We start from the raw sequence: 72,089 nt of genomic DNA, 5'->3' as shown, positions 1-72,089 counted from the left end.
GTAAGACCATTTGTAACCACTGTTGAACCCATTATTTCACAATCCAGCTATCCATTCTTGTAATAAAGGTACTATATCCAAAACCTTTGGTTCTGCTTATGCTATGCCAAGAACAACAGAGGTCCTAGTCCCCAAAGAGGCTGTTTGGTACCTCTGCTATAAACCTAAAAGAGAAATGTGTGCATGGATTCTATTCTGACTTCTTTCAGCTAAGCATTTTGCTGTCATCCCCTGCACATGGAACAGGCATTAGCTCCAAGTGATGCCTGGCTCTCACGCTTCTCTTAGAGACTTGGGCAGAAGTTATTTCTGACAACAACTTTCCACCTGATTGTCAGGTTGAAATTTGCTGGCCTGCTACAGTCATCCTACCTTCCCCCCATGCCATTTTCCTTCTTCCAATTTGCAGCTCTGTTTGTACTTGAAATGTAACTTAGACTAAAAACCAATTGTTTGAAACAGCTCTCGGTTTCCTAATGCTGCTGGAACGTTTCCACTGCTGCTTTAAGCATTTGTTTTCTTCTAGCACTACATCTTAACTTCAGCAAATACACATTTTCTAGTTTGCTGGGGAAAAGAAGTGCTGAGCTACCTCCTCACCTGCCAGTTCTTCCCTGTAACTGTTCCTTCCCACTCCCAGGTATTTCTCCTCAGGTGAGCTTCTTTCTGGTCTCAGAAAAAGACTAGAGCAAAGCTAGGGGATGCACACCCCCATTTCCGATTGCCCTGAAAACATGCCCAAATCCATCTTATGAGGTAAACCATAAGGTTGGGAAGCCATGTTTGCCTCATAGTTTGTATGACTACACAACTGCTGGGGCAAGTGTACATTTAAAACTCTCCCTCACACTCACATACACACACAACAAAAATAAAAAGTGAGGGGGAAGGGAAAAATACATGTACGATATGCGTGAAATACAGCTTACAAAGCATATCATTAAGTAATTGCAATCTATGCATAACTCTCTAAAGAAAGGCTTCCAAATGTCCAAAAATACGTCCTTGTGTAGTTATCTTTTATAAGCCGTGTAATCAAATGCTAATAGCTAAAAAGTCTTATTTTAGTCTTATTTTAGAATGGAAACTTGTCTTTCCAATGCTTTAGTAAAAGTCTTTAGCTGCAGTAAGGGGACAAAGAGTCAATTTCAGCTGTCCTGCAAGTGTCCTTGCCAATAAGTCAAATACTGGAGCGGTAAGTGTGTAACCCTCTGTCTTGCTCGTTCCTTCATAAGTCAGATGAGTTGTCAAAAACGTATTTTCAAAGGTTGCATGTGGTGTTTTATTGCATGTATATGGTCATCTACCTCCTTGTACAAATAATGTTTAATTGCTTCAAGGACAGGGGTGTGGTGGTGATGTCATGAGCATGGGGAAATAGGCCCTCATCTCAACCATAATATAATCGGAACTGGCTTTTCCCCCAGTTCATCCTGAAACCATGCTGAAAATGTAGAGAATCCTCTTTTTCCAGAATGACATCACCACTTTTCAAAGGTTCCTCTTCCTGTGTTACTGCTTAAAATGTATACACTGCAAATAACATACTGTATAGCCTAGTGAGCAAAACTCATGTAAGCAGATCAGAAGACCTTGGTTTTAATACCATTTCGGCTATTAATCTGCTGTATGACCTTGACCAAGTATCCATTTCCTTTGAGGTTTTTCTACCCTTTGACCAGTATGTGGGTGGTGTACTACATACTGGACTGTCCTGGAAGGGTAGTTAAAGCAAAATGTCTGGGCTTTGAGGTCAGAAGTCAAAAAACAAAAAGGGCCCAGGCCTTTAACAACCACTTTTAAGTTCTCTGGTAAATCTGGATTCTCAAGTCTAAAACAAGCTTAACTACTGCAATCTTGGTTGTAACCTTAACAATTGAAGTATGTGTGGATGTCTAACAATAGAGCTCTGAACCCCTTTCAGTGCCCTCATTTTCCTTGCTGCGGAACAAAACACCCAGCAATTTCTCCCAATTTGATTAGAAGCTTTTTGATTAGAAGCTTTTGCTACTAACTGAAGAGATGTAGGAGATGAACATTTGGCACCCCTTTATTTTTTGGACACTCTTGCCCTTAGATTTCTCCTCTTCAGAGAAAAAAATGCTCAAATTGAGAATACATTTCCTGTTTAGAGAAAAGGGGAAGATAAGCCTAAGAGTTCAGGCGCCTGCTCTGGCTGGGTTAAGTCTGAACAGTCCAGACAGCAGAATTCTACTACCTAAATTTTGGGGGCTTTTTATCCGTGGGTTATATGTTACATCTATTACAGAAATGAACAATTTTGGGCAACTTGACATTAAGATGTTTCCTGAAGTTTATTAGAAACAAAGTGGAAGAGATCCGGGGCAGCACAAGTCAGTTTAATGTGCTCTCTATCTTCTAAAGCAGCGATTTTCAACCTTTTTCATCTCATGGCACACTGACAAGGCACAAAAATTGTCAAGGCACACCATCAGATTTTTGGCAATTGACAAGGCACACCATGCTGCCAGTGGGGGGCTCACATCCCCATTGACCCTACTAATAAATGACCTTCTCCCAAATTCCTGTGGCACACCTGTGGACTACTCATGGCACACCAGTGTGCCATGGCACAGTGGTTGAAAATGGCTGTTCTAAAGCATGAGAGAGTGTGCAAACATTGGCACATGGGGAAAGTTTGATCCTAGTGACCCATTCCTGGCAGACATTTGGATAATGTGTTCTGCATCAGCTCCCGGGCAGCCCCACCTAGACCAAGTTGCCAGAAGATAGTGCCCCAAACTCTTTTCCACTAGTGTCTCCTAGTCTGTGCTCCTTTCTGTTCAGAGCTCCAGGAGCTTGCGGACCACTGAGAAGAAAATTGGAATCCTTGTGGACCACATGCAGTTGTGTGCAGTCTGATCTCCATCCTCTCTGGTAGTCCACTCCCCCATGGACTATCAGGATGGAGAAGGGATCAGCCACAGCTGACTATTCAGTGGTTGTGGCTGCAGTCAATCTGTTCTCCACTGTCTTTGGTGGTCCACAGGAGATTGCTTGCTTGGTGAGACACTGGAAGTGATCGAAGGCATTTTTTTTTCCCTGAGACCTCATGGACCACTTCTCAGAGTCTTGTGGACCACCTGTCCATGGACCACAGGTTGGGAACCAGTGTACTAGAACTTGCAAGCGTAACTGGAGTTGCAAGCATCCATGCAGCATAACATTGTGGTCTCTTGCACAGAGCAAGAAATTAGCACTGTCTAATAATTGAAACTGACCATTGCCAAGCACTCAGGCTGTGTATAAATTCAGAGAATTGCGTTTATTTTTCTGGAATGTAATAATTTTGAAGACACTAAGGGTTCAATCCTATCCATTCCCTTGCCTGCCAATGCAGCTGGAGCACATGCTGCATCCTGTGCAGGGGCGGTCCTGGAGGCCTCCTCTGGGTAAAGAAACATTCCCTTGGTGGGAGTAAGCCTCTGGCACTGAGTGAGTCTACCTGGACCTGTGCCAGAGATTTTGATGGCATGAGTCTGACTGGACCTGGGAAGGCAGATCAAGGTCTAGAAGGTGGATATTGGAAACACCACAGCTGCTGATACTGCCCCCATCCAGCCCTCATTCTGCCCCCCATTCCTCCCACTTCCTGTCCTGTTCTGTCTTCCTGTGCTACTAGTGCTGGAGCCATGATGGATCCACTGGTGGGCCACTGCTCACCACTTGCAGCAGTGGCCCAGGGCTGCTCCCTATGGCCGGTCATGTTTGCAATCACCACAGAGTGTCTCATGCCACTAGAATTCTAGTTCTGCTGGTGCAAGGCAGCCAAGGATTACGCTGCTTCTCAAATTGCAAAGAACTGTGAATTTCCAAATGCTTTTTCATACGTTGGTTCATGGAGTGAGGGTTTTGAAACTTCTTCCTCTTCCCATGTTGCCGCAGAAGCAGTAAATGACAAATGTTCTCTGTGCCACTGCTTTATAATATTTGAAGCAACACTGAGTCAACATTGATACCATCTGAGTAGTGGCCTCACTGCATGAGTTCCAGTGGAGATATGCTGCTCCACTGCACATAATCACATGGGGCAAGAACATCTGAACCAGACCCTAATCCTATAATTTAATTTCAATTTTAATTACATACATAGTAACATAGTATGCAAAAACACAGTTAAGGGCTAGTTTCAACCGATTGGCTCTATGTGATCATACAGGGGTAGGGAAGAACCTGCTGTGTGAACAGGGGGTGAGTGGTGCACTCTCACTTCTCCGATAGTATCATTGGAACCAACCTAATAACAGATGGGAATCTAGTGGAACTAGGTTGTCCAGTTAGTGGACTCTATTTTGCTGGTTTAAAAGTCTGCATTTTTGCAGCTTGTCAAAACCTATGCAATTGGTTGCTTCCAACTCCACTGGATTCCCACTCCATACAAGTTTTTTCTATTTAGGGAAAAGGTTGGGGAAAAGATTGTTTCCCCAAATCCAACAGAGGTTCAAGAATAAATCATCTGATTCGTTGTGTAAAAAAAAAAAAAGGTAAATTGACTGGGAGGCAATATGAGCTGGTATGCTTTCCCTTTTCATAATATAATTTAAAACCTGTTTGACATTTTTAGGGGTACACAATGTACATGTTCAATATACTATAGCAGGAGTCATTGAACATTTTGGTTCAAGGGCCACATTGTCTATTTTACACACTTTCATGGGCTGGAAAAAAAATCAGTTTTATGAATGAATGAATTTTGAATGAATGAATAAGTTTTACTTGGATCTTTTTTGCAATTGGCATGATATGATTCAGAACAAAAGAGAAATGTGACAATTACAAAGAAAAAAAGTCATGCTTAAACTGAGATACTATATATAATGAATAAAAATGTCAAACATTAACAAAAAGAAATGCAATAAAATATTTTAAGTTGCTGTGGGCCAGATGCAATCTTGTGGGGGGCCAGATGTGGCCCCTGGGCCATAGTTTGGAGACCCCTGTACTTTAGGATGGGAGGGTATACTCACTTGTACACCGTGGGCATAAAAGGTTGCCTGCTAGGAATTGTCAAGTGGCCTAGAAAGACTGCTCTCCAGTAGCCACAGCTTCTATTTTTGCAACACCCTTTATTCCCCACAACTGAATTGTTCCAGCATGGATCATAGCAGTAGTAGTGCCTGAGAGATATGCTTATCTCAGAGGAAGGTGTTACACTCTGATTGGCTTAATGACTGCAATTTGTTCAGACATGCAAGTCTTCGATAACAAAGCAAATCTGTGAAGGTATCTAATCAGACAGGGGCAGCTTGATGCAACAGCTACTCTTCCTCTTCCTTAACTTCTTTGGCAGTGCAAGTTACAACCACATTATTTCTAACCAGCAAGTCGGTATTTTCCACATACATATTCAGCAATTTGAACAAGCATGATATTTTTTGCTTTCCCTTGTGCTAGGTTTCTGAAAGTCAATAAATGACTCCAAACTAGGCCTCAGACACATTGTTCCAGCACTTCTCTTGAATGTGAGGTGGTGTCTAGTGGTACATGCAAGACCACATGGACCCCACTGCTGGGCAGCGAAACCAGCAACGCAATGCCACAAGCAGCAGTAGGAGGCTCTGCTCAGTGGGCAGAACTCCAGCCCTCCCATCCACCCCAAGTCTCTTACTGGTGTTTGTCACATTGCATCTGAGCTCCCAATCCAGAAGTCACTGGCAATGACATCAGCACCAGTTACTTCCGGTGGTACTTGGGTGAACCATGCAAAGTAGTTCAATGGGGGTCAAACTGAGAAACACTGTCCTAGACAGAGAACATTAGTGCTGGTTGAGCTTAGGAGCCATGTATAGTTGCAGTAAGAAGAGCCCTGCTCTTGGCCAAGGGTCCTCTAGTCCAGCTTCCTGTATCTCACAGTTGGCTCGCCAGATACCTCACAGTATACTCAAGACAACACGATACCTGTATCTTGCCACTACTTTGCATCTGGCATTCAGAGAGAGGCTATCTCTAAAACCCAGAGGTTGCATCCAGTTGTCATTTCCTTCATAAAAATCTATCTAATCCCTTTTGCGTGCATAAAGTTGATTGCATGTCTATTGGACTGAACTGAGGTAAGAGCCTGCAGACTATGATATAGCAACAGAACGTGTGATGCCGCTATGTGGTTTTTTTTTAGTATTATGGATATGTTAATAGACATACAGCTGAGCAAAGCTAAGATGTGGTGGAGTGTATGGAATTTAAAAAGAGTCTTCTCCATTGGTTCAGCAATCAATTAAGAGCAAGACAATTCAGCAGCAGCAGCTAGTTAAGGATTCCACTCTGTTGCACTCTTTCATCCTTGTGAGGATGACCTCATGTGAGTCTTTGTTGCAAATATGCACTTTTGGACTTAGCTCATTGAAAAATACAAACTGTCTGGAACTCAGAGCATGGTGAAAGCAACTCGCATCAACACTTATCCAGTTACTTTCCGCAGACACTAAATAAATGTTTCCTGGCTAGAAATCTCTCTACACAGGTTTTGAACTCTGCAATTATGGGGTTTTTTTCTAACGTACATAGAATCCAGCTCTTTGCACGTGCAGAGTGAACTGCAAAGCATATGGAGCTTCTACAGGAAACAGCCTTGGCTTTTCGCAGCCTTCAATTGCCTCAATGAGCCATGCCAGTTCATTCATTCCCATTGGTTCAAGTGACTCCAAATGCAGGTGTTTCACATGCTTTTTTCCCAAGCAGCGTGGGTTCCAGTCTGCAAGCAATTTGGAAGGAACAGCTGCCCAAATCTGGAAGACAAGGCAGCTCTTGTACAATGGCTCCAAAGTCAAAAGAAGAGTGCATGGGAAGAGATGCTTGAGGGGGAGGGGGCAATAATATTTGGCAAACTGCACCTAATGAAGTATGCACATTTGACTGAAACATTGGCCCATTTGTGAGCTGATATAAATTGGCCTAGCTAGTACCACCGAGCTGTGTATCTGCAAAAGCTTGTCCAATTGGAGAACAGATGTTTTTGTCCCTCATTCTCATATTTGTGCCTCTCTTTGTGAGCATTTGTGCAAACATCTATTTGATCACACAGACGCCCACATTCATGTATGGGTTGACAAAAAAACAACTCAAGCATCATGAAAAGCAGAGGGATCTAAATAGCCCCGGGCATGAAATTAATTTACAAGCAAATCTGAAGGAGGTGAAGCAAATTGTCCATTTAACATTCACAAATGGGTGGCAGGAGAAATGGACCTCAGACCCCTTGAGCTCTCTGCATCATAGCTGCCCAACCGACTGCCTGTCAAAAGCTTATTGAGACAAAAACAAAACAGCCCTCTTTTTGTGAAGAAAACCAACCAAGATCCAATCTGATTGGTCTACAACAGAGGTGTCCAAACTTTTTGCAGGAGGGCCACATAATCTCTCTGACACTGTGCGGGGAGCTGGGGGGGGGATTAATTTACATTTCAAATTTGAATAAATTTACATAAATGAATATATGAGAGATGGAACTTATATGCATTAACTCAAGGCCTATAAAAAGGTCTTTCCTTTGCTGCCGCTGCTGCATCACAGATGTGAAACAGCAAGCAGTGGAGGGAGCCCTTGCCCCACAGCTCATGCGAGAGGTCGAACAGTTGGCTGTCATGCTGAGTGCAGTTGCATCAGGTCAGCGCGGGCTCCAGCAAGTCTTCGGAGGGCCAGAGGCTCATTGGAAACTAGGGGCTCCCTGAGGGCCGGATTGGGAGTCCTTGAGGGCCGCAAGTGGCCCCAGGGCCGGGGTTTGGGCACCCCTGGTCCACAACAACAATCCTGGCTAAGATTGGTTACTGATCTTATAAGCAGTACTTCTGGGTGAGTACATGTAGCTCTTTGTTCATCCAGGAGGTTCTTTTTGTTGTCCTTATTATCCTCTTTTTCTGTTGTTCCAACTTATGACATATTTAATCTCCCAGTCACTGGTTCAGTATAGGAGGGGTGGGTAGTTCCTGGGCCTGGACATGTTAACTGAAGACTGGTCCATATTGTCTTTTGAGTGAAGGGTACATCGACAAGTAGAAGAAATCCCCACATGAGGCATCTTTGCATTCCAAGAAGAGTCTGCTGAAAGCTACTCCCTTGATTACACAGGCCAACACACATTTTGCTTCCTTAAATGTTGCACCAGTTCAGTTTCAGTACCTTTATTAGCATACAGTTACAATACATACACACTTACATATACAAAAAAAAAAAAAAAAACTTAAAAGAGCTGATTAGAGAACCATAACATACCAAACTAAAACTGACAAATCACGGACTTCCAGAAGTAGAGACACGCTTCAAGTTGGACGCCACTATTTGTGAAATAAATTTAGCTATCTGGGAAATGATGTTAGGGTCAGTGGAGGCTAATAGAAATTGCAATATAACAGAGACCTCAAAAGAGGAGTTAAGATAAGATTGGAGAACTAAGCATTTCCTCCTAGCCACACTATGAAGCGGGCAATGAAAAAGGAGGTGATCTAACGTTTCTGCAACTCGCTGGGGGCAAGGACAAATTCTTTCCTGGAGAGGAATACCTTGAAATCTACCCCAAAGAACAGCGGATGGAATAGAATTGCAATGGGCCATAGAAAAGGCCCTTCTAATTTTTGGGCATTTCAAAATGTAAAAATAATTGAATTTCCCCCACTTTGACCGGTAGGTGATGATATACTGGTGAACAAGTTTTATTAACAGCAAGTAGGATATTAGAAGTGTAAGTATCCAGAAGTCTCCCTTTGATGAGCCTAAATGCCTCATCTTGGGACAAATGGCCAAGAAGGTCAGGCTCAACTCCCAATTGTTTTATTTTTGTGCTCCAAGGTTTATCTGAGAAATATGGGTCATCAAGGTGGTGATATAGGAGAGTGTTAGGATCAGTATTATAGAAAATTTTTAGCCAAAATTTGGTCGCTCTAATCCACGCCAGTGTTTCAAGATGAATTTGGCCTGATTCGATACAGAGCACCTCATAAGACATGCACCGGGGCAGGCCTAGTATACTTCTTAAACATTGCACCAATTCCTGGGTATATTTGGGGTGCTGATTCCAAAAATGGCGTCCATTTTGCCCTATCACGTCTAGTTTTGGAGATATAGCCTCATTAGTGAATGGTTCAAGCACCTTCCTCATGAGGAAGCCTACACCATCGCTTCTGAATTCTGGTGTTCAGAATAGAATAGCTTCATAGAAGCTAATAGCTTCTCAGTCTGTTATAGTCTTCTGAGTCTAATAGCTCAGGTGTTCAGCTTCATAGAATGCTGGTGTTATGTGAGAGACTTGAGAAGCCCCATTGTGGGGCTGAGGCTTTATTCAGGGTAAGAGGACAAATGTCTCCTTCCCTTAACGAATCCTCCAGTAGCTTTGACATGAGGGACATGAGGGATGAGTAGTATCAGACATGAGGGATGCAAACATCATCACGCTGTACAAGAACAAAGGTGACAGGGGCGACTGCAACAACTACCGCGGCATCTCTCTCCTTAGCGTTGTAGGAAAGTTGTTTGTCCGAGTTGCACTAAAGAGGCTCCAGGTACTTGCAGAGAGTGTTTATCCAGAATTACAGTGCGGATTTCGAGCCAACAGGTCCACCACTGATATGGTATTCTCCCTTAGACAACTGCAGGAGAAATGCAGGGAACAACGACAGCCACTCTTTATAGCCTTCATAGATCTCACGAAGGCTTTCGACCTGGTCAGCAGGGACGGCCTCTTCAAGATTCTCCCCAAGATCGGATGTCCACCCAGGCTCCTCAGCATCATCGGATCCTTCCACAAGGACATGAAGGGCACTGTTGTCTTTGATGGCTCCACATCAGACCCCTTTGACATCCGAAGCAGCGTGAAGCAGGGCTGTGTTCTTGCACCAACCTTGTTTGGGATCTTCTTCGCTGTCCTGCTGAAGCAGGCCTTAGGAACTACAACAGAAGGCATCTATCTCCGGACCAGATCAGATGGAAAGCTCTTCAACCTCTCCAGACTGAGAGCAAAGTCCAAAGTCCAGCTGAAATGTCTGCGTGACTTCCTCTTTGTCGACGATGCAGCTATCACTACCCACTCTGCCAAAGATCTCCAGCAGCTCATGGATAGTTTTAGCAAGGCCTGCCAAGATTTTGGACCGACAATCAGCCTGAAGAAAACACAGGTCATGGTTCAGGATGTGGACTCACCTCCCCACATTACAATCTCTGCACATGAACTGGAGGTTGTCCATGACTTTGTGTACCTTGGCTCAACGATCTCCGACACACTTTCTCTCGATACCGAGCTAAACAAACGCATCGGTAAAGCAGCTACCACGTTTTCCAGACTCACAAAGAGAGTCTGGTCCAACAAGAAGCTGATGGAACATACCAAGATCCAGGTCTTCAGAGCTTTCGTCCTGAGTACACTTCTGTACTGCAGCGAGTCATGGACTCTTCGCTCACAACAGGAGAGGAAACTGAATGCTTTCCACATGCGCTGCCTCTGACGTATTCTCGGCATCACCTGGCAGGACAAAGTTCCAAACAACACAGTCCTGGAACGTGCTGGAATCCCTAGCATGTATGCACTGCTGAAACAGAGACGCCTGTGTTGGCTCGGTCATGTCGTGAGAATGGATGATGGCCGGATCCCAAAGGATCTCCTCTATGGAGAACTCGTGCAAGGAAAGCGCCCTACAGGTAGACCACAGCTGCGATACAAGGACATCTGCAAGAGGGATCTGAAGGCCTTAGGAGTGGACCTCAACAAGTGGGAAACCCTGGCCTCTGAGCGGCCCGCTTGGAGGCAGGCTGTGCAACATGGCCTTTCCCAGTTTGAAGAGACACTTGGCCAACAGTCTGAGGCTAAGAGGCAAAGAAGGAAGGCCCATAACCAGGGAGACAGACCAGGGACAGACTGCACTTGCTCCCAGTGTGGAAGGGATTGTCACTTCCGAATCGGCCTTTTCAGCCACACTAGACGCTGTTCCAGAACCACCTTTCAGAGCGTGATACCATAGTCTTTCGAGACTGAAGGTTGCCAACTACTACAGTAGCTTTCCAGGCCCTGCAGGATACAGTAGTGGCCATTTCAGCAGTGCTATAACCCGCAGTGCCGGGAAGCATAAGATTGGGCTGCCCAAATTAAGTTCTACTGATTTCTACTGATTTCTACTTCAGGTGAATGTGCACAAGATTGCATATTTTACACACACACACACACACAGTTTGTATATTTATATGTGTATATCTATAGCTTCGTATATATAAAATCATGCTACTAAACAATTGAAAAATAAGTTTGAAAAATAAGTTTTCTTCTTCAAAAAGAAGTTTAAATATCTTGGGATAGCCTCTTGGACCCACCCCTCCCAGTCTGACACCTGGGGCTGTTCCCTATCACCCTCTTCATATGCCACTGAGGCTGCAATCCTAACCACACTTTCCTGAGAGTAAGCACCATTGAACAAAATAGGACTTACTTCTGAGTAGACCTGGTTAGGATTGTGCCCAGAGGCTCATTTACTGTTGATAAATAAAGATTATTTCACACAGCACATTTTGAAGGATACGTCTAAAACGCTTTAAGCCTATACTTATAAAGTGTGAATATGCATGAACCGACCTGTCTGGGAGTTGTGCCTCTTGAGTGCACTATCAGTGGTGAACCTGAGTTTGTATCTGCCTAATGCATGAAATGGCTGCCACACAGCAAGCACTGAGCGAGTGAGCTGGCCGGAAATACTCTCCAAGAGGGAAATTATATACAGTCAATTCTCTTTTACGCAAATTCACTTTCTGCAAATGGCAGAATTGCCACCTATTTCTCGTTATCTGCGACTCTGTTATCGATATCCATGAATACTGTGCCAGTGCAAGCTGAAAGTTTTCTAGGTTGGGTCAGTTGTCCCCATCAAATGGGCACTGGTATTGGCCCAAGCAGAATTGTCAGACACATTTGTGTCCTCTTCCGGACTTGCCCCACTATCTTGCCCCACTACGATCTCAGGGACTTCAGCTGAACCTTCATAATCCCAGTGATGATGACAGACCAATGATGAGAGGTCTCTGGAAGGCTACCTGAGGATTGCTCTGGAACCACAAGCCCAGGGAAGGAACGAAGAGACAGCTGCAGGAGGGGGACAGGTAAAGCAACCCCCTAACCAATGCTGAACACTGAGGCTTCACTGTTGTGCCAGCAACCTTCAATGCATTGAGGAATAGCCAGCATGGAAAAATCACCATCCTCACAACCATAAGAAGAGCCCTGCAGGATCAGGCCAAAGGCCCACCTAATCCAGCTTCCCATATCTCACAGTGGCCCACCAGATGCCTCAGGGAACACACAAGACATCAAGAGACCAGCATCCTGTAGCCACTCCCTTGCACCTGGAATTCTGATGTAGCCTACTTTTAAAACCAGGAGGCTGCACATACACACCCCTGCTGAACTTTCCTGTCAGAAATCTGTCTGATCCCCTTTCAAAGGCATCCAGGCCACATGCCATCACAGCATCCTGTGGCAAGGAGTTCCGCAGGCTAATTACACCCCGGGGAAAGCAATATTTACCTGTCCTAACTCTCCCTACCCTCGGTTTTAGTGGATGTCCCCTGGAACTCATGGAGGGATACCCAGCGTTAACCCACGTGGGATGTCTGTCCTGAGAGAAAGGTGGGTACCCCAACCTGCACCACCCTGAAGGCGTTTCAGAAAGGCGCTCCCCCCCATCATGGCAATCAAACGCGCGGAACGAGGAGGCTCGCAGCGCGTCCCAGCTGAGGATCGCACCAGGTCTCCCTTCCAGCCCGGGGTCCCACCTACTCACTGCGGGTGGGGATTAACCCTTCTCCGGAGCAGATCCCCTTCACTCCGCCCAGCCTGCCTTCGACGCATGCGTCCTGGGACCTGCAGACTTAAAAGGCAGCACAGTCAGCTCCTGGCTGGTAATTGACTGGGCGCAAATCAGCGCGCGGTGGCCGGAGCGGAGCGGAGCGGAGCGGAGGAGCAGAGACGCGCAGGTGGTGGCGCCCCTGCTCCAGGTAGTACCAGATCAGCACGTGCGCCGGGCTTTCTGCGACTCCTGCCCGGTCCGGAAGCCTTCCCTCCCGTGTGAAGTGATGCGTCTTCTGCGCAAGGGGAGCTCCTTGGCTGGGAAAAGGCTTCCTAGGGATGCTCAGTGGCGTAGCCAGAGGGGGAGCAAAGCACTAAGTTTTGCAGGGAGGCGCACCGCAGCAGCGTGCAAGGGACCCCTCCTCTTCGGAGCTATTCCAGGCCGGGGGAACAAGCCTCTCCCACGCCTGGAATGGCTCCGAGGGAGCCCCTTGCACGCGGTGAGGCTCCCTGCAAAACTTAGTGCTCTGCCCCCCTCTGGCTACGCCACCAAAGAGAAGAACGACAACCACGGAGGATTTATTAGAAAATATGCAGGTATTTCGCGGGTGGGATAAATTAAGGCTGCCATCCTATCCACACTTACTGGAGAGTAAGCCCCGTCGACTTTAGTGGGACTTACTTCTGAGTAGACGTGCATAGGATTGGGCTCTAAAACGCCACCAGCCTCTCCGCTGGTGCAGAGGGTTCAGCCTTCATGACGCGTGGAGACGGTTGACCTTCAGGGCAGCCAAGCAGGGGACTCCTCGGTGCTTTGTCCCCCTCTAGCTACGCCACTGGCTGTACTTTGCAAAGGGTGGTGGAGGGGAGGTGGCGCTCGAAACAAGCGCGGATTCTCTCCCCATTCCTGCTCTTGGCCGGTCCTACGCGGACCTCTGGGCTGCGTGCAAGGGATCGGCTGGAGGCGAGTGCTCCTCGGGGTGGCTGGCTGCTGTGGGGTCGGCTGGAGGGGAGGGCATGCAGCCCTTTGGGCTCGGTCTGTGAGCAGGACGCTCCTGCGGGCGGCTGCTCTGCAGAGACCCGATCTTGCCTCACCATCCTCGGTCCCTCTTGGAAAATCTCTCCTGTCTCCGTTCTCGCCTCCGGAAAGGGGGAGGAATGAGTCACGCGTTGGATCGCGGGTGTTTGTTTTGGTGGCGATCCTCCCTGGTGGCCAACCTGGACGAGACTCCTCCTCCCTTGGCTGCTGGCCGCCTGAACCTGGAGCACCAGGGGTGGGGATGTCGCGGGTGTATGGCTGCCCCTGGGCTGCCGGCTCCTCTATAGGCACCAGTCTATCTGCTGGCCGAGGAAATCGTAGCTCCCCCCCCCCCCTTTGAGAGCAAAGCATCTAGTGAACCTCTCCAGCCTTCAGCTCCTCTTCGATTGAGGCCTCCACCCTTTCCTGGGAGGAAGCCCTATTGACTATGATGGGGACTTACTTCTGAGTAGACAGGCATAGGATTGGGCTCTGAGTCTGCTCGGCTAAACAAGAAGGCAGGCTTCGGAATGAATGGTGTAGAACAGAGATCAGTGGCTGAAGCTTGTCAGCTGGTGACAAACAGAGAAAGTTTATTCTGATGTGGTTCTGATTCCTGTTGCTGGCTGTCCTATAGAATGCAAACTGCAGGCTTGGTTAGAAGTCGTTTCTGTCTGTCAAGGGAGAGACTGCTGCAGACAGAGCCTTTATCTCTTTTGGCACTCTTTTCTCCCTGGTGTATAATTCCGTGCTGCTGCTGTTACTCTTTCTGGAAGAGGCCAGGGAATGAGAAAGTCAATCACAGGTTACAAGGCATGGTGGGTATGTGCAACCTCCTGATTTTAGAAGTAGGCTGCCTCAGAAGACCAGATGCAATGAAGGACACCAGGATACAGGTCTCTGGTTGTCTTGTGTGCCCCCAACGCATCTGGTGGGCCACTGAGATACAGCAAGCTGAACTCGTAGATGGGCCTTTGTCCTGATCCAGCAGGGCTACCTCAGAATGCCAGATGCAAGGGAGGGCACCAGGATGCAGGTCTCTGGTTGTCTTGTGTGCCTCCAAGGCATCTGGTGGGATTTTGTCTTGTGTCACTGTGAGATACAGGAAGCTGGACTAGATGGGCCTTTGGCCTGATCCAGAGGGGCTCTTATGTGATTTTTAAAGTGAAATTGCATCACTTATTTCTTTAGGGTTGTGTTGCATGACCAAAGTTTGTCACTTCATTTTTTTAAAAAGCTTAATTTTATTACAGTACTTATATACCACTTTTCTCAATAGACTCAAGGTGGTTTACATAGGTAAGCTGAAATTTTGCCTGCAAAATCTCTATGGGACTTGATCATGTCAAATGCAGGTCACCTCAGACAATCTGTGTTTGGAAAGAAGTAGTCTTGAACCCCCCCCCCCCACACACACACACTCTGCCACAAGTTGCATTCTTAGTGCATTTTTGGCATGTGGACACAGCAAAACTTCGCTGCATGTTTAGGAAACTGGGCATGTTTGACCAGTTGCCTGTCCCTTGCCTGTCCCTAATAGAGGCACACTTATAAAAGTTTTCCTGTTGGAAATGAAACTCCACTGAGGATTTCATAATATGCACAATCAGCATGCAACACAGATTGCTCAACTCATCCTGCTGTTAAGACATTCAAAACCTATCTTTTCAAACTCCGCCTAGGCCATGAGACAGCTTTCTTTCTTTTTGGTGTTAGGAGGTTGTATCTGACTTATTTCTTTAGGGTTGTGTTGCTTGACCAAATTTTGTCATTTCATTTTTTTAAAAAGCTTTATTTTATTACAGTATTTATATATCACTTTTCTCAATAAACTCAAGGTGGTTTACATACGTTGGCTGAGATTTTGCCTGCAAAATCTCTATGGGACTTGATCATGTCAAATGCAGGTCACCCCAGACAATCCGTGTTTGGAAAGAAGTAGTCTTGAACCCCCACCCCTGCCACAAGTTGCATTCTTAGTGCATTTTCGGCATGTGGATGTTGTATCAAGTCAGTTTTGTACCAGATTACCACAGACTGAATGAATGTGCAAGCTTGTGAGTTTCACTTTGATTGCTGAAGAGGCCTGTGTAAATTAAAAGCTTTTAAATGCCCATATCAGCCCATATCAAATGCCCATATCAGCAAAATCCAAAAAGCTAATCCAATAAAAGCTATTGCTTTCCATTTTCTTATATTTCTGGCTTTTTGAAGCCTCAGTAATGGAGTCTAAGTAGCACTAAGCCTTTATGGCAGGGGAGGATATAACCCCACTGTTATCAAAGGGATTATCTGAGATATGGAGCACCTACTAATGCAAACACATAGTAGTTTAGTGCACTGATAATGGAAGGTGCAGATATTTGAGTAATGAGTAGGCTCTGTGCTTTCAGATATGTTGGTGCAGCAGCCTGCTGGCTGATGTTCTATCTAGACTGCCTCATTTAAGCCATTTCTGCCCAACGTTGCATATATGCAACAGGGATCCAAATATGTACACTTGTACAGGCAAAAATGGGTTAAATTACCTTCTTTCCAGCTCTTCTGTGTGTGCATTCTTCTTTCCTTATGCATGATGGATAGAAATTCTTAATCTCAGTAGGCTGAATGACGATGACTGTTTCTTGGTTACTAACATACTCCAAGGAACAAGCACAGTATACAGATTGCTAACATGGAAATTCTGGAGTGCCACATCAGCACCCTTTGGTGTGACTTGATGTTCTACATGGCATTGGTGTACTTTTTCCATGTGTGATTCTCTTTTCTACCCTCCCCCCCAATAGAGTGCTTCTGGAACGACTAGTGATTTTAATTTCAGTTCTGTGATTATATGACAGGTTTCCTATTCAGAGCTGTGTATACAGTATGTGTAATGTGTTCGAGGAACGAATGCATGCAAAATGTGATCAAAAAGAGATCACACACTGCTATGAAGTAGAGATAAAGAATTATTGGGCGGAAGAAGAGAGTGGAATATGGATGTCTGTTGACATATAAAGAGGACTGTGTAAATGCTTTTCCTTTCCTTCCCAGCTGTTGCATCCCTACGTATTCATGTGGGGTTGCAATGTCCAAGCTGCCCCTAATTGCACAGTGTAAAACATTCCTTTAAGGGCGCAATCCTAACCCCTTATGGCAGTGCTTTCCAGCACTGGCATAGTGGTGCCAATGGGACGTGTGCTGCATCCTGCAGTTGGGTGTCATTCATGGAGTCCTCCTCAAAGTAAGGAAATGTTTGTTCCTTTGCCTCAGAGCTGCACTGCCCTTATGTCTGTCCTGGAGAGCACGGACATAAGGGATTAGGATTGCGCGCTAGAACTGTATGATTGGGGACAGTTCAGTTTGCCCTCCCTGTAACAGTGCTGTGCATTGCAGAATGGGAGAAGTTGCCGCATGCAGTTCTCATTTGTTTATCAGCAAACATTGTCTGAACCAGACCTATGTTTGAGGCTGATAAGTGTCTCCAAAGAAAGTGACTTTAATAGCACGTTAGTTAAGATACTCTAGCACCATGCTTTCAGCCAGTGGTACAAGTACTACTGTAGAATAAGTACCACTGGTGGTACTTCACAGTTTTATGGGTTGTACTTGGCCCTGCTGCCACAGGGACTACATGACACTCCTCTCCCTGGTCTGACCCAGCAGAAGTGAGGCAACAGTGCACCAGTTAGAATGTTTGACTGTGTGGCAGGTTGGCCTCTCAAAAGAAGTACAGGCTGGACAAGAGGTATGCCAAACAGAGGAGGAATCCAGAGGCAGCAGCAACTGGAAAAACCTCTTTATTGCTGTTGGGACAGCTGTGGGGCTGGCCCCTCATTTCTGCTTGCAGCAGCTGTCTCTGGTGGCAGTAGTACTTAGAAGTGCTTCCTGTAAAGGTGGAACTTGAAAATGTAGGAAGACTGAAACAGGGCAAGGTGGATATACACTCCACCTTAGTTAGTGTTAGTGTTGGACTAAAGATCCTTTCAGATGCTAGTTTTCTATACTAGCCATACCTACTGTGCCAGCTTACAGTAGGAGGTGGACAAATGGGAATATGCTAGCTAGCCATACAACCACTACCCCCACAATATGTTCCCTGGCAGATATCCCTACATTCAGTGCTTGTCTTCAAGCAGCATGGCCACGAAATGTTTTGACACAGGGGGCATGACTAACTGACATGGTCTTGTTCCCCTCGCTGTGATCCTCCATGGAGGAGTCATGCCTATAGAGAACTTGACAGATGTTAGGTTTGAGTTGCACTGATACATTTTGGATGCATGTGCTCTTTAGCATGGCTATCCGTACCCTAACAATCTAGCATCCAGAAAGTAGGTTGGCCACTAGCACAAGAAAGAATGAGTGCTTGAAAAATTATATTACTACAGTGGTTCTGGTTTAATCATGGCCTTCTTCCTAGTAGGAGTGGACCTCAACAGGTGGGAAACCCTGGCCTCTGAGCGGCCCGCTTGGAGGCAGGCTGTGCAGCATGGCCTCTCCCAGTTTGAAGAGACACTTGGCCAACAGTCTGAGGCTAAGAGGCAAAGAAGGAAGGCCCATAGCCAGGGAGACAGACCAGGGACAGACTGCACTTGCTCCCAGTGTGGAAGGGATTGTCACTCCCGAATTGGCCTTTTCAGCCACACTAGGCGCTGTTCCAGAACCACCTTTCAGAGCGCGATACCATAGTCTTTCGAGACTGAAGGTTGCCAACATAGTCTTCCTAGTCATACACAGCGTAGTAGTTGACGTAACCCAATCACGTTGATCAGACATCAAAAGCTATGCTGGGTCATGCAAGAAGTCCATCTAAACCAGCATCATGCTTCCTACTCTGGGGAACCCACAAGTGGGGCACGAAGGCAGAGCCTTTCCTATATGGTTGCCCCATTAACTTGTCTTCTAACTCTTAACATAGAGCTTCTGTATATCTGTAGTCAAATTAATGGAAGATGGGTTTAATGCCCTTGAAAGCTGTCCAATCTGTTATAGGTCATCTTGCTCCAAATTGTAATAGATAACAACAGAGAGTGGTTTTCAACCCAATCCTATGCATGGCTACTCAGAAGTAAGTCCCATTATAGTCAATGAGGCTTATCCCTAGGTAACTGTGCATAGAACTGCTGTCTAAATGATATGCCCATGAAACTAGAGATCAAAGTTTGCAGCTGTTTAGAATTTGTCTGCAAAAGTAGCAGTCCTTCCTACAGTTCTGGAGTGGCAGTTCTATGCTCTTAAGCAGACATATTTTAGAAAGCAGAACAGTAGCTTTGACTTTACAGTCTTAAAAGTACTTCTCATTCAATGACACAGGCAGAAGGGCTAAGCTGCCTTATCTCTTTGGGACATAAATACATTTATTAAGGCAAAGATAGATGGCAAAGAGTCTTGGAAGGCATTCTGGGTAATAAACTACATTGTACAAGCAAGGGCCAGGAATCTGTAAAGCTATTATGATGCTCTGATTAGCACAAGATTTCATCAGAACCTTGAAAGTCTTGGTTTCCATTTAAAATTAAGAACAAGTTTCATGCTATCATGCTTTGACATTTTTATATAAACAGCAGTATAAATATTCTAAACTAAATAAATGCTTGTTGGCATTTAACAAACAAGAAGGGGCAGTATTGCTGCCAATGATTCAAGATCAGGATCTAATGCCTTCTCTCTTCACTGCTCCCTCTATCTGATAGGCTCCATTTTCCCCTGTAGCAGTGACTTGGGTAGTGAGTCATGTCCCCCTACCATTTACCCAGTCTTGTTTCCTGCCAAACATCTATCTCGACAAGATTCTAGAAAGATCTTGCTTCCAAAGTCAAACTATAGAATTTTGTACAGCTATCTTGTGTGAACAGTTGCCATTTATCGCATTTGAAGTTTTCTCGTTGCTACTTTCAGGTCCTTAATCTGGCATACCAGATTGCAGGTGTTTGTACAAGGGCTCCATAAAGATTGATTGATAAAGATTGATTGATCCATAAAGTTTGATTGAATTGATTTTTCATTTGTGAAACTGAGTGGTGCCTGCAGCACATCTAAAACTTTGGCAAGAAGCTATCTTTGAAAACATTCCTGGCTCAAATGCCATCTGAGAATCTTTTTTCAGTAGGGGAATGGCTTTGGAGCAGAGATGATGCTGGTCTCTGCTTTGGTGGTGTGGTCATTACCAAAATTTCTTATATGCAAACATATTGAAGTTTGTCTTCCCTGCCCCCCCCCCCACTGCTGTGTTGGAGCCCAATTCTATGTCTGTCTACTCAAAAGTAAGTCCAATTATAGTTAATGGAACTTACTCTCAGAAGTGTGGATAGGATTGCAACCTTAATGTTCCAGTTAACAATACAGCCTTCTGTGTGGCGTAGCTTTTGACTCCTGCTCTTATGCAAATACCAGAATTCAGGTTTCCTAACTAAATTTCTAATTTGTAAGATGAAGAGATTACCAAAGGGTTGAGAGGCTTAATTTCCTTCCTTGATGGTATCTTTCTTAGGTACCACTGTGATCAACAGGGGCTGAGTTTAGAATGTCTCTGCTTTTGCTGTTACTATTGCATTAATTTTGCTGGCTGGAGTCTAATCACAAAGTTACTACTTGGATCAAAAAGGCATTTCTCCACAAGTGTTTAAACTGAAGTAAGTTTTAAAAAGTTCCACAAATGTTCATTATTTAAAATGACGTGTCCTGTCAAGACCACCTTGACTTGTGACTCACTTTGGGGTTTTTTATATGGTATTTTCAGGGACAGCTTTGTACACTGTTTCTATTTTTCCTGGCTGTACTGCCTCATTGACAATAGTTTTTCTACTTCTTTTCCCCGGGTCAAGGTCTACTTTGGTCAAGGTCTAATCAGCTGTGATTAGATTTCTAGATGGATCCAGAACAGGGTATGCTCAATAAGGAAGCAAAGAATGAGTGTCTCTGATCAGTCAAGGAAAGCCCTGACTTTGAGTTGACTGCATAATTAAAAAGGAAGTGAAAAGTTGTTCCCCTGCTGCTGGGATCTAAAGTAGAATGAGAATTATTATGCAGCTTGCAGGGAAAACATGTAGACAGGGTGGCTGTGAGACACCAGGATTGTCCCATCCACGAGACTGACTGAGGTGGTCATTCCAGGCAGTGGGTGTCCACTTCTTCCTCTTCCTTCCTGAATTTGAAAAAGGAAGAGAGGAAATGAGCGTGAGAGGAACTGTGAAGGAGTGGAGAGGTGGAATAAAATGGTAGTGTCCTGCGCTCACCGTTCTTGTATCTGTTCTATTCCTCTCTCAAGGAAGTAGAAAGATCAGGCAAGACCAGTCAAGCAAGTGGAAAGATCAGGCAAGGCAAATAGGTGGACAGAAATGGGCACTCCCACCAATCTGCTGCCTGAGACGACAGCTTCGGTTGGCCTTATAGCTAGGTTGGCCCTACCTCTGGATCCAGGGAACAGGAGGAGGGGCAGTGGAGGTGGCAGCTGCAAAGCTGCCAGGTAAGAGGATGCAGCATTTTGTGCTGTATCAGGCACTGTGAGATCATGGGCCAATCATGCAAGATGCTGTGTAGGGATCATAGCCCAGTGACACACACTTTCATTATACCAGGCTCCAATCAGATGTCTAGCATTTCCAGCATTGTGTTGAGAGACTCCAGAGTGACAAGGCTGTGAAATCTTAGCATCTTGGTTGTGAGCGCAATTCCTGGCTTTCAGAAATTTGCATGCCCTGCTAGTTTCTAGGAGATCCCTTGAACTTGTGGCACCTTTGTGCTTTTTTCATATCCAAATACAAGTCAGTTGGTGTTTGAAAATATTTATTTTAAGATTTTGCTAGTCTGAATATGAGAGAAGACAGACCCTGGGAAAATAAGAAGCTAAATAGAAGGAACACAGCTTAAATAGCACTTTTTGTTTTGGTTGGGGCAGCAAACTTTGTACTGGAATATGTTCTACAGGAAGCAAGTGCCAGGGCTGCAAGCAGTTGATGAAAACATCTCTTAATGCCCATGCATTGGCTGCGTTCTGGTCATAAGAGTCAAGACAAGATAAAGCATTGAGCCGAAGTTTCGTCCATGAAATGACATTGACCTTTCCTGCTCTGGAAATCATTTTGGTTCAAGCTGTGTGTTATGTATGCAAGTTATGCAGGATTGAAATCCTGCATAACCGATTGGCCCAGTCCTATGGCTGGCCAATCTGGTGGTGAATCAAAACCCTACTGTCTGATTAGCACTCAAGTTTAGTGTTTCAACAGCGCCAGTCATGGAGTATCTGGGTGGAGCTAAGGGGTATAAAGCCAGGGGTGTTTGACTTGTGTTTTCATTGCCATGTTCTGTTCTAATGATGAAATAAATGTGTTGAGCTGTTATCTCTATGCCTTCCTTATTCACATGGACTCACTATTTAACACTGTGTGTATTCCAAATACCCTACTCTGGGTCTGAGTTTAACAAACCAAGGGGTTAATCATGCTGGTTTCACTGAAGCCTTTTGAATGAAGAGCACTGATGAATTGTGTTGTGTGTGGTCAGTGGCTTAGGAAACTGTCCTGAAGTCCCTACATATTGTACAGAGGGTTGTAGCAAAACCAGGAATGTGATATAACAACTTTTAAAAACAGAATCTTAAAATACTGGCCATTCTTTTACAATGCTATCTTAAGCATGTCTACTCGGAAGTCCAGCTGAGTTCATTGGGGCTTACTCTCCAATAAGCATGTATAGGATTGCTGCTTTAGGTGCCTACATTTGAAGTTTGTCACAATATGTAGGGCTCACTCATGGGAACCTGAGTATGGCTTGTCTCATCCTGCCATTCTATAGCAAGGTCTTCCATATCAGTGCTGCTGTTAGCAGGAGAATACATATTATCAGATTTGTGCATCTTGGATTTTAACCCTTTTTTTGGGGGGGGGGGAACAACCTGGGTCTTTGAGTTGGTTGTAAATGCCCAAGTGAATTCAGCTCAGTGGCAGCCCTGACTTCTGTGATGCGGATAATCTGATCTCTTAAAAATGTAGTTGCTCTCTGTGTTTGCAGACTAAGGACTGGATGCAGCCAAGTCCTAGAGCCCTAATTCTGCATATGCCATGGAGTTATATCAAACTGGCAGAGACCAGTGTACCTGTATTCCGGTGGATTGGAAATTTCCTTTTCTTGCAGCCACCCTTCTTGGCCCTCAATCTTCTTTGCTGTTCCCCTGAAAACAGCTTTCAAGTCTTGATTTAATGTTCCTGGCTCGCCCACAAAGATGCTAGCATATTGGTACCCGGTGGCATTGGCAGGTTGCACTATGTGTTGGCACTAGGAGTATTCCGTCTTGTTAGCTGGGTTTTTAGTGCCTAAGTTTTGAAATTCCCTCTCTCTAATGGAGGGCCAAGGACTGCAGGATATGTGCTGAGAACACACAAGTTCTGAGTTACAGATAGGTATGTGGGCAGTGGGGAACAATTTTTTCATACATCATTTTGTGCGAGCTACTTGTCTGAAGCAGGGTTTTCTATGAGGAATGTGAACAATTGCTATTCATATTATGAGGCACTTAAAAAGATTAGCTAGCTCCCTGAGGACTAGCTGTGCCCCCTAAGAAGATGATGGTGTCCCTCTTCATCTTTTCTGTTTGTTTCTATCAACAATGTCTTTGTCCCTTTTCTCAACTGATACTAAGCTAGCCTAGGGGATGCACTAGTGTCTGCCAAGCTCCAGTAATGCTTTATCCCTCTGCTAATTGGGTAGCTGCAATGTTTCACGTAGGAGCTCTGGTCAAAAGCTACCTTAGAGCTGCTTCACATGTGCTTGATTTCTCACTGCCCCGTTGCTGAACACTTTGTTACTAGTAGTGGCATGTATAAACTGAGGCCACATTCTTATCCACACTGACCTGGAAGTAAGCTCCATTGACTACAGTGGGATGTACTTCTGAGCACATATGCATAGGATTGGGCTGTGACTCCTCTGAAAAGAGTTGTGTTCTGGAGTGATATTGGAACAACCCATAATAACAAACATTTTGCACAATGCTCTCTTTGTACGTATTACTTTGATGTTGTCCTTCCACAAACCCTTACGATTGGCTGGAGAAGCCTGGGGAGGGGGGTGTTTCTTAGCAATCAAGCTTTCCAATCTCATGGCTCCATTGTTACTTGGAAGGAGGGAGCCTCATTGAACAACTGGCGCAAATGGGACTACTTCTGAGTAGAGCAACAAAGGATTGGGTTGTCCTGGTAAGCCTCATAGCTGCTGCGCATGACCCTCCTCCCTCTTGCCACTTCTGTCCCTGCTTTCACACAGTCCGTCCCATCCCCTCCTGCTTTGTTTGTAGATGGGATGGGGACATCAAGGGAGTGTTTAAAGAGGACTCCGACACACACATACCCTGGCAGCAGCCCTGTTTTTTTCCATGGCTGGAATTTTTAAAGGGAACAACTCAAAACGAGTCCTTGTGAGTCGCAAAAAAGGTTCAGGCAACTCGAAAAATGCTCTCATTATGACTTATTTTCAAAACGAGTTGCAGGGAGGTGGAGACTTGTGGCTCAACTCAAGCTGCACTGGATTTGCCCATCTCTGGTAAGAACTCTAGGCAGAGGTGGGAATCAAACTAAGGAAGTCCTAATTCATGGTTCAGTTTCTTAGTCACTGCACTATACCAGCTCTAAGATTTTCTGAGAGTGGAACATAATTTGAACACCCCCCCCCTCCAATATTTAGCCTTTTGAGGACTGACAGATATAATTGTGTGTACTTCAGGGCTTTGCATACCTTTCACAGTTAACTACCAGTTTCTGGTTCTGTATGCATAGCTTAATCAAAAGATTTGAACTTTCTTTTTCTTAATCAACATGGCACTGGAAAATTCTATCTTGTACAATCCTGAGTGTTTTACTTTCCCCTTTTCAGCCAAAACCGACTTTCAAAACAGTTTACAATAATAAATATCTTTTGCAAAGATGCAACATAAGAAGTAAGGATACAGGGTTGAGTATGCGGTGGTGGTGGTATGTGTAGGTAAGGTTCCACCTTTGTGGGCAACTGGGAAATACACAATGCTGGGATGAAAAGGGACATCCTCTATATGTCCTCTTACATTTAGCAGGGGGAGAACACCACTTTGAAAGTTAGCAGGGGACATTGTCATTCACAGAGGTGTGTGCCTGTGTCCGGGTTCTTCTTTACAGATTGTATCTGCACTGATTGAAATGTGTGAATACCTTATACCTGGGTACGTCTGGCTAAATGGCAATTAGCTGGTGGCTGGGTACAGTTAATGCACGAATAACTCTTTAGAGATGGTGTCTCCACATCTTTTTGTATGCTTTCTGGTGCCGACAGGTGCAGAGGTGATGCAGCCAAAAGTGTAGTTGCCTGCAAAATGACCATTGGTGAAAAACATTAGGTGCTTTATAAATAATGAAGCTGCTTTCTAAAATTGGTGCACTGGCATGACTATTCATGAAAGCAGTTCCCGAAAGCAGGTGTAATTGGGAATCATTGGTTACTCAGTTACCCTTTTGCTTCACCTATGTTCTCCCATGAACTTTGATTTGGTAAACACAACCATCTGTGGACACTGGGAGTCATAAGTGCTCCCTGCAGTGCCCAGAAAAAGATTCCTCAGAGTTCCTCAAAGACACTGCAAACAGCTATTTTGTTTCCTCTTGTCAACCATGCTGTGTATTAAGAAGCAGATAAGATCAGTTCATACAGCAGTGTGAACTCATATGCTACTGCTGAATATAGCTCTGAGGATTTTGCAGAGAGTCATTGTAATTCAAAAGCTTTGTCTTTTTGGTTGATCCTAATAAAGGTATTGCTAGATGCTGGCTTTTGGACTCGTTCTACCAGGTGTGAACCACTTGGCACCCTTTAATTGGTTATTTCAGTTCTGCGATGAGGCTAAATTAATAACAGTATTTATATACGGAAAGTTCACAAAGTGGTTTACAGAGAAAATCAAATACCTAACAGCTCCCTGTTCCAAAAGGGCTCACAATCTAAAAAGATGCAAAAGAACACCAGCAAGCAGCCAGTAGAAAAGACAGTGCTGGGGTGAGGAGGACCAGTTACTCTCTCCCTGCTAAATAAAAGAAGAGCACCCAGTTAAAAAGTGCCTTTTACCCAGTTAGCAGGGGTCCTAAGTTGCTGCATTCAGAAAAAGCCATCCTTGAACTTTCCATTCTGCACTGCAGCCTCTTAGCTTTCTAGCTGACCTGCTCAGAAACCTGTGCTGGGCAGCTGGTTCTGTTGCTTGTCACCTCAGCAGGCTGTGTGCCCCAATTTCTGGGCAGGATATTTTTGTATCCTGCAAACAAGGCAACCCTGGCTACCTTTCCTAGTTAACCATTCTTTGCTGCACTTTGTAGAATGATCTAACTGAAATGAGTCCAAGTGCCAGGCTTGGGCCATTCAGGCTTTTGCAAAAGTACTTGATTTCCAAGCCATGCCATCTTCCTTTTTTTTTTTTTTTTTTTTTGCATTTATGAAAAAGAAACCTGCTGGCAAAGGTCAACCTGTGTATAAAGACAGATGTTGGCATCAAACTTCTCTGTCAGAGATATAAATAGCTGGAATTGCAGACCAGAAAATTGCCATGGGGGAAAAATGCATTAGCTACCATGTGATTACAAAAGGGCCCATTAGTGCTGAGCATGTCCAGGATTCAAAGTGTAGCCTCCAACAAAGAGCACAAGGTCATGCTCTTAACTTCAATGAAAAAGGTCGCAGAACTTGGAGCTTTCTGTCATAATCTCTTCAAAGCTCCTTAGGGCTGAGACTTTAATAGTGCAGTGTTTTCCCCTCCGTCTTGCTCTTTGGTATTGTCTGCATGATGAAGTTTTCTGTTGGTATTTAAAAAAAACAACCAACCCCTATGTAGTAGCCTGTTCTTCCTATCCAAAGCGCTTCATTAAACTCAATTTTTGTCCAGTTAATGGTGGAATTGACCAGGGGGCTGGCTGTGGTTTGCTCAAGTTGGTTATCTTCTTCAGGCGTCACTCCTGGCTCCAAGCATTCTGTCTTTCTGTTGTTACTGATCCTGGACTCCTTGTAGTAGCAGCCAGTCATTTCTCCACCAGCCGTCACGTGCAGAATTTCAATGGTCCTTCTGCACTACAGTAGAGAGAGCTTGGTTTTTGAGATACAGTAGGGCAGTGGTTTCCAAACTTTTGACTGGTGACTCCCTTAACCTACTGGATCATTAGCTGTGGCTCCCCATTAGGGCGACACTTGCATAAATTGTATTGGGCAGCAGGTTTTTCATGAGGATTCTACGGCTCCCCTGGCTGGTTTCAGCTACTTTCCAGTGAGCCACAGCTCACAGTTTGGGAACCACTGCAGTTTGGGAACCTGATGCTCCCCTCCCTGTTCCTTAATGCTCCTATTCTTGTATTCTGGGCATGTACCTCTCCACAAAAATGGTCTAGCAGCACTAACAATTGTCCACAAGTGTAGTTTTGTGCTTCTGTATAGCCGTTCTCAATATTTAATGGCTTTTTCTCATTTAATGAATGTGACCATTTCAGTCCAAGGAAAACGTTTCATTTATTTAGTTTAAAAACATCTTTGCTTTTATCCCTTAAATCAGTGGTTCCCAAAATGTGGGTTGGGACCCACCAGAGGGTAATGACCTAACTTTTAATGGGTCAAGAAACTGACAAGCTGATAGCTAACAAGGAAAATTAATTGAGCCCTATGGAAACCAAAATAGAGCAGCATGTGTGCAATTGCTCATGAGTAGGTGACCAGGCGTCAGTCCACTTCAAAGGGAAGCAGGGGGGAATTCAATGCCACAACAATGGCCCCAGCCTGGGTCCCGGCGAACTCTTGAGTTGGAAGTCTTTCCTCCCCCCTCCCCCCCACAAGCTGTTAAAGAAAGTGTATTGAGTCCTATGGAAAGCAGCAAAACTGAGCCACACATGTTGTGTGCATTTACTCATGAGTTGGAGAGCATCCCTTGCTTCTTATTGGCCAGGCAAAGAGGAATGCAAGGTCACCAGAACAGTCTCGCTCTGGTGAACTTGGAACTCGACACACACTCCAGAAGGCTGTTCCCCTCCTTTAGTAAGAAGCATAAAAACAGGCTTGAGTGGCTAGTAAAGAGAACCTTTTTCTGTTCGTAAAGCTGGGTGGTTCCTGAGACCACTTTTAAAAAGTGGGTCCTGGAGCTGAAATGTTTGGGAGCCACTGCTCTAAACAGAGGTGACCAAGGAGGTTTGCACATGAGCAAAATAATGCAATATGAAATCTCAAAATGGCTCCATTTTGCCCCCCTGCCAGGAATGGCTCCAAAAGGAGGGGCCGCTCACCCACCTCCCTGCCACGCTGAGCGCTCCGCCCCCTCCAGCTATGCCACTGTCAACACATGTGATGCTCACTCGTGTTCATACAATGGGTTTCTGCAGTGGCAATGATGGCTGTTGGCAGACTCCACATGAGAGGAGCCCTGGGCCTCTTGGGGGGGGGCCCTGCTTGGCTCCCTGTCAAGTTGACCCTCCCACTACTGCTACTATGCTTGCACACAGCTCTTCCCCCTGACCCATTTACGAGCTGGCCTGCTCCTTAGACCTAAGGCAATCTGTACTTGCTGCTTCATTCAAACTGACCTTGTACACAAGGAGGGAGAATGGAGGCAGCAGCTGCGGGTGAGAAAAGACATGACCTTGAAGATCAGACTTTAGAAAACACCCTCTCAGCCATGGTTTGAAGTGCACTAGTAAACTCGGGCAAATTGTGTTGCTTGCTTTAACCTATGTTTTGGAGCTCTTATATGTACCCTGCACTTGCCTGATCTTGTCTGATCTCAGAAGCTAAACAGGGTCAGGCCTGGTTAGTACTTGGATGGGAGACCACCTGGGAATACCAGGTGCTGTAGGCTTATACCATAGTCTTTCGAGACTGAAGGTTGCCAACCAGGTGTAATTACATATATGCCATTCTGCTGTCTGATTCAGATTTGAAATTTTTGGTAGATACATACTTCGAGTGGATTGTTTAGAAGGGGTGTGTGTGTTTTGGGGGGCTGATCTTTTAGCAAGGTTACATTACTTATCAGAAAGGGGTCTCTGAGAACTTGTCTGAGAGAACTCTTGAGGTTATTTACAGTTATAAGTAATATACAGTGCTTTTTTGTAAAAAAAAATGTGCAGGAACTCACAACTTGTTAATCTTTTATTTATTTATTTATTTATTTAATTTATTTATAAACCATTTTTTATCAGAGAAATAAGTAATAAGATACAACTAGACGTAGTCAATAACTACACACACACACACACACACACGTCCATCCCGTGTGAGCTCCCTGATAGCAAAAGCACTCCTGCCACAGCTGGAGTGAAACATCCCATTTTTTTTAGGTGGGGAGGTGCTCCATATAGGAAACTTGAGCCCAGTTGGTGACCATCAGCGCCTCAAGTATTAGTTCCAAACACTTTGAGCCTAAGAGCTCTTATGGCTCAATTGCTAAAGTGCTGGTCTGTGGAGCCAGAGGCTAATGGTTCAAATCCCTATGTGGAATAGTTTTTGTTTTTTAAGGTGGGGAGGTGCTCCATGGCTGCAAAATAAAAAGGTTGGTTGCCAGTTGCCAAAAGGGGGGCCAGTTGAGGCTGCAAAACTCAAAGTTCAGTTCCAAGCCTGCCTGGGACTGAACTTTGAGGAGTTTTGCAGCCTCAACTGGCCCCCCTTTTGGCAACTGGCAACCAACCTTTATATTTTGCAGCTGTGGAGCACCTCCCCACCTAAAAAAAATTTTTTTTATTTCTCATAGGGATTTGAACCCCTACAGACCAGCACTTTAGCAATTGAGCCATAAGAGCTCTTAGGCCCAAAGTGTTTGGAACTAATACTTGAGGCGCTGATGGCCACCAGCTGGGCTCAAGACCTTATATATTAGTTCTGAACACTTTAACTGTAGGCTTTCCTATAGCCCAATGGAGAGAGTGCTGGGCTGTGGAGCACAAGGTTGGAGGTTCGAATCCTTTCCTAGCCAGCAGTGCAGGGTGGGGGTGGCACAGGGAGGGAAAAAAAGGTGCCGGAGCGCCGTTTCGGTGGGTTCCATTACAAAAAAAGCCCAGGTAATATAGCTTCTGACCACGGATGTTCCATGTAGCACAATATCTAATTACTTGCAATTAATATTAAGGTTAAAATGGTTCAAAGACAGCAGCATGTCCCATTTTGTTTTTCCCCCATGATCAGATTGTTCAGTTGTGATTTCTTGTTCCAAAATAATTTAACTGTAAATATCTTTTTTTATATAACAAGAAGCAAAACAAACAGAAGTGAAATCCATTCCAATCTTTTTTGTATAAAATACACAAAAACAAACCACTTCCAAGTACTCCCTTATGTCATCCTGAATGTACCTGCCAAATTATATAATGTGTGTTACAAAAGAGAATAATGGGAACAAGGCTGCATGAACTCTTGATGATGACAATTCCAATGAAAAGCTCAGTTTCTCCAAACTTAAAAGCATGCACTCATTCCAGTGCTCTTATTGTTAATGAGTTTATTCTAAGGGTGCTATTCCAGACTCTTTCAGTCTGATCATAGATTATTTTAAACATTATGCAATGTCCATTTAGATGTCATACAAACTCTTGCTGCTGTCAACAGACTTCTTTAAAGTAGTGTTGAGATCTCTGGCATTGTCAGATATCATAAGAGTCATATTGGACAAGACTTGTTTGTAGGGAAAAGGGCTGAACAGGCAGGGTGCAGAAGGAAGTGCCAAGTGTCTCCAAAAAACTTGTAGCTGATCTCGGTTTCTGAGAGACCCTAGTGGAGAGAGAGAGAGAGAGTGTGTGTGTGTGTGTTAACCCCATGAGTAAGCTGAACCAGTAGAAAAGATCCCAGACCCCAAATTGTAACGGAAACACATCAGATGGGTTAGTGATATATGGGAGGGATAGCAAGGCACAAAATAGTACTGAGTAAATAAAAGTGAAATTGACAAAGTAATCCATATGAAATCATCAAAATATTAAATATAAATCAAGCTACATAATAGAGCAGAAGTAAAAAATATTTAAGTAAAAGCCCACCTAAACTCCTCCCACTCTGTACTTAAAGTCAAAAGCCTGCTAGATTACCTTCAGGCAGCAATCCCAAAGGCATTGATCCAGGAAGAAAAAAATCTTTTTGATTATAATGAGATTTGGCCCTGAGCAGACCTGTACTGGACTGCATTAGAAGTTTTCTAACCCAACAAGCCAGCAGTTCTCAATCTTTTTAGCCCTGTGACCCATCCACAGTGTGGAGCTCAGTAACCCAGGCATTTTGGTGGCAACTTGATGACATAATCACATCACTGCCAGAACTTCCAGGTTGCCAAGTTTTTACTTTTTTTTAAACGCGAAAGCATGTCTTCATCAATGAGAACATGATGCAACTTGGCCCAGAGGCGAGTGCTTGGAGGTCTTTGGCCCACTCCAGGCCAAGTTGCATTGTGTACTTGCTGACAAAAGCATGCCCCAGAGGCAGGCTTTTTGCTCAAAAAAAAAAAAAAAGTGAAAGCTGAAGTGAAGTGAAATAGAAAACATTCCCCTTACCAGTTCAATCCTCTCTTTTTTTTTTTTGTCCTTTTTAGTGGGGGGGGGGCTACCTTCTGGAGCATTTGTTGTGCTCCAGTTCCATCGGATCGGGATCATTCTGGTGTCCTCACATTCCCCTCTGCCTGGCCTGATCACAAGCCATGGCAGGTCTGCCTACTCATGAGTAAACACAACCGTGAGGCTTAGTTTCGCTTTCCATAGAGCTCAATACACTCGCAGCTGGGAGAGAGGGACCTCCTTCTTGGGTGTTTTTGGGGGCTGCATTCATTGGATAGGGTCCATTCTGGTGTCATTGGATTCCTCTCAGCCTGCCCTTTCCGAAGAACTATGGCATGTTTGCCTATTCATGAGTAAATACGCGATACAACTCTTTCACTTTTCATAGGGCTCCATGCATTTTTTTGGTTTCTGGTTTTTTGGCCATAACTTTGGAAGGAAATGAGCTATTTCACTCTGTTTTTTTTCACTGCATTCAGCTGGAAATTCCACATCCAACGGTGTATGGCATGACAAGGTTGCTTCTAAAACCGTGATTTTAGCGCATCATCCCCCCAGTGTAAGTCACCCCCTTTACTTGTCACCCGGTGTGGCCCACACCCCCTGCATCCCCCTAGCGACGCCACTGCCTGGAAGCTCAGCAAAGGCTCAAAAGGTGACCCAAAATCTGGCTGTGGCCCATAGTTTGAGAAATGCTGCAGTCCACAAAGTTCAAGGAAAATAGTCAAGATCACAGCTATCACACCTGCTTGAATATCTCAAAATTGTCTGGTAAAGATGGGGAAAGCTCCTTTAGAAAGAAACAGCCCAGAAAGAAGTTTGGTCACAAATTTGAGAGCAGTGGTTCTTGGAGGTGAATTAAAACCAGTTAAGCTAGTGGAAAAAGGGAAAAATCTATGAATAAAATAAATCCATAACATTTATTTAAAATAAAATGTACATGTGTCTGTGGTCTGAGAGGGACCTGGGAAATGCCAGGTTTAATAACCAGAATTGCCATAGAATAGGAGGAAAAGAAAAAGTGCCCCATTTCCTTCCTTCCACTATTACGTTTTTTTTACTCAACTTTGTACCCCATTCCATGTTATATGTATGATACCTCTCTCCACATTAAGGATCCATAAGTTTCATAGTGAGCTTTTGCATGGATCACGTATAATATGGCCTGTTTTGAAGTCGCCTTTGTTTTCAGTATCAAAGTACTGACTAGGCTCACTTTTTTTTCTCTGGGTGCCTAATTTGTGAGGTTGGACCATTGTGTCCCCCATCGTCTGATCTTGTGATATCAGTAGGCCACTTACCCAGGGTCTTTCCAAGACTAGAGTAACACCAGCTCAATGTGAGTTTCTGTGGACACGTGTCCATTTTCCGGGAATGTGCCAGAGCCACAACTGAGTCCCGAATGTCCACCTCCCTTGACTTGAGTTGCAAGTGAGTCATAATGGGCAGCCTTTAACTTGTCCAGAGCACTTTTAGAGTCTCTCTGACTTGAGTCAAAGTCTTTTGGAAAAGTGAATCGAGGTGGAAGTCAGGCACAGCTCTGCAGAAAGAATGGAGGTGCTGGTGGGAGTGCATGTGTTGGGTTTCTCATTTATACTGTCCTGCTGTTCCCATGCTGTCAGAGATGTGCTGAAGTCCTTCACTTCAGCTACTCTTCTCCCTCCCGCACGTCCTGGCTGCCCCTGCCTTCCCAGTGGCATAGCTAGGTCATTTGACACCTGGGGCCCATACATTTTTGTCACCTCATATGACTTAATTAATTATTAATTCATTCACATTTTTATACCACCATTCCTCTAAGCAGCTCAGGATTTGAAATGAATAATAATAATGGCCAGAAAATAAATGTAGTGAATATTTTCCCACAAGCAATGGATGAAATTCTGCATCAAATGGTATACAACATGATGGTATTATTCCTAAAAGCAATGATTTCCAGAATTTTGGTCACTAGGGTGTCACCCTCCCCCCAAGAATGTCTAATTTACCTGTTCTGAGTTAAGGCAGTAGTTCTCAAACTTTTAACACTGGGACCCACTTTTTAGAATGAAAATCTGTCCAGGACTCACTGGAAGTGATATCATGGCTAGAAGTGACATCTTCAAGCACAATAAAAAAATTATAAATAATTAAATTAAAGAAAGGGGAAGCTAGCCCTGTTCCACCAAGTGAATTTTCTCTGTAACCTGCCTGCAGGAACACCCCCCCCCCCAAAAAAAAAAAATCAGTGAGATTTTCAGCCCTCCCCAGTGCCCAATTCAGTGTAAATTCTTATATTTCAAGCATAATACTATCAGGACCCACCTGGCTTTACAAGTCTAAAAACAAATAAAATGGACCTTACCAGCTGAAGCCTCTCTTTTATTCTGGGGGGAGGGGGGGGTCTTCCTTCTGGAACATTTGTTAAGCTCCACTTTCATTGGATTGGGACCTTGCATTCCCCTTGGTCTGACTTGACCAGGAGCCGAGGCACGTTTGCTTACTCATGAGTAAATGCGACTGTATGACTTTCGCTTTCTATAGGGCTCAATACATTCGTCTGCTTGGAGGGAGGGACTTTTTGAGTGTTTTGGGGGGGCTGTTTTCATTGGATATGAACCATTCTGGTGTCATTGGATTCCTCTCAGCCTGCCCTTTCCAACAAACTATGGCAAGTTCGCTTACTCATGAGTAAACGCACGATATGGCTTGGTTTCATTTTCCATAGGGTTCCATGCATTTTTTTGTTTCTGGTTTTTTGACCATAACGTTTGATAGAAAGGAGATATTTCAATCCAGTATTCCTCTGGAAATTCCACATCCAACGGTATATAGCATGATGGGGTTACTCCAAACCTCCATGATGTAGCGATGTTGGGGCATTTGTGGTGTCACCCCCAAGGGTGGTACCCGGGGCATACCGTCCCTGGTCCTCTGTCCCCTGCTAGCTATGCCACTGTGCCTTCCTCTGGTTCTTCTTCTCCCCCCAGCTTCATGCAGCCTCTTTTCTCCCCCACTCGGTCCCTGCCTCCTGAGGCCAATTCATCCTCCTCTCACCATGTCTGCTTCTTCGATTTGAATGTGGCTTCTGGGTCACCCATAAGGTCTTTTGGGGTGCCGCCGAAGCAGTGGAAAATAGTTAGCAAGCACATAGAGACAGACAGCCTGCCAGTCCAGTCTGCTGATAAACTTGAGTCTACGAGTCAAAACTAATCTCCGGGAAAAGCTACGAGCCAGTTCTGTGTTCAAAGATACATGTAACTTGGGTTCGTACGAGTCACAAAAAATGCGTGTTTTTGCGACTAGAGTCTGTGTTGCAGCCCACTCCTGCCATTTTCCCACATGATGGCAGACTCTTTACTGCATGGCAATAATATTAATGACAGAAATGTGACCTTGTGCAAACTGACAACAAATAAATTGAATTTTCTGGGAACTTCCTGAATGCGTGTCCTGAACATTCAAATGCTGGATTAATTTTTAAACTTCAGAATCTATTTTAACCTAAACCTAGAAGGCTGCTTGTTCTGTATTGATGGTCTGCAGGAACAAACTTCCTAAAATGTGTAGTATTAAGATTTCAATTTTTCAGTTGAACATTTCAGTTCTTTTCCTAATGGTTTAATACTGCAGTTGAAACTTGCATGTTTTTTCTTAACTCTGACCTCCTCTTTCATCTGCTTACATGCATAAACACTAAATCCCTAATGAGATGAATTGCTGAGAAGCTAGCTAAAATCTCATACTATGCTGATGCATTTCATGTAATCTTTTTGTATAATACAGCTAGTCATGCAGGAATGACTTCTTGAAAGATATGATTTTTCCTCTTGGCCAAAGCAAGATAATTTCATCCGTAAGCTGCTATTCCTCACCCCACTAGATGTCCTACATCTCCTGCCAACTGACTAGTTAGACAATAGGCTTGGCTTTCCATTTTCCTATCTTGTCTGTGTTTCTGTCCTCAATAGGGAAGAATCTCCTCGCTGAATTCATTACCTGGATTTTCAGTCTGCTATCTCAGAGTGCAGATGGAAGTGATCAGTTGCAACCACTGCTGTTTCTAGCGGTACATATCACCCATAGACTTGTATGTAACTGGTTGACAGTGGAAGGCAAACTGGAAATAATTATTTTTGACAGCATGACCAGGCATGGTCACAAGGGGAGAAAGAGTTTGTGATGCTGTGGTCTTCAGCCTGACCTTCTTGAAGCCTGTTGCATTTTTCAGATTCTTGACACCATGGAGTGATGTCAAGCTGACAAAAAGTATCTGTCTCTGTCTAGGGATAAGAGTTGGAAAGCTGAGCCTGGAATTCGTCAGATCATAGGCTTTTCCAATTCCAGTTAGTCTGAAAGTTTCTAACTGTGAAATCTGGCAGCAAAGCTCATCTCCTTATATATGACCTTGGACATTCTGAATTGTACTCTCTACCTTTGTGGCAAGTGTGATGCTGGGAGAGGGGAAATGATGGTGGGGCAGGGATTTGGAAAGCCTTGACTTTGGATTAGAGAGACCAAAATGCTTTTGGAGCATAAATAATCATTGTCTAATTCTGCTACTTACTAGGCTCCAATAGCAAAAGAATTGTTAATTACGTTCAAATACTTCTGTTTTTGGAAGCTTTTGGATGGTTTGCCTGACTGCTAGTAGTTGGGGTGACTGGGGTGGGGGAATGCAGAGTAGTTTGAAAGGCCTTCTTTCCAAATCTGAATTGAAATAGGCAAAGGAGAGCCAAGCAAAAAACATTGTTAGACTTCCTTATGCAATCGCTCATATCCATTGCTCAGGTAGCAGATTTATTTCTTCTCACTTGCCTCTGGCTCTTTCTGCATTGCTAGTCCTAGTTTTTTAATTTTTCCATTGTCTGATATCCACTAGCATAACTGAGGGGGGGCAGAGGGGCACATGTCCCTGGGCTCCATGCCTGGGGGTTGCATGTTGCTCAGAATGGTTGCCCACTTCTTTCAAAGTGGAAAAAGTGAGTGACCACTCAGCAGTGTGCAACCTCTTGGAGTGGGTAAGAAGTAATTGCAGTGATGTCATCATATCACTGCAATTACTTCTGGGTCAGGTGGGGGGGAGTGGCATTTAAAGAAACTGCCCCAGAGCAGCAGAACATGCAGGAATGCTGCTGCTGCTATCTCTAAAGAGCAGTTTCTTATAACCAAAGAGAAATTTGTAATAGTGATATGACGAGAGTGAGAGAGCACGCTACACGGTCAGAGCAACATTTATAGTAAGATAACATCTAGTAAGGAACAGGGGGCATCTACTAGGTCAGAAGCACCTTATAGCTAACTGCTGGCCCTTTACCATGTTGGGGCAGTTGCAGGGTGAAAATCTTGTGTTAAATTATGTAGGTCAACCTGACCTGTGATAGTCCAGGGTCAATACTCTGAGAGTGGATCAAAAATGGACTCCATGATTGCACCGTTTGCAGTGCAGGCCATGTGTACATTCCCATGGAACTGCTTTGTATATTTATCCTGAAAGTGGATTAAAGCAAATGCATGCACCCCTTTCTCAAGTGACCTCTCACAATAAAATGTTTGACTGTTGATTGAAGTGCTTTGATCTTGCAGTGGGTTCCAAAATTTTTGAAGAGTTGAAAGTACTGTGCCTTCTGTCAGCATGCTCATTTACGCATACTGAGTGCTTTTTCTGCACAAGTCCCTGTTGAACTGAATGGGGATTGTGGAGCAAGCAGTGCTTGACAGATGAATGGTGCATCTAGTCTTCATCCTGCAGTAATCCTTTTTATTCAGACCAACTGAAATGACGCGAATGGTGCAATTCTATAATTTACTCAGAAGTCCCACTTGAGTTTACTCACAGATAAATATGTATAGGATTGCAGCCAAAATCATGTTATGGATGTGTGTTTTGGCTGATCCTAATGGAAATACATAATAAACCAGAGGGTTGACTTCTGGACTCCTTCTAGCAGCCCAGCGTGGCTATCCATGATTCTGGGCCTGTATCTTCAGTGAATTTGATCTTTATCTTGGGATCTGGAAGTGCAGGTGCAATTTAAAAGCTGTCCGTTCACTAGTTTGCATTTGAGAATGCATCCTGGTGCAGTTCAAAGCCTCCAAGTTAAGGAATGTCTCAAAAACGACTGGTCAGGGTTGCGCTTGAAGGAATCCCTTCCCTGTGCATCAACCACAAGGCACACAAAGGTGCTGAACTTGGCATAGCTCAAAAAAATGAAAAGGCCTGGGGTGTCGCCACACAATACAAAACTCCCTGTCTAGAAATGTAGACCCTTCCCTAACTGGAGCAGGAGTGGGGAGGGGGTCAGTATTTATTGTCAGTTCCTTTTCAGTGTCGCTGTTTCTGTTACTGGATACAGAAAAGAACCCCCAGGAAGGCAGCTGGGCCACCTGTTGGATTTTGACACATGAGGAAGGCTACTGCCCTCTTAACAGTGTCTGCCTGTCCTTTCTCCTTGCCTCTCACCCTTGCCTTTCTCTCCAATCTCGCCGCATTCAATTTACAACCGTCTCATTGTGGTTCTTGGACTGGAAGCAGCTGGGCGGACTGTTTCAGGCTCAAGTGTAATTTCAGTTTCTTCAAAAGCCTTTAGAGTTTCTCTTCTTCTCCCCCCCCCCCAAGAGGACAGCAATGCCAACAAGGGGATAATTTGATGGATTACTCTGTGGGGCTGAGAGGCTCTTGGCTAATCCCCTTTGTGTGGCTGTTGGAGGAGACACTCGGCAGCCTCAGACCCCAGCCTCAGGCAGAGAAAAGGCTGCTCAGCAGGGTGGGTTTTACACACTGACATATAAATACAAGGGCTCTGATCACGTGGTGCAGGATTTAATCCTTGCCCACTATCATGGCCTGGAGGTTGAAGGGGGGGCACCTGTTTGGGGCTGCTTTATGTTTTCCCACTTGGTTTGATTTACATTTTTATTCTTCTGCTAATAATAACTTGAAGAAGGGAGGGGAAAGCAGGCTTGGAGAATGGTGAAGCAGACTAGATGCTGAGACTGTGGGCATAGGCAGAGGGTGAATCCTAACCCTGTTTGAACATGAGCATGTTGGAAAACCCTCCCTGCTCATCTGAGTGAACTTATTTGATGCCGCTGGACCAGCAGGTGTTGCTCTCTTAGCTGCAGAATGTGGCTGACAATATAGGGATATGGTGCTTGCAAATAATTCTTCCCATGGCACTTGGAAGCCAGCAAATGTGCTGCCATTCTGAAATGCTGCACTAAAGGCAGAATCCTCCGTATGTGTACTCGGAAGGAAGTTGCACTGTGTTCACTACGGCTTGCTGTCTAGAAAAAGATTCCAGTCTATTTGCCACTCAGGCTATGCACCAGATGTTGAGGCATTTGATCCACTCAGGAAGGGCATGAACCACACAAAGGCTAAGCTGTGTGTGCCGCTGTCACTATCATATTTGATTGTGATGCATATACCATATAGGTAGGCGTTCTGCAGTAAGCTTCTTTATCACTTCTGAATCCTCCCATTTCTCCATGGAGTTCAGGATGGCATGCACGTGGCTGTCTTCATTCCAATAAGGTTGGATTGAGAGATGGAGACTTGCCCAAGGCCACCCAGTAAACTTTGTGGCGGAGAAGGAACTTGAACCCAGGACTTGCTCTATGCACCACACAACATTGCTCTTTAGATTTTGTGGTCATCCTTGCTGTTCCATATCTGGCTACTAGTACAAGAGTCAACACTACTTCAGGATACAGTGGCCTGACAAATATCTTACCCTTGATATAATCAGAAGCTTGGTTTTGCCTTAGCTTTGCTGGAGAGCTTTGCGCATTCACCATTTTGGTATTGGACACCATAACCTGATTCATCGCCTCATGCTTCAGACGATGGAGGGTGTGGGGAAAATAAGGTAGTCAAACCTCTAAACATTGTTTTTATAATGCCCCAACCCATAAAGCCACACTCATTCACATTTGGGCCACTTCAAATGTTCCACTGAATACTTGGTTTACTTTTTACTTTGTGATTTTATTTATAACTTTATTTTGAAACAGGAATAGTTTTCTATTTCAAATGACTCTTACTGGCAGTCCCCACCTCCTTTCTGGTTAACGTAGGTTGCTGCAAAACAAAAATGAAGCCCAGTGCTATCCTTGGTCACTTTTTATTTTGGAAAAACTGGAACAATTTTACTTTTTTTTTTTTTTAACTAGGCTACAAACATTGTCAAACTTGCCCAAGAGTAAGCCACACTGAACACATTGGGTTTTCGGTTCCAAGTAAATGTGCATATGATTGTTATGTCAATGTGTTCATTCAGGAACCTTTCGGGTTGGTCCACTCAGCAACTGAAAACTAATGCCTGTGTTTAGGGAAGGTGTTTAAGTTCAGATTGTGGGTTTCTTTGTTTTTGTGTCTGTACCTAGAAGCTCCTCTGTGTCAAGGCTGTATTTCTGTCTTCCACTTTTGGATAATAAGAGATTTCCAGCAGCATGTTATTAGTCTTGCTTCCTAGTGAAGGGCCGATAATATAATAGAGGCCTCGGCTCACCGGAAACTTGGAGCTAATTCAGGGAGATGTAATCAAATAAATTGCAACTGTGCTTCCACCCCCTCCCTACTATCAACACATCCTTTAGGAAGGACAAGAGGGTTAGAGGAGACAGGTGAGCTTTCCATTCTATCCCACACACAATTGTCAGAGCTATGCAGTATTACACTCCTGGCTTGGGCTCTGGGGCTTGTCGGAAGCAGTCTTGAGGCTAGAATTGGACGGAAAAGGCTGCAAAGGAAAGGGACTGGCTAATGCAAGAAATTCTTCCCTCCCTCCTGCCTGTCACACATTTTTAAAGACCACCCTAGTCATCTGATTATATGTGTTCTAGGAGACAAAGTTTAGATCTACAGAAATACTTTGGAAGAAAAAACACATGCTTTTCTTTTGTGTTCTAAATTTGTGCACACAAACACAGGGGTGGTGTCAGAGGTTAGCCAGATCAGGATCTGGCGGAAGGCCCATGCCCCTCAAAGAGCCCACTTGGCCAAGCAGACCCCTGAACCCTCACTACCTGTGACAGTGCCATCGCGGCAGGTGGGGCAGGGCACTTTGGTGGGCCCATTACAATGCTTGGCTCCAGGGTCCCAGCAAGCTGGCACTGCACATACATTTCACAAATCTTGGCAGACACCATCTTAGAAGAGGCATTTCCTCAAGCGCTTGAAAAGGAGGAATTTTTAGATGAAGAGAAACCTTCTAAGATGGTCCTCGTCTATTAAGAATCTGTGTTCTTCATAGTTTGCTAGATTCATGGGGTGGTATATTTTAGGCTATTGAAAGGGATTTTGATTTTTTTTTTTTAAATTGATTTGGGCTGTAATTGATTTACAGCCCAATCCTATCCTGGACTGGGCTGTTTTGGGGGTGGGGGCTCCATTGGCAGCCATTTTGGGAACACAGCCACAAGAGGCGGAAGTGTTCTGTGTCCATCACCAGATCTTGCCACACCTACTAGAAAAAGGTAAGGCAGGGGATGGGGAGGAAGGGGGATCAGGAAGCCAAGGGAGGGAGTGGATCCAGCACTGATGGTAGCATGGGATCCTATCTTCTTTTTCTTCTCTTTGGGTGTGTGCTGGCTAAAGAGCTGGCACAGGTGTGAGGAGACCCATTGCAGAGTGGGAGGCTTATGGAGGGATAAGGGGAAATAATTTCTCTTTCCCTTCCAAAGCCTCCCAGTCTGCCCCCTGCCTCCACTATATGCTGTGTCCTTTTTGGCTCAGCTGTACCAGCGGAGCAGGAGAAGGATAGGATTGGGCTCTTCATCTCACGTTTTATTGATTAAATACTGCAGCCTAGTAGATTGGTAGCGGAGCTGTGTGAGCACTCGTGTGACCAGAGCAGAGGTGCAGAGCAGAGATTGGAGTAGAATTTTCTGTTGTGGAAATCCCATTCTTTTATAGCTTTCCCATTCACCTCAGTGCACCCCTTGATCTCAGCTTCTGCTTCTCCATGAGTGTGCCTTCCCCTTTTGTGTAGAGAGGGGAGAGTGGATCCTGCCTCCAATATTTTAATATTGCTTGTGTGCAGAGTCATCCTGGGGTAGGACAACCGGGGCAACTGAACTGGGCCCTGTGCTTTCAAGACCAATACATGGCCATAATAGGGGAACCCCGCACTAGTTGTGTTGCCCCAGGCCACACCCTTCCAGGGGTGGCTCTGTGTGGGTGTTGAATAGATAGTTGCCAAATTACATTATGTTATACAGGTGTTCCATGGAATTGTGGTAGACAAAGGGAATTCTTGGAGACAAAGGGAGGAGAGCCTTAGTGTTGAGTGTGGTTGTGGAGTATTCTATAAGAAACCCAGATTGCTTTAGAAAGGACTGGACAAATTTATAGCCCTCTCTGTAGAAAGTAGCTGCATAACTAGTGATGGTTAGAGAACATGGGGGCAGGAGAATGTGGGGGTGGGGGAATGGCGGCGGAAGCAGTGGATGGTGCCGCTGCCCTTGGCATGCTGCCTGGTGGCACTTCTCCCTCCCCCCTCAGGTATGCTAGTGCTGATCAGCAATTTTCTCCCTGCTTAAGAACAATTTTTTTGTTTCCTGCAGTAGTAATAGTAAGATGAAATGGACTCTTAATTGGGGAAAATGTTTAATTTTCAAAGGAGTTTTTCCCTGGGTTTAGTATCTATTGTGAATTCCTTGTTCACTTTGTGCTTTCCCAATGTCCTCCAAGTTTGTTAGATCTTGGAAAAGAGTTCCTTTTTCTCTTTTGGAGGGTCAAAGTGGAATCTGAGGAGAGTCTTGCTGAAGCTGCAGGAATGTTAAACATCTAGGCTGATTCTGAGCTGGCCATTGTCAAAGCTGCTGCCCTCCTCCCAAACTGTGCTTTTAAACCTTCCCTTTGTCTGGCTCCTTAAATCATGCTGAGGGTGGCCCAGCCCACTTACCTGGTTTTCAGGTAAGAAAGTTTTGATGAGTTGGACTGTTGTTTCTTAGATAAAGTGCAGTTTTCCGTTCAGCTGGTAGGGCTGACAAAAAGTGTGTATAACTGAAAATCTGTCTCCCATGGGAGAGATAAAGCAGAACAGCCATGATCCAGTGCCAGATCATTTCAGACTGTAGTGGCTGTATTCCATTCATGGACAGGCAATTGCTTCTTTTATAGCTCAAAATGCACATCTAATAAGAAAAAGTGCAAAGAGCAGATGGTTTGCCATTGATTCAGAATTCACGAGATGTATTTAAAGGAGGACGATAACATCTGACAATGGATTTTTTAAAATGGAAATCCATGGCGGAGACTAGGGGCAGCGGAACTAATTGTTCATCAGTACATGCATTCATTTAATCTTGGCCCAGCAGAGAATTCATGTGTGGGGGTTCAGTTATGGGCTACAAATTATGCTTAGCATTTATTTAGTGCATCGTACTAGGAATTACATGTGATATGGTCTGTGTGATTCCTTTGAGGGTGCATGTAAACTCTGCATGCAGGATTGCGAATACTGAAGATAATATCCACTAGAGACTGATGGGCAAGGGGTGGGACCTGCTGTTATGCTGTTGTTTCTTCCCCTCCATGCACATTTACCTGTGTTGGCACCAGTTCTGTGTCGGTCGTTGGTCATGCACTCCGAGTGGAAGACCACTACCACTGTAAGTCATGATGTAAAACAGGTGAATGGCTGTGCAGACACCCATTACCTTTCTTTACTGATAATGGAATGCAGCCTTCCCTGCTATAGTGTCACTACACTTATCATAATAATATAAATAAATTTATAAATAATATACAATTATATTTCTGCACAACAGCATCTAAGGTGGTTATATCTCCAAAACCGGAGCTGATTCAGCCAAACTGAAGCCATTCTTGGAATTGGTGCACCAAATATACCCAAGAATGCTTCTAGCGTCCAAAGCAGCAGAACAACTTTTGTTGTTGTTGAGCCATGTTAGTTGTCTGTAGTTGCCTTCCATTAGAGACAGAAATGGAAGGTGAGGAATTGGGATGATGAAAAGGTGATGGTGAAGTAGGAGCAGGTAGTTGAGTAACAATTACAGAGCTATTTTGCCTATTATCTGTGTCTACTGAATGACCCTTCTTGTAAAATGCTTTATGGAAGGGATGAAGATCTTAAGTTTTTTTGGGGGGGGGCCAATGTAGAGTAGTGAACTCAAGCCATGAAGTATGCTGTGTGGCCTTGAGTCTATCATACACTCAAGCTAACCTACCTTGCAGGGTTGTTGAGGTAAAATGGGATTACCTCCATCTACACTGCCCTTGGCTCCATAAAGAAAAGGCAGAATACCAGTGTTGAAATAACAGTGACAAATGTATCAAATGCTGTCATGCACCACACTATATATTTGTTACTGATGTGCGTATTTGTAGCCTTTCATGGCTTCTAGTCTTTCTCTTCCTCCACATCAGAATGTCTCCCTGTTCTGCTATCCTGCTCCTTGCTGAAGTATCCATCTTCTGCAGCTTTTATATCAAGTAAAAGATGTGGATTTATACATTCAATTAAATGCTGAGTACAGAAATTGGGCTTTCCTTCATGTGGAATTTAGGATTCTGGAGTGGGGGTGTGTGTGTAACAGACTACAAGGTATGAACAGGATGGCCATATCAGATGTGATGCCGTCACTTTATTTTCTGTATGGTGGACTTTAAATGCACTTACCTGGCTGGGGCTCTTTTGCTACAGCATCTGATCTGGCCGTATGCCTGTCTACCAGCAAACCGGTTGTGGTGGGAATCAGAGGCTTATAATACATGCCTGTTCTCAGCTGAGACTGTTATTTGTTGCCAAACTGGCACCTGAAAAGACAGAGTCTCTCATTGTCTTAAGGATAATCATTCTTTCCTTCTTTCTGTCTTGGATCCACATTTCCTCCAGGTGACTGAAAAATAACTTGGGCCTGCCGCAGCCCATTAATTTGAATGCAGACAGTACCCTGGTTGTGCAGTGTTGCTGTCGTGTGTTGATGCCTGCCTGGGTCAGCTGAAGCTGCAGGGAAGAGCTCATCTGAAACAACCCACAATTTGTGCAGCAGCTGACACAAGGGGTTACTGTCCTTTGCAGTGCGATCATAATACAAATGGGACCCAAATTCACATTATCTTGGTATATGAGCCAGATATCTGCATGATCTGCAAAGCCTGGAAAAACAGATGTAAACCCACTACTTCTCCCATTACAGGTAGATTTCTGTTCCATGATAGATCTCCATGGATGACCTTGCAGCCTTTTCTTGATACAAATGCTTCTGATCTGGTAATTGAACTATTCTGATGCTCACCGTACTTACCAGAATGTTTTCAGTGTTGAGCTCCTAGTTGTCTGTTTTTCCTGGCTGAAAAGTGGACAGCCTGACAGGTTGGCAAATGGGCCAACTAATGGCTATGTGGCTTGTGGAATTCATCCCATGTGGCTTTCCTTGCTATGAAATGTAGCAATTGGGGGGGCGCAGCAGCAGCTGCTACATCTACGTGTTGGCATCCCTCAGTCTCAGAAGACTATGGTATCGTGCTCTGAATAGTGGTTCTGGAACAGTGTCCTCTCCAGTGCGCGAAGCCTGGGTAAAGTAGATATGGAGGATAGACTGTTTCCCAAGCAGCAAATCCCCCCTCTCCATGTTGCTGAAATGGTCCAATGGAAAGGCAGAGGCCAATACGGTTGGTTCTAGCGGTGTCGCAGGAGTTGCCAGAACGTGAATGCATTCAGCCATGAACTGCCTAAGGGATTTTGCCTCAAGGTTGACTCCTGAAGCCTTTTCCATAACTGGCCACAAGGCAGTGGAGGTTTGGGATCAGAGTTTTCCTTCTCTCAGATGAGCTGCCTTCCCAGGCTAACGAGTCCCATCTGCCCAGTGGCTGTTTAGTCGCCTCTTACAACAAGTACAGCCAAACTGATACTACTGTTAAAAGCTTAGTAGTTCCACTGGGAGACTTGTACTCAAGGACCTTGTTCTGTGGTATTCCAGGTATGGGAGTGTGTAGCTCATTGTGTAACTCGAATCCTGGTGTTTCAGCCAACTTTCTCTGTAAAACATATTGTAGCTTTTCAGCGTGACTTTGGTGATGTGCAAGAAAAAACCAAAGGGAGGGCTCCCAAACCAAACTATGCTCAGACTAGGTGTGCTGAGTGTAGGTTAATGTGGCTCCACCTCTCTTCCCTGCAAATTAATGCAATACCTCTTACAATGAGTGGTGCATTTCCTGCCTTTGGGTCCGGCTCACTTTGTTGAAGAAACTTTCTCTGTTGGCGTAAGCCGGTGTGCTTGAAGTTTCCCTGTTAGTTCTTGGCCAGCCTCCATGGAGAACAAGGTGAGTTAGTTCCTTTAATAAATCAGCTTTTCAGAAGGTTTGGGAGCCTGGAGCAGTATTAACTCTACTGCCTGCTGTCTTTTCCTATTCCCATCCCAAAATTACTGATTCTTTTTTTTCCCCCCAAGCTGACAAATGCCTGGAAAAAAAATCCCTAGAGTGGGTTGCAAATGGTTTTTGAATGAAGTATAATTTCTGCAGAAAACTGTGGTTTGTTTTTTTGACACATTGTTAATGAAATAGTGCAACTAAAAATCCACTTGGGGTACTTTTTTGTGAAGGACAGAAGGGGAGAGGAATTGCATGGCAGCTGGGAGTTGTTCTGGGTTACTTTATGTCAACGGGTCCTTGTTTTCAATAAATCTTGTGTATAATACATGGAGGAGGTTTGTATGTGAGAGATCCCTGGGATTCCTCATTTTGACCTGCCGAGTGCCACAAGTATTGAGGCAAAACAGTAAGTTTGGTCTTAGAGAGAGATCTTAAAACTGCCGTGTTCTGTAAAGACCCACAAACCCATCCTGTTCAGCTTCACATGCTCTATAGTAGCCAAGCTTCTTCCATAGTGGCACTAATGGGTACTAGCAAAATTAGTGTGCTACCAGCGCATGTTCTGGGGTGAGAGCTTTGAGACTTCAGAAAAGGTTTAAAGTGCTCTTATTTGCATTTAATGGCTGTAGAGCAGTGTTTTCAAACTTTTAAGCACCAAGACCCACTTTTTAAAAGATGACTCTACTGGGACCCATCTAGCTTTACAAGACTTTAAGAAAGTTGATCTAGAAATCTTATTTTTTTTACAAGTAATATTTTATCTGCAAAAAAAAATGATCCATTTTTCATAATGAAGCAGCCCTTATGAATAGCCTCAAGGCTTGAGGGGCTTAGTTATGTGACCTAGCTGTCACCTGTCCGTCCGTCCCCCGCTACCTGTCATTGATGGACTGGGGGGGAAGACACTCACTAGCTTACAAACTGCAGAAGCTCAGCTCCTTGCAAACTGCATGAGCTCAGCTGTTTGCAGGGCAGTTAGCAGCTATCTGATTTTAACAGCCTTGGGGCAACTGGTTATCAGATCTTCCATCACCAGTGTTTTCATTGGAGGCTCTGCAGAACTCACCAGAAAATGGGTCAGGACTCACTTGAGAAACACTTCTGTAGAGTAAGCAGATGGCCTGACAAGTTTGAAAATGGACCATCTAGCTTATTTGGCAATCTCCTGGGCTGATTCTTATTACCTTATCTTTGAGCAATAACGACCTTTTCAAAAAAAATAAAATTCCATAAACATAATTGAATTACTGTGTACAACTGATCAAGGGTCATTCTTCCCCTTCCACCTGGAGAGATGCCAACTATAAATCTAAACTAGCACCAAACTGCTCACATCTTCTAGGAAACTAGATAAGAGGAAGAAGAGCAGAACCTGTACTGCATGAAACCTTTTGAGGTCCTGTACATACCCTCCCAAACTGTACATGCTTGGATGAATCATGCAGGGCTGATTCCTGTGAAGCACTGGGTCCATTGTTTTGCACTTTTGGAGAAGCTAATAATTTCACAGCCATATTATTTTCTACATTTCTATATCGCCCTTCCTCCAAGGAGCTCAGGATGGTGACATATAGTAGGTCCTCCCTCCTTTTGCCCTCACAACAACCCTGTTTTATAGCTTAGGCTGAGAAGTAGTGGCTGGCCCAAGGTTGCCAAGGAAGCTTAATGGCTGAGTGGGGATTTGAACCTGGATCTTCAAGGATTTGAACCTGGAAGACTCAAACCTCTAGACCAGGGGTCTCCAAACCTTTTGGCCAGAGGGCCACATCAAATATCTGGCGTGGTGTGGAGGGCCGGAAATAAATTTAAATATAAAATTTAAATAAATAAATTAGAGATGGAACTTAGATGAGTGAGCAAATGAATGAATGGGCTCATTCATTCAACCTCTCTGGCCCTGAGAACACCCTCCAGACACAGAGCACAGTTCTGGTCATGCTCAGTTGAGTGGGCCAGAGACTTTCAGGGGACAAGAGGTTGGCTGCAGGCTGGAAAGAGGCTTGCTGCAGGCTGCATCTGGGCCCCGGGCAGGGGTTTGGAGACCCTTGCTCTAGACCAGGGGTCTCTAAACTTTTCAGCTGAAGGTCCACATTAAATATCTGGCAAAGTGTCAAGGGCAGGAAAAAAATTAAATATAAAATTTAAATACATTAGAGATGGAACTTAGTTGAATGAATGGATGGGCTCAAATGTCCAGAATTTCTCCAAGCACCAACACAGCCCAAGAAATAAACCACATACTTAAATGGACCCCCATTCACTCACCCCACAAGCACAACTCTGGTTGTGTTTGGTTAACTGGGCCAGAGGCTCTCAGGCGATCAGAGGCTGACCACGAGCCAGATAGAGGCTCTCTGCGGGCCGCATCTGGCCCCTGGGCCAGGATTTGGAGACCCCTGCTCTAGACTATCCTGTCTCTTGTATTTGACCCAAGTACAGCAAATGTTTGCAAATGTTTGCTTACATCCCAAACTGTGTAGGGTGCCTGAACTTGTCCTGCTGCACCTGAAGAACCGATCACTTTGATGGTCTCTCTTGATTTTCCTGAACAGTGCTGTGTGTGTTAGCTTGTCAAGGGAGCAGCTTCTCAAAATGATTAGAAAACAGGCGTGAGAAGCACATATTGGAGTATAAATAACCTTTTGTTCCTGAGTTTAAAGCTGGAAAGCTTGTTACAATTTGCATTGTGAAATACTCCTTCAGTGTGCCTGTTCACATTTCAAACCTCCCATCCCTGAATATGCAAGTGGCTACAGTAAGTTAAGTTTCTGAAGGGCAAGCAGCTTGGTGAGGGTCTGTGCAGAAATTCCCTGCAAAATAACACCTATTCTGTAGAAACCTGTTTGATTTTCCTTAAATTCTCAGATGTTCTCTTTCAAGAGGAACCCTGAAAATTACTTTAAGTTTAAATAAAAATAAATTCAGGACTGTCCCTGAAGTCTGTCACCTGGCTAGTGTAGAAGTTGAAAGCTGTTCAGTTTTCATTCCTCAAAGAGGCACACAGCAGCTTTCACCTTTTGTTGCTATATAGGTATTTGGTTCCTCCCCGTATCAATTCTGCCTTGGTCTGGCTTTTTTCTTAAGTAAGCTAAAGCCATGGACTTCTATAGACTCATTTGAAATCATGAAGATAAGTGAGGAGTGAATGAATTGTTGGGGGAGAGAAGGATGTGAGGCATGAAAATGTCTGTCTGTACCAGTTATGTGTAGCATGAAGATGATGGCCCCATGAACTTCTCAACTCTGAGCAAAGAAGCTCCTGCCTTAAAGGCCATAATTGCATCACTGGAGAAAGGTCTGTGTGCCTAGGATATAGCACACAGCCACATGAATTTCCATCAGTTCATTAATAGGGGTAGACCCCTTCAGTGTAACTACAGGGAGAGACCTGCAACTCAGATGTTAAGAGATGTGTGGACCATGTGCATTGCTGGCTATATCGTCATGCAAGAGCTGGCCTGGTGGTGGTGGTGCTCATGGATTTTTATAGTAACTGTTCTGTCATCATTTTCCAGGCTGAAATGGGTAGGGATTGTGATATAGCAATATAGTTGGCAGGGAGAGCTTCTTGCAAATCAGAGAGGTACTCATAAAGTTAAACGGCTGCCCAAGCTTCTCTTAACATTAAAGTGCTGGCATCCCCCCCCCCCCCTTTAAAGGTTATCTTGTTCTCTTTTGGCTGCTGACAGGAAAAAAATATATGATGAGGCTGTGATAAGGCCAAGCACAGGCTTTGTGATTATGAAAACTATAGGTAGATGCTTTGGGGGATGTTCTTTTCTATGACTGTTAAGATTATCTAGGGCTGTGTGAGCAGAGCTGTGTTCCTAAGAAGGGGGGGGGGGAAAGCAAGTCTATTGGTCAGGAAAGTTCAGTTGGCTTTTTTGTGTGTTTCTCTAATCTGTACGCATTAGGCTTGTTTTTTAATCATTACCTTAAGTAGGACCCTTACTTAATGACCCTGTGCTTGGCTTGCATGGCGGGATAAAAATCTTGAGTCAGAAAGAGTCCCAAAAGGAACAAGGCCTTGCACTTGGCACCAATAGGATATTCCTACAGATGCTTGCCTTAACTTAGAGCAGTGGTTTTCAAACTTTACGCACCTGGACCCACTTTTAGAATGAGAATCTGTCGGGACCCACCGGAAGTGATGTCATGACTGGAAGTGACATCAAGCAGGATACTTTTTTTCACAATCCTAGGCTGCAATCCTAACCACACTTACCCAAGAGCAAGTCCCATTTACTATCACTGTTAAAAACCTGTACATAGTAGCCTGTTCAAAGTACAGATCAGTAACATTTCCCCAAATGCAGTCATTTATTATGGGAGCATCAAGTTTATTATAGTAAAAATAAAATATTGAAATGAATGGGGACCCACCTGAAATTGGTTCATGACCCATCTAGTGGGTCCTGACCCACAGTTTGAGAAACATTGGTTTAGCGTATGTGAACTGTTTTGATTTTCTCTGTAAACTGCTTTGTGAACTTTCCATTGAAAAGTGGTATATAAATACTGCTAATAATTGGACAGTGTGGAAATAGTAGGCACAGAGAATGGTGTAATCACTTTTTGGTGTCTTAGCTTTCCAAACAAAGTATCTAAGTCTCTGTATACTTTAGCATACCTGAACAGGCACCCCTGTTTACAGGTCTGCGGTGCCCTTTTTTTGCAGTCTGTCTTTCAGTCTCCCCAACTGCAGTAGTTTTGAAGTAGGAATACAGCATCTTGGCATGTTAATTAGGGAACTGGTAGGACAACTGTGCCCCCGTTGCAGGGGAAGGTAGTGTTTGAAACAGTACCGCACAGACAGGCGTTCTGGTCTGGAAATAAAGAGGTCCGAAGCTATAATGGAAAACTGAAACTTGGTTAACCCTTTCAGTGCTAACTGATTAAGATACTGTCTCACAGTGCACGCATTGTGGACTTTAAACATCGGGAGCTCCTGTGAAGAAAGGCACAATGGCTTATGGATAAACTGGAGGTTAAATAAATGGATTACAGAGTAGACTTTCAGTTCCATAGTTGCATGTGAGGCTTGGTCTTGGGGACAATAGCACCACCTACTGGTTGACTTAGCTGTGTCATTTAAGTTGTGGTTTGCCATAGGTGAACTGACTCAATGGCAAGGTGATTTAGCCACACGTGGCTAGACCGTTTTTTAAAAGTCTCCTTTTTTACTCTTGTGCATGTTATTTGTTCCCTTTTAACTTGTGCCTGAGTGGTAGCTTGGTATGAAAGGAGATGTCCAAAGGGCAAACAAGGAACTTGGTGATAGTAAGTTGAGCACAAATTCATCATTATGGACTGTTGCCCAGCAGAGGAAGCAAAAGTGGCTCACACTTATTTGGGAAACAGAATGAGGAGTCATTGCCCAGTCCAGCTACATGTCCCTGTCAAGACAGAAGGTACAAACTCTGTATTTGCCAGGAAGGAGTTCAAGCAAGACCTTGTGCTTGAATGAGAATAGCATCCATTTCTACTGAAATAGCATTAAATTCTACTGGAACTGACTTAGAAGGAAGAAGCCTAGATTTATTTATGCACAACATGTTTAGGCTAGGAAGCTTCTATTTCTGACTTCCTTATAATGCACAATTACATTGTTCATTGCTCTTCTTAATTATCATATCTCTCTGCCATCTTGCTGTGTTTATATTTGGCCTAGCACAATGTTTTTTTAAGCACTGATGATTTTAAAATGAGTATGTAATAATGGCAGTCTAGGACCTCCCTTTTGAACAAAAAGTTCCCTGTTAAAATAAGTATACAGCAAGTTCATTTTATCTATTTCACGATCTATGGAACTTGCATCTAGGGAAGGTCGTAAATAGCTTCATTAAGGGAGGAATGTTGATTTATCCTTTAACATTGGATATACTTCACTGGGTTGCCAGATACTCAGAGAAAATTTTAATGTTTCATGGATACTTTTCTCTTGAACATTTAGGGCACACCCATACTAGACGACCAAGGGCCCAATCCTATCCAATTTTCCAGGGCCAGTGCAGCAGTGCCAATGGAGTGTGAACCACATCCTGTGGTGGGGAGGCAGTCACAGAGGCCTCAAGGTATGGGAACATTTGTTCCCTTACCTTGGGGCAGCATTGCAGCTGCACCGATGCTGGAAAGTTGGGTAGGATTGGGCCCTAGATGAGTTTGCAACAAATTTAACTGGAATGGCTTCCAGCAAAAGAATGGTGGGGGAGTTTTATTTAACTGTGAATAAAGAAGACTCCAATAGAACTTCTGTGTATGATGGAGAAATATCCATTTACTGTATGTTTTAATAACTGTCCAAATGTGTTGATTCTCATGATTGTTTGCTGTTGTGTGTTTAAACTTTCTCTCAATTATGCAGAATATGAAGAATAGGAAAAGTTCAAGACTATTGCCATCCTGAGCCCTGACACTCCATTGGTTTACTAATGTGCAAGGTTGTCCTCTGCTGGCTACAGAATGGCCACCAGCCTCTTCCCACTGAGCCATAAAAGAAGACACAGGACCCTGGTAACCTGCTGTGGATCATCTTAAGAAGGATGCTGTTGGCTTGTTGCAACTCTCTAATGCTGCGGTGCAAGGGTGGCATGGCTCAGAAAGCCTGGGTCAGCATGCTGTTCCAGAACCGGAAGGCCCAGCTCCTGTTGGTCAACTCCCTTACTTTTGGCTTGGAAGTCTGTCTAGCTGCAGGCATTACCTATGTGCCACCACTCTTGTTGGAGGTGGGAGTGGAGGAGAAGTTCATGACTATGGTCCTGGGTAGGTGACCTCAGTATATTTTTATTCACCATGGGAGATCTGGTATGGCAGAGTAAAAGGAACTGGCTAACTTGAGTAGCTTTGAAGTACTCCTTAACAGAAAATACTAGTGTCTGCCCTTAATGGGGGTGTGTGTGTGGGGGGGGGAGGGAATCCAGATGTTGCTGATCCTTGGTGGCAGGGAAGCTTGAAATACATCTCTCTGCACCTTGCACGCTCTGACACCTGCATCCCCTTTGTGGAGGCCAGAACACTTACTGCCAAGTTGGTGAACACATTGTTCCTGGTGTAGCAATTTGCCATTCACTCAGGTAGGAAAAATATTCATTTATACATAAGAAATTAAGAGGTGTGCTCAGAACAGACCTTTTCAGGCCCCTGGGGAACTCAAAATATTGGTTAATAAAGAGATTTTACTCCCTCTCTGAATGTACTCCAGACTGTGTATCTAATTGTACACTGTTCAGTGTGCCTCAAAGGGGATTCACTGAGAACTGAACTTTCTATCACCTGCACTGCCTCACCTCTTTCGTACTGTGGGTTTGGTTTCCTGTTCTGGTGCCAGAGTGTGGTGGCCATCTTGGGAGAATGTTGTGAAGCTGGAGAAAGAAAAGCAGTCTTCCTTTCCACAGTGGGTTGGTAGCTTGGATCCTGACCTCTGCCTATCGTCTTTTGCTTACCCTTTAAAAACATGTGACATTCCTGCATTTTGTTGGGGGGAGGAATGACCATGACGACAACTAAGTGCTCCACAAAAATGAACGTACTTCAGTATAGCATTGTTTTCAAGATTTATTCTACAGTTTCCTGATGAAGGGACTCCTCTCTTGAAATCAATCAGCACATTGGGCTGAGGTTTTGGGGGTAGCTGGTAAATTTTGGAGATCAACCACAAGGCCTTCCAAGGAGTCTGAATTTATGCTTGTGTCTCCTTTAACGAACTAGATTCTAGTTCAGTATTAAAATGTAGTGAACTGGGCAGTACCGTTTGGATTTAGCTACTAGAACGTATGCATGTGAGAATAAGGCCCATAATGGCAACAAATTTCAGGGAAAGTGATTCTCACTGTAATGTTTTGGCATTCATTGACCAAGCAGAATAACTGTCCTCCTTGAAAAAGGTTTAATAAAGATGGACAATAAAAGCCAAGAAATAGAAAAAAAGCACTGACCTTTGGGTTCCTATGTAAACAGATGGCAATATAGTGTCTTCATGTCCTAACGTTATCAATGGCATACATCAGCAAGCCACTTGGGTAGATGAGGTTGTAGAAGAGTGATCAAATCCCTAGTAATTGATTTGTCTCTTCTTGGAGAGACCTGCTTTGTTTGAGGCCTGTGTCTCGAAGGACAGTTTGGAGTTTTACTGTAGCTAGCTGCTTTTGGTTCCATTTCTGAAGTGATCTTGTCAAATCCTTAGTTCTCACATGTTTTCTCCTTTACATTCTAGGGATTGGGCCTGTTCTGGGGCTAGTATTTGTGCCACTTATTGGCTCTGCTAGTGATCACTGGCACAGCAGCTATGGTCGCCGCCGGCCTTTCATCTGGGTCCTGTGTCTGGGAGTTCTGTTGAGCCTCCTGATTATCCCTCATGCGCATCGCTTGGCTGGCCTTATTACCTTGGACACCCGCTCCACAGAGCTTGCCTTCCTTATCATGGGAATTGGTTTGCTTGACTTCTGTGGCCAGGTCTGCTTCACCCCCCTGGAGGCCCTTCTCTCAGATCTCTTCCATGAACCTGACAATTGTCGACAGGCCTTCTCTATGTACTCCTTCATGGTCAGCCTGGGCGGCTGTATTGGATATCTGCTACCAGCAATTGACTGGGACCGTAGCTTCCTGGCACCTTACCTGGGAGGACAGGAGGAATGCCTCTTCAGTCTCCTTACTATCATCTTTCTTGGCTGTGTCCTGGCCACTGCCTTTGTGACAGAGGAGGTGGTAGCCCAGGTAGAAGTGCTATCTGGTCCTGCGATGAAGGATTCCTCCAAATCCCTGCCTCTGGCACGCTGTTCTTGCTGGGTACCAAAGAGCTTTTTCAGGACTGGGCACCTAGTCCAGGCTTTTAGGAACCTTTGTGCCTTGGCCCCACGCCTGTATGGACTCTGCTGTCGCATCCCCAAGGTAATCCGGCAGCTTTTTCTGGCAGAGTTGTGCAGTTGGATGGCCCTCATGACTTTCATGCTGTTCTACACTGACTTTATTGGGGAAGGGCTGTACCAGGGAGTTCCAAGAGCTGAGCCAGGCACTGAAGCAAGACGCCACTATGATGAAGGTAACCTGATGGGGGATGGTTGGGAGGGAACAAGCAAAAGATGTTTGTTGCTTTGGCCACTACAAATCCATAGATTTGAGCACCTATCATCTTCAAATTATGTAACCTGAAAATTCATTCACAGAACTCTGATAAATTATGCCAGGAAAGCAAACTTACATAAAATTACCTTTTCTATGTTATGGGTTCTTTTGCCAATTCTTGGTTTTTGCGGAACATGGAATTCTTTGGAAGAGGCAAGAAGTGGTGGGAAAGAGGTATGAGTGGTGAAATGAGGTCAGTTGCTATATGTGTGGTCCTGTGATAGTGTTGGCTGTAGATCTAGGAAATGGAAGTGAAAAACTCTTTATTTTGCAGTGCACTTGGGTTAAAATTTTAATCCTCCATTTCACTACTATATTAGGAAAGAATATAATTTTTTCCCAAATATTCTTTTTATAAAATTTATATCTCGGTTGTACTGTAGTGTCTCCCATTAGCTAACAAATAATTTAAGCTTATTAAAGCAGTTAAAATGCCTTTTTTTAAATGGCTGTTTTTCAAAGGATCTGAAAAACCACAAGCCTGAAGGATGTATAGCAATTTGCATGCATGGTAGGCATAATTGTCCTGTTAATTGTATTGGCAACCTTCAGTCTCGAAAGACTGTGGTATCGCGCTCTGAAAGGTGGTTCTGGCACAGCGTCTAGTGTGGCTGAAAGGCCAATCCGGGAGTGACAATCCCTTCCACACCGGGAGCAAGTGCAGTCTGTCCCTGGTCTGTCTCCCTGGCTATGGGCCTTCCTTCTTTGCCTCTTTGCCTCAGACTGTTAATTGATGTGCTATAGAATAGCACAAATCAGGGCAACATGTAAGCTGCATGTTGCTATCAGTTTCTAAGGTTTCTCTCTGCAGCCCAATGTCTTGCTGAGAACCTTGGCTTCCATTTTTTGGCAGCTACAGAATATAGCTTGTCACTCATCTTTTTATGATAAGATGATGCTCTGCCTTGCATACAGTAAGAGTGAATCCAGCTTCTTCAGTACCATTGACCCTAACAGGCAGCAGCTTCCTCCAATATTGGGCAGAAGTACAGGTCCATCCTTGGATTTTTTAATATATGGATTTGACTCAGCAAGAATAGCCACTGCAAATGAGAAGGAATGTGCTGATCCCTGGAGAAGGGGGAAAATGCATCCCTTCAAAATCACAGTTTAAAAAACTGCTTTTCTTACTGTTGTAGAGAAACAGTCATGCAAGCAATTACAGGTATAACCTAACTATCCACAGATTTTTCACCTGTGGTAAGATCCACAGATTTTTCTGTCTCAAGGCAATGAGAAGGGCCCTTTAAATTAAACAGTTTAACAATAGCCTTGTTAATAAGAGAGGGCAGCCGGCTGACAATCCATCAATCATTCTCTCTCCAGGCACTTAGAACCCTCTCTTCCCCCTGAGCATTCCCCCTATGAAAGAAAGATAATCCCTTTGCTCTGGGTGAAGGAAGGGGTCTATGGTTTGGAGTGAAGCCTTTCTAAGTGCCTGGAGAGAGACTGATTGATGGATTGTCTGCTTAATGACTCTGTTTTAACATCACAAAGGTCAGCAAGGCCTTAAACTGCCCAGCAAAGGGGACATTTGTTTTTTAAATGGATTTACTTTAATGCGATTTTTGCCGTCCATGTGAGTTCTGGGAACAGAACCCTCTCGAATAATGAGATTCAACCTGTATTTTATCCATCTGGTTAGCAAATACCATTTTTACAATGGAGGGGCTAAACCTGGAGTGGCATGCATGCACACATCTTAATTGCCCTTAAATATAAAAACTCATTGCCATCTGCCTGCACATAAAGTGCTCTTGAAGTGACTTTCTGCCAAATAAATAGCACATCCTGAGAGCAGCTTTGGAAGTTAAGCTTCCCATCCAAGTTCCATATACTTGCCATTCCTTTGCAATAACCTATGTGAAATGCAGTCTTTGTGTACCAATCTCACTTAGGAGATGGGCAGGATATGTTCTTATGTGATATTGTTAAGAAACAGGAATTGTGGGCAGTTTGCTTGTTCTTTTCCAGCATGACGGTGGAGGCCTGTCTGGTGTGCTGCTTTGTTCTATGTAGTTTCAACTTCAGTGCAAGAAACCATATTATCCATTAGTTGGTTGGCTTTCCTTTTTTAGGAATGACTTTAAAAAATGTATATAGCACAAATCCTATGTATGTTTCCATGGGAGAAGGTCCCACTGCTTTCAGTAAACATGCATAGGATTGCACCTTTAATCAACACCTCCGATTTGCCCATGAATGGGGAATAATGCTGAAATATCTGATAGTCCATGAGCAAGCAAACAAACTTCATGAATTAAGCATGCAGCTCAGTTCTTTCAGAATTCTCCTGGTATCGATCCTGTGGCTAACATGTGCCATTCCACATATTATCTATCTGTTGCATGAACTTAGGTATGGATCTAAGTGCTTGTATCCCTTTTTATAACCTATGCCTATTGCAAGATTTATTGAATGCCTCCTGTTTAAGCACCGTCTCCTTTTGTGTTCCTTTTGTTCCTGGATAATACATCATCCCAAGGTCTGGGTGACCCAACTCTAATGTGGTTTAATATTTAACCATCTGTAACCAAGTGGTGCCTGTGAGCCCTGCTCAAATTGGAGCCCTCATAGTATATACACAATAGTCATTCAACAATTGTAAAAACACAGAGCTATAGTCTGTATATCTGTCTTTGGAGGGGGTGTGAAGGATTTTATGGAATGCAAACTTAAGGATGTGGTACCAAGTGAAACACCAATTCCAGTGTTGCTGCTGCTGCTGTGGAATTTGGTTCTACCTCCTCCTTGGATGAAGAAGTTAACTGCAGCCAAGACTTGTGAATCCACGAATTATACTTGTTCACAAGTTAACTTCTTGGCTAAGAGATTCCTCCTAATAGTTCACAAAGTCAACTTTTTGTTGAAAAGCGGTGTATAAATACAAGTGGAGCCTGTTCATCCACTGATTTTATATCTGTGGATCAGACTCGCCCTGACCTGAACCCTCCAAAGGGGATCGGACTTCTGCTCTGGTAACCTCTGGAGGGCTTTCTAAATGGCCTGTGGAGCTAGAAAAACTTGATCTCTGATTTCCCGAGGGAAACTGGAAGTGATATTTTTATGCCTTTTAAGGCACTCTGAGACCCTGGGATGCCCTGTTAAAACGAGGGAATCTAGAAGTAATTTTTTTGGCTGTTTTTTGTTCTGAAGCTTGCGGGTGGATGCACATGGCCTCTGTGAGCTTCAGAAAGTCCTCCGGAGGTGAGCACAGCTCTGGTCCCCTTTGGAGGGTTTAAGGGGACAAAAACCATGGATATCCACGAGGGGGGGAGTTCAAGAATCGATCCTTTGCAGGTACTGAGGTCCCACCTGCATTCTTAACGACCATGGGGTCAAAACTAAAACTAAACTAAAACAAAAGACTAAAACTAAAACTAAGCCAAACTAATATCCAAAATCACAGATGCCATTTGGCTTCATAAATCCTGGCTGTCTTGCTTATCTGCTCCTATTTCTTTTCCCATTTCACCCAACTTGCAAATCTCTTCTCAGGTATTCGGATGGGTAGCCTGGGCCTCTTTCTCCAGTGCATCATCTCCATCTTCTTCTCAACAATCATGGATCGGATGGTGAAGCAGTTTGGGACGCGAATGGTCTACCTCACCAGTGTGGTCTTATTCCCCATGACAGCTTTCATCATGTGCTTCTCACAGAGCATTGTCATAGTCACTGTTTCTGCTGCCTTGACAGGCTTCCCCTTCTCAGTGCTGCAGATCTTGCCGTACACACTGGCTTCACTGTATCATCATGAAAAGCAGGTGAGATAATGTGAGAGAGAACTAAGATGTGTGGGAGGATTCTTTGAGGGGGGAGAAACATAGCCATTGCGGGTGCAGCAGATGCTTTCAAACACCTCTTGGGTGTGGGCAGCTAAAAATGATTTGGGGTAGTATCTCTGTCCCCCCCTTCTTGAGTCTCCTCCCCTGTTTCTTAGATTCAGTATAGCAAGTACCTTGATATTGATGTCAGTCTGATGGTGTAGCTGGAATTTTCCATTGGTTAAAGGAAGTTTATTACAGTCACAGTTATTGCATGGATGCTTCACTGGAGAACTCCAGCTGAACTCCTGTCTGGTTTAAAGACTGTCTTGGTTCTTGTGGTATGCTGAATTTGCTGCTGCCTGTATTGTAGATGCAACATTCATCAATGTGTATTGAAATCAAATCAGAAAGCATGTCATGGATCTCCATCTCTCTTTTCCCAACAACTTCTGCTACTTGTTGCTTAGTTTCTAGTATGTTACCCCCCTACAGACACACACACCTCTAGCTATTGGTGCCTCCCATCTTTCCCCAGTAAGGCTAAGATTGCTCAGTGGAGGGGCTATTTTGTCACGTCACAGACTGGACCTCTAGCTCTCCAGGGCTCTCTCATGGAGGACAAGGCTAATGGACCTCTATAACTTTCTAACTTTAAGAAGAGTAGTTTAAACTACAATATAAGCTTTTTGCAGACACTGGCCTACAATGGAGGAGGAGATTGTAGAATGTCTTGAGTAACCTCAAGCAGAGAGCCAACTTAAATAAACCTGCTGATGAAAGCTCATGGTATGGTAAACCAGTAGTTTAATGGGTAGTTAACAGCTTCCTCTTTAGTGTTTTTGATCAGGCATTCAGTTTTATCAGGCATTATTCAAGCAGCCTGCTCTAGTTGTACTATCAGCTGGAATGCTTCTAGCGTCCTCTTAGCAAGACACACTTCCCAGTAAGTCTTTAAAAAAATTAACGGGTGCATGGAGGGGGTGTGGGATACTGGGATACTGGATCCACAGATACGAGGACCTGCCTGTACTAGCAAAATATCCTGTAGATACAGTGGATTTATAACATTGAATACAATAAACGAGATCAGAAAGATGTAAGAATGTTGCCTGTTCTGTGGATTATCCTATGTACACTTTTCTGGGAGTAAGCCCCATTTAAGTCAATGGGACTTATTTCTGAGTTGACAAACAAGATTGAACTGTTATGCCTTAACAAATTTTAGTACCTAGTGTGGATTCTCAACACACACCTGGCTTAGCTCCACACAGATGATTATTTAAAAGGGTGATTATGTATAAGATAAAGTAAAAAAGAAAAGGAAGAAGCATTTGAACTGACCCCTATAGGGAATAATTGGTACAACTCTGAAGAGAATTTGACTGTAGAACTTTCAGGTGTGTTGCTGCCCTTGCTACACCTTTTGAGTAAGCTCATATCTGGCTTTTTAACTACCACATTGAAGATGAGTCTAATTATTCTAAACAAAATAACCCCTTTAATAATCCAACACCATTTCAATAATTGTCACTTTGCCAATGTTGCCAATGTTGTGTCTGGGGCAAATGCTCCTTCTCAACTCCCCTTAATTGCACTTCTGCTCACTATAGACACCTCCTTGTAGCCATCTCCCTCTTAGGTGTGTTACTGTTTTAAATCTTCCTTATTTTCTTGGCTTTTTCAACACTTTGTGTCTGCTTCTTGTAGTGGTGTTGGTGTTGGTGGTTTTTTTCTTTGCTTCTTCTCTCTTCTGAAGTGAGTCAACAAAAGTTACTCCATAACAGCTGCCAGTCCAGTGTTGTGAGAGCCTGCAAGACTAACCCTGTCTGCAACTTCACGCTCGCAAGCCGTGTAAGTCGGTTGCATTTCACGCATGCCCTTGAACCGTGCTGGGATAAGAGTATCTGACTGAGGAGTTTAACCCTTTTGAATATGCTACTGGGCTGCCTTGCACTGAGTAAGGAGCCTGGTGAATGGTTTTGTTTCTAGAAGCTGGCATTACATAAATTTATAGGTCCTCAACTGGCAGATAACTGAAACTTTTTTTTTATTTCTGCTGGTTTAAATTCTTGGTTTAGGACCGTCAAATATATTTTCAGAAAGTTGTGTTTTACCTCTGTTCTTTCTGTTGGGCTGTTTTTGCTAACATTAGTAAGTTTTGGGGAAGATCTACAATTTCTTGTAGATACTGAAGCTCCTGACCCAAACTGGAAAAGCACTCATCCAGCTTTCAAAGTGTGTTCCTTTTTTTCTTATTTTGTTGATTCTCAAAATACCCCCGTAAGTAGGCAAATATTTTACAGCTGAAACTGAGGCAGAGATTGTCTTGTCCAAAGTTGCATGATCCTTGGCAAAAATGGAACTTCAATCAATAATCTCACTTCCCATCTCCCATGAATGCATTTATATTTATTATGCATTTATTTCAAATACACATGATCCAAGAATATTGATGTTCAAGAGTCCTAAGCTTCTTGGTAGAAATCCCAGGATAAGACTGTGAATGACAAATTTGGGCACTGAACATATGGCAGTGAATTCCTTGAGGCCTTCAGTTGTGGTTCCCTTAAGTTTTTGGCAAGTAGTTGTCCACAGCTGGAGAGAATGCAAAATAGTGCCTACTTAAAATGTATGATCCTAGCTCAGGTTTTGGACATGGTTTGCAAAAATCAATGCTGCTAGGTTTGGATAAAGCTGCAAACTGTGGTTTGATACCAAACCAGGAATGGAAGTCTTCCATTATCGTGCATAAGCTGAAGGCTCATGTCTGCTCATGTTCCTTCTGCTTTTGTGTTTGCTCTTCTCTACATGAATGCAACTCTGATGATAGTTGCAATAGGAACAGTATCCTGGCATGTAGGGCTGATGTACTGCTTATAAAATACATTGGAATGCTGCAAAAAATGAATGCAACAGCCTTTGCTAGAATTTTCAGAGCAAGCTGGTCTGTGGACATAACTCCCTTATGAAACTGTACCCATTGGAGTGAGCAAATCTTGGGCATAGCAATGCTTTCTGCTTGTGCTGAACTTGTCTTTGATTATACCATGTTCAAAAGAGATTGGGAAGGAACTGAAGAGACTTCTAAAATACAATCAATTAATAGAATTGGGGAGATTCTGTGCTCGGAGTTCATGAAATTCCAAAACATGTACAAGGCAAGGTCTGGAGCAATGCTATGCATGTGTACTTGGAAGTAAGTTCCATTGAATTCAGTGGGACTTGCTCTCAGGAAAGTGTGCATGGGATTGGAATCCAAAAAGAGCAGCTGACCTCTAAGACCACGATGTTGACAAGGCAATCTCTGCTTGCATCCTCCCCATGCAGGAATTGTGCTTCCCCGGGGTCATCTGCATCCAGCCAAACTCAACCACAAACTTCAGGATAAAGCTGTGCAACTCCAAATTTGACTGTGCATGTCTTGGGAACTGTAACTTACCTTGGGAAGAATTCACAAACCCTTGAGGGGTTTCCACATGAAGGATGAGATAGAGCACAAGAACTCTCTGTGTGTAGGGGTGGGGGAGAGATTGAGCCAGCCTATTTTCCTATTGCATAGATGTGGAAACGACACATTATAATGTTGCCTGGACCATGACCAGAATTGTTCCCTTCTTTGTCATATATGCTATTCAGTCAACTTCCAATCACAACTCTGATGTATTTGTTGGTACACTTTAAATTATTTGATGGTACAATTTAAAATATACTTTATGCCACAATTTATTCTGGATCTCTTGGAGATAGTGATTGTAATCACTTAATGATCATGATTTATTGACGGGCAGCCCAATCCTGAGCTGCCCGGAGCGCCCAGTTTCGGCAGCACCAAAAAGAGCTGCTGCTGAATCCTGCGCCTCCCACGCTATTGCAGAAGGCTCCTTGGGAGAAGGGGACATTTGTCCCCTCCCCCCAAGTAAGGTAAGCATCCCTGCAATGGGGCTACTCACTTTACCGTAAGGAAAAGGTGCTCGTGTACGGCGCACAGCCCTCCACGAGCGCCCTGGATCCTGTGGAGCTCAGCTCCACGGATCCTCCTGCCACCCACCCCTCGGCACACCTCCTCCCTGCCCCTGCTGGCCTCCCCTTCCCCAGAATGCCTCCTCCATGCCCCTGCCCCTGCCTGCCATTCCGCAGCTTGGCAGTCTGGGAGACTGCGGAACCTGGGCGACCGCCCCACGCTAGCCCAGCACCGGCTGGCACTTGGCTAGCACCGGCGGGAGCCCAGTGGTGAGCCCAGTGAACGTGCCTTATGGCACGTTTGTGACTGTGGTCAGCGGCACAGAGCTGTGCTGCCTACCACAGGATTGAACTCTTAGTGATTCAGGAAAAATGATCATGCTGTAGCAGTGGTGTCACTAGGATTTGCGTCACCTGGTGCGGGCGGCCTGCCCATCACACCATGCAGTGGGCGGGGCAGCACCCCAGATAGTGGGCGTGGTGATGTACCATTGCCCTGCCCCCACTGGTTTTTTGGCAGTACCTTTTGATAGAAGACAGATATGTCAACGTGATTTGTTTCATTGCATTCTGCATGAAATTACGCATTGATTGATACATAACATGATGGTATTATTCCTCCAAATTCTGACTTTAGTGATTTTGAAAACTTGTGGAGTCACACACATGCGCGAGCATCAACTTACTAACACCTTATTGCAGCAGTTCTCATACTTTTAGCACTGGGACCCACTTTTTAGAATGACAATCTGTCCAGGACCCATTGGAAGTGACGTCATGGCCAGAAGTGACATCATCAAGCAAATTAAAATAAATAATTATAAATAGTTAATTAAATAAGGGGGAGCCAGTCCTGTTCCACCAAGTGAGTTTTCCCTGTAGTCTACCTGCAGTAACACCCCCAAAAAGAATTGAGATCTTCAGCCCTCCCCAGTGCCCAGTTTAAAGTCCTTCTATTTCAAGCACATCAGTACAAAGACCCACCTGGTTTTTAAGTCTGAGAGCCCAATCCTATGCCTGTCTACTCAGAAGTAAGTCTCATTAGAGTCAATGGGGCTTACTCCCAGGAAAGTGGGGATAGGAATCCAGCCTCAGAGCCCAAGCCTATGCATGTCTACTCAGAAGTCCCATTAGAGTCAGTTGGGCTTACTCCCAGGAAAGTGTGGGTAGGATTGGGCTGTGAGGGAAACTGCAAGTGCAAAATAGAAATTCCCCTTACCGCTTCAAGCCTCTTCATTGATCCTTTCTAGTGGGGGGAGGGAGGCTGCCTTCTGGGGCTTTTGTTGCACTTCAGTCCCATCAAATTGGGACCATTCTGGTGTCCTCACATTCTTTGCCTGGCCTGACCACCAGCCAAGGCACGTCTACCTACTCATGAGTAAATGCTACCTGAGGCTGCTTCACTTCCCATAGGGCTCCATACACTGGCAGCTGTGGGGGAGGGACCTCCGGTGTTTTGGGGGCTGCACTCATTGGATCAGGACCATTCTGACATTGGGGTCCTCTCAGCCTGCCCTTTTGGACAGAGCAAAGCAAGGTTGCCTACTCATGAGTAAACATGGCCACGTGGCTTCCTTTCCTTTCCCATAGAGCTGAACACACTCGCAGCTGGCAGGGGGAACCTCCTTCTCAGGTTTTTTTGGGGACTGCACTCATTGGATCAGAACCATTCTGGTGTTGTTGGAGTCCTCTTAGCCTGCCCTTTCCGAAGCACTAAGGCAAGCATGCCTACTTGCGAGTAAACGCACCATACGACTCGCTTTCACTTTCCATAGGGCTCCATGTATTTTTTTCCTTCTGGTTTTTTGGCCATACCTTTTGAAGGAAAGGAGCTATATCCACAGGGTTTTTTGCATTGTGTTCCGCTGGTCATTCCACAACCAACGGTGTATGGCATGACACGGTAGCCCGTAAAGGCGTGATTTTAGCACGTCACCCCCCCAGGGCACATCACCTGGTGTGGCCCACACCCCCTTAGCAACGCCACTGTGCTGTAGACCCTGGTTCTGTTAACCAATTTAATTGTTATTTCCTGTTTCCAGAAGGAATCCCTTGCTTGTTGCCTGAACCTTTTAAATTTTCTCCTATTCTTGAACAATAGAAGCATGTATATCAAAAGAGGGGAAAGCCCTTCCATTTGCTGCTGCAGCCAAAGTGCCTTGTGAAAATTTCATGTCCTGTTCTGTGGTCTTTATGTCTGGGATTCTTGTAAAGCATCTTATCCTATTCCCCCCCTTTGTTCCTCTTTGTCCTTTCAGATATTTTTGCCCAAGCATAAAAGTAAAGAAGAAGATGCTGCTCAACTAGACAAGAAACATGGCTTCCTCAAAAGCCACGTTACAGGCCAAAAACTAACCTACCAAAATGGACATGGTGGAAGCCTCTTCTCTCCTCCTGTTGGCAGCTCTGCCCTCTGCGTCGGTTCACCCTGTGAGGTCTCTCTCAGGATGATGGTGGGAGACTCGGACACCACAGCTGCAAGCCGAGGCATCTGTTCAGACCTGGCCATCTTGGACAGTGCATTCCTCTTGTCTCAGGTCATCCCATCCCTCCTGATGGGTTCACTTGTTCAGTTCACACAGTCTGTCACTGCATATATGGCATCTGCTACTGGCTTTGGACTGGTGGCTATTTACTTTGCAACCAAAGTTGTCTTTGACAAGAGTGAGATGGCAAAGTATTCCACGTAGGGAAGGAAAAGAGACTGGGCAAAAATAAATCATGCACATTGTAATGGGTGACTTGGAAGAGTCAATGGAGCACACCATGCCTCTTTTTGCTTTCCAGGTTGTATTGCAGTAATACATGTGCAAAAATTATTGACTGAAGGAAAAAAATGCTGGGCTGATCTCAGGGTATCTAATGAAAGGGAGTCTAGTAATGTCCTTTGTTTGTCCACGATGCCTTCATCAAAGTGCCTCTGCTTAGACCTCTACAAAACGGCTTGCTGATTTAAAAAGTAAATTCCCTCTCTTTTGACAATGGGGCACTCCTTGGGTAGTTTTGTCACATTGAACGAAAGGATGACGACACTCTGGAGGTGGGAACACAGATGGTTCAGAGGATTCTTGGTTGCTGTGGGTCAGGCTTCATGTTGGATCTAAGCTAGACCCGAGGAACACCACCTTTTCTATCTTGATGTGAACCAGAAATACACAGGAAGGAGACTGGGGTTAGCTTACTGTTTTTGCTTTTTGAAGAGATTTAGGAATAATCCATGCCAGATGCACTGCAGGTCAAAATCAAGGTGGTGTAAATAAGTTGTGCTATGCAGAAGGGGACTTGTTTAGCAGAGGATGCTGTGGTTGAACTGGCGGCAACTCTACAGTGGCATGACGGAAATGAAAATCTTGGTCATCTGATACTTTCCCTCGTGTGGGTCTTAAACAGAGCTTGCAGTTACTGCAAGCAGAGACTCGCATAAACATAGGCTGAAAAACATGCCCCCTCTGGGGACTTGGCTTTAAGTGACTAGCTGGCACAAACAAATTACAGTGCCTTCTTCTGTGTAGTCTGAAAAAGGATGTTTAGTGTGCCAACAGAATTAAAACTACTGGTGTGTATGCCACCTTTCTTGCTAAAGAGGCAATGTGGCCAATCTGTCTGTACTAAAGAACTCTTCAGAAAAAACCAGCTCTGTTTCTATATGCCACAAGACAAGCTCCGAGCTGTGTTTTTCCAATGTGTGATCCAACATTTCTGCCACCCAGATAGAACAGAGCCACTCCCTTTGCCATGCCAACCTTGCAAAGCAAACTGTTTCTCTTTCAAAACTATTTTTTTGCTACAAAGCAGTTTCTAATGAGCCATTTAGCTAGCAGCTATTCATGGCACCAGGAAGAGCAGCCCTTTCTAATGTAGAGCACAGCAACTGAATATTCATGGCAGAGAATTCAAGGCAAATAGAATTGTAGGACCACCAAAGTCAGCAAGAGGACAAGTCCAACTCTCTGGGATTCTCTTGATACTGGATTGAACAAGTTAGGTATTTCTGTTCTTTGTAGCTAGCTCCCGTTTGTTCAAAATGTCAGTGCAGACTTTTCAACGGGGCCCTTCATACCTGGGGCCAAGAGGCTGTGATGTAGGTAATCCACTGTTATAATTGTAGGGGCTACTTCATCCATCCCCATTTGTCAGCAAAAGATCCAAAGTTGCCCTGCCTGGTGATCTTTTCTGTCATCTGGTCTGTCATCACAGGTGGGAGAGAGAGCTGAACAAGCCATGTTAAGGCACCTAACGGCACAATCCTAACCAGTTTTCCAGCACTGACATAGCTGTGCCAATGTAGCGTGTGTAGCATCCTGCAGTGGGAGGTAGTCAAGGGAGGGCCTCCTCAAGGTAAGGGAATGTTTGTTACTTTACATTGGGCCTGCATTGTGGCTAGGTCAGTGCTGGAATATTGGTTAGGATTGCGCCCTAAGGTTCACACTAAGGTGAAAGCAAGGTTTCAGAATTGGATATGATTTTAGCTAGTCGCTCTGAAATCCAGTTCTGTAAGATTTTACATGCCTTTGACCCTTCTTGAAAATAAGGGTTGCTCCCTTAACACATCGAGTTATTAAGTGAGACTCCTTAACTGTCTTTTATTCCTCTCCCCTAATTTCAAATACATTCAGCATAAGAATCTCCAGCAGGCCTAATACACTTTGCCCTTCTGACCCCATCTCTTACTCTGAGCAATTGCTCTGAGCAATTCCTGTAGAAGGTAGCAAAATGATATGAAATGAGTATAATCCGTTCTTGCAGCCAGGCATAATGTTGGGAATGGTGGTTGTAATTTTGGTCTATATGTTTGAAGGAAGATCCAAGCCTCTTGGAATTCCACCTTCCTGCTCCATTCATTTTCCCAGCCTTGTCAAACTCTGGCTGCAACCCTAATCACACTTTCAGAGAGTAAGCCCCATTGAGCAAAATAGGACTTATTTCTGAGTAGATCTGGTTAGGATTTTGCCCTCTGTGTAGTACTTGACCTGACCCAGGAGGCTCTTTGATGGAAAACACATCTGCTGCCTTTTTATATTCCATAAATGGGTCTTCTAGATCTTCTTATCAGGAGTTTTTTTTTTTTTAATTTAAAAAGGGAAGACTTATTTAAATCAACGTTTCTCACTGTTTTGGACTTGGGGTGAGTTTGCTTCTAAACTCTAGGATCTGATCCCAAGGCAACCACCTGTTGGGTGCATGTGTGGAACATCATGGCATGCAACCTGCTTCTGCACCAAGGACCTGTCAATCCAAATGGTAGAATATGACTGCACAAAGCACTGACCTGCAGAATAGGAACAGAATAGTTTATAAGTGGCTAAGACCCAGTGGCAGCCAGCCTGCTGAGTCACATGCTGGCGAGTTGCATTGGGAGAGGTAAAGCACAGCCAGCTGGAGTGACATTGCACAGGGTGAGCTCATACCTGCTGCTCCTCTGGGCTTTTCCTGGCTGACCCCTGACCCCTTGAGTGACCTGCAGATAAGACGAGGAGATGGTCTATGCTGGATTTTTGGTAGAGATTTCTCACCTTATAGGCGAGAATCTATGGTATGTTTTTCATGGTGCAAGTGCACATAGTGCAAATTTTTCAAGTGCAAGATCTAGATTTGAGCAGCGTTTCTCAACGTTTGTTCGCCACTGTACCACTTTGCATGGTCCACCTATTGGAAGTGCCACCAGAAGTATCTGCTGATGTCATTGCCAGTTACATCTGGATTGGGATGCCAAACACTGGTCAGAGCGAACATAAGGACTTTTTTGAGCATGCACCAAGTGCACGCTGGAGCTCTGCTCACCAAGCTGAGCCTCCTACTGCTGCTTGTCGTGGTTTGTTTCGGATCTTGCTGCCAGGAAGTGGGAGTCTGGGTTCCTGTGTATACCAGCAGATACAGCCTAAAGTACCACTGGTGGTACAAGTACTATGGGTTGAGATACACTGGACTAGAGCAATTCCACATCCTGGGAGTAGGGTGAGGGAGCAGAACTGGAGTATTGCCATTTTGGAACTGTGCAGCCACCCAGCCTGATCAGATTTGCACCTCTTTAAGTTTCCAGTTTTGCGTGAGTAATGTTGGAAAAGGATATCTGACCAGACTACTTTTGCTTACAGTTATTTTTATTTAAGTTGGAATTCATTCCAACTTAAATAAAAATAATTGTAAGCAAAAGTAGCCTGGTCAGACTTTCATTTCAGGATATCCTTTTCCAACATTACTCACGCAAAACTGGAAACTAAAGAGGTGCAAAGAGGCAAAATGTGTGCATGTGTTAAAGCAAAAGACATTTCAATTACTGTTTGTGACTCTGTCCCACAATGCAGAGCTGTGTGTTCAACAGCTACCCTGAGGGCCTCGTTCCTTAGCAAAATAGCCTGGTTATTGAGGATGCACTTCCTTATATTAGAGAGAGCCTAATAAAGAATTCAGCCACTGGACACACTTGCTGTACCCATTTCCACTCTTGCTGTGTGCCTAATGTTAACCTGATTATGGTGACATCCATGTCACAAGCTCTTTTCACTTATATTAGGGTTCTGTTATTTGTTATATTCATCCTCCTGAATTTCATTCATCTTCCTTGTCCTATAAAGCTTTATTTAAATGGAGCTGACTAAATGATGTTTGGGCCAGTGATTAAATGGTGCCTTTAACAAGAGACTCTTTTGTCTCTCTTCTTTCAACAACAGATTCTTCTGAATCATCTGTTCTAGTGGAACAATATCTCTCTGCTGTATTGTGTGTTTTTTATCCTTAAAAAAAAAAGTGTGATTTTTAATTTATTTAGAAAAGCAAATATTTTGTACATTTTTATGTGCAAGGGGTATTAAAGTCTATTAAGGTGCACAAACTTTTAGGACTGTCTGTTAAATGATTATCTCCAAATCTGCAGAAGTTCTCATTCTCCAATGTGAATTAACTTTCTGTCTTGAATGGGTCAACGAGTAACACCTGATGCTGTGTAAAGACAATAGATGGCGTTCATATAAAATCAGGTACACATATTTTAAAATGCACTATAGTATAGGTAATTGTTCTCTTCTGAATTATGAAATGGGTCAGTAGGATAGAAAACAATTCTCAATTCTTCTAATTTGCATGCTATCAACTGTTTGCATGAATTTTCTACTTCCATTAGAATGCAAATACAGAGGACCCCTGTTTTACAATGGTAATGCATTCCCAAGACACCACTGTATTATAAAATTATTGTATTGTAAACCAAGTAATGCATTGTTTCTTAGTCATTCATTCCAAGACCTCTGCAGGTGAAGTTTCAGCCACAGAACTAAGCTATTTCCTTCTCTTAAAGGTACCTTCTGCACTCTTTAGGAACCAGAGTTATCAATTTACTTAATGTTGTAATTACAAAGCACAAATTACAAGGCTGTATACCTCCCTCAGTACACATAGCCATGACATTGGACGCCACCAAAAAGGCTTGCATTTATATCACTTAAAGTATGTTCTTCTGCCAGACGCATAGCCATGGCTGTTAAAAACACTGTTGTGGGCTAACATGCTACCAAATCACTGATTGGCTTATCTATTTACCTACAAGATGCTGTTGGGGGGGATTGTGAGCTCATCATAAAGTGAATACTTAATAATCTAGTGAACCTTGTTTTACTAAGGCAAGTCCATTATAAAGTGATTTGATTGTAAAGCAAACTTATTGTAAAGCACTGGTATCTACTGTATATATTCTTCCCTTGGCTCCCAGGGAGGAGAGCTAATCACAGAACCCTCTTGATTGGGGGGGGGGGAGACTTTTACCTGATCAGCTGTTTTTTAGAGTTGCTATATATAACCCCAAATAATCACTGAATAATCATTAAGTATCTTCCTACTTGCTCAAGGTTTGCTCAAGAAAAACATCTGGCAGATATCAGAACTCTTATCACTGAATCTTTACACCTAGAAATAGGCAGGTAAGTTAAGGCACAAAATTTTTTAAACAATGAAAGTTTTCAGGAATAGAACAAGAAAATAAGAGGCATGTCAGATACGTTCTAATTTATCAAAATGCGCGTATACCAATCTCATCTGTCTCCTGTCTTATATTACCCCTGTTTTATATTGTTATAATCTTGCTGTTGCGAGGATAGTCAGTTTTTAATCCTCTGAGGAAGTCTGTTCACTAGATTTTGAGTAACAAAATCCAAAAATCTTAGTTTTGACATTTAATGAGAGATCAGGATTATCCTGAAACCCCTGCGGGGTTTAGAACAGCCTGCCTATGTAAACCGCCTTGGATTAAAGTCTGAGGAGAAATCTGATGACCGAAGAAAAGCGGTATATAAATACCTGTATAAATAATTATTTCTCTAACAGTACAATCCTTGGCTACACACTTGGAAGTAACTGCCACTGTGTTCAATGACACTTGCCACTGAGAGTGTGCACATGATTTATAGCCTATGACTGTTTCAGTATTTACAAGTAAGGAATCTGCAGAAGTACAAAGGAGTTATAAAGTGAACAGGATTCTGACTACTTTGGGGCAACTTTTTAATATGACAGCCACTGGCCCTGTTGAAGGCCATGCGAGCAGGATTTATCTTCAGTAAATACAGGTGATGCATATGTTTGACAAGCCCTGCTTATTCAGAATGTAACCCTAAATGGACAGGCAAGCCCCTGTATCTGTTGGGCTTAAAAGACCCTCTGGAGGGGGCATGCAGGGGGTGGGCCTGTGGATAACTAAACCTATGGATTGGGGCAGTCTCCTGTACTTCAAGGAAGCAAGCCCCATTGAATATGATAGGGCTTGCTTCTAATTAAACACATAATAGAGTGTGCTGCACAGAAAACTTTTTAATAAGATTGCACTTCAGAAACATTGCACACCATATGTCTATAGTAATTTTTATTATGGGTACTGGTGTGGCTGAGCTATATATGTTGGGTCTATACATGTGTGGTAGCAGTGTAGCACTACCCTGCTAAAACTTTTTAATGTATCTTCAAAGTTATTCAAGAAATTACCGGATGAATAACAAAAAACCAGTGCTTGACTGAAAAAGGGCTTAGAAAAGTGTGGAATGTGATGCTACTGAGTAAACTAACAGCCATAATTAGATCTAGCTTCAGGGAAACTGCAACTATGAATGATGATTTGGGAGGGGGGGGAAATCCCATACACTTATTAGAATGCAACTAAACCTCAGGAAAATGCACACTGAAAGTTATTTAATAATTTATAAAGTAACTGCTTGGCTAAATAAAAAGTACAGTTTTGTTTTACTTACAGTTTGTTGCTGTAAAAATTCTTATTTGCTGCACATTTGTTAAGAAAAATGCAATGGGGGCACACAAACCCACCCAGATGCCTTTGGCAGCTTGACCCATTACTGCAGGCCCATGCAAACTTTATGCAAGAAGATGAACCTAGTCCCAAAGTGTCAGCCTTGCTTTTTTGCTGATCCCTGGTCTGCCATAAAACCTGCACATCTCAGATTAAAGTTTACAGGTGCCTTTTCTCCCACTTAGGCCTGTAAATGATGGAAAAAGTTACCACCAAGAAGACCAGCTGGCACCCTCTTCCTGTTTCTTACTTCTTAAAATGTTTTTTAAATCCCCGTAGCTTTTCAAAGGCTAAGGCACTCTATTTTGATTCATTTTTATTCTGAGGCCTTTA

The 72,089-nt window shown here is 44.1% G+C and overlaps 1 protein-coding gene across 1 annotated transcript; it reads left to right on the top strand.

Moving 5' to 3' along the window:
- Nucleotides 1–12,932: 12,932 nt before the first annotated feature.
- SLC45A3 (solute carrier family 45 member 3) lies at nt 12,933–68,576 on the top strand. The gene is made up of 5 exons (XM_066625425.1): nt 12,933–12,984; nt 51,985–52,382; nt 53,833–54,657; nt 58,239–58,504; nt 64,726–68,576. The coding sequence occupies exons 2-5, from the start codon at nt 52,163–52,165 to the stop codon at nt 65,155–65,157; spliced, it is 1,743 nt and encodes a 580-aa protein (XP_066481522.1). The 5' UTR covers nt 12,933–12,984; nt 51,985–52,162; the 3' UTR covers nt 65,158–68,576.
- The last annotated feature ends 3,513 nt before the right edge of the window (nt 68,577–72,089 follow it).

Source organism: Tiliqua scincoides, chromosome 4, assembly GCF_035046505.1.
Source record: "Tiliqua scincoides isolate rTilSci1 chromosome 4, rTilSci1.hap2, whole genome shotgun sequence".
Lineage (NCBI taxonomy): Eukaryota > Metazoa > Chordata > Lepidosauria > Squamata > Scincidae > Tiliqua > Tiliqua scincoides.
The sequence above is the reverse complement of the archived record's forward strand: the minus strand, read 5'-3'. Positions and strand labels throughout refer to the sequence as shown.

What these genes read in the sequence shown, in the direction of transcription:
- SLC45A3 (XM_066625425.1), top strand. Translation starts at nt 52,163, where the DNA reads ATGCTGTTGGCTTGTTGCAACTCTCTAATGCTGCGGTGCAAGGGTGGC. An exon ending in GTTCATGACTATGGTCCTGG is followed by an intron (nt 52,383 to 53,832) that starts GTAGGTGACCTC and finishes TTTACATTCTAG; the next exon opens with GGATTGGGCCTGTTCTGGGG. An exon ending in AAGACGCCACTATGATGAAG is followed by an intron (nt 54,658 to 58,238) that starts GTAACCTGATGG and finishes ATCTCTTCTCAG; the next exon opens with GTATTCGGATGGGTAGCCTG.